Here is a 72089-nt window from a genome sequence, read left to right as displayed (position 1 = left end):
CCAGTTCTTAGTCTCATAGTCTCATAGTCCATATTGCGTCCATTGGTGTTCATGGCATTTGTACGTCTCTGTGATCAATCATCTTGTGCCCCGCGCCGCCCCGGGGAGACAGTGGAGAGAGATATAGATAAAGTAGGAGATGCGTTGTTCTGTTAGCACTGACCTATTTCAGCAAGCACCCTCAGATGTATCTCGTTCACGCCTACGGTGGCTTGTGTGATGACAGGTAGTGGTCTAGAGATCCCCACATTGTCGACTGCTTGTGCGTCTTCGGTGTGTGTTTTGCTGTTATGTTGTCCGCCCCCCTCAGGAACGTGACCCAGTTGAGCCACGCCTGTGGAGCCGCCTTTGATGTGTCCTTCCAGTTAGTTAGGACTACTTTGACTGCGGCTGTCAGCAGGAGATCTATGAGGTCCCGGTCCTCTGTCTTTGTGATTGCCTGGGACGTGAACCCTAGGGCCAGGCTTGTGAGGTCTGTTTGTATGTCTATGCCTGTGATCTCGTGGATAAGTGTTCTGATCTTCCCCCAGAAGTCCTTGATTTTTGGGCATTTTAGTAGGAGGTGTTCTAAGTCTCCCCTTTCTTTATCACAGTTCCAGCACACGTCACTGTCTCTAATGCCTACTGTGGCTAATCGGGCTGGTGTCCAGTATTCCTGGTGTATCAGCCAAAATTTTGTCTGGTTCAGCGTGGCCGTCACTTTTTTCCGACTGGTGGACCTCCATAGCTCTGCTTTAGCTTCCTCGCTGAGTGCTTGACCTGCTGCCTCCCCCCAGAAGTTTATGACCTTGTCATTGAGTTTGGTGTGTTTGGGGCCTAGGATCTTGTACAGGTGTGCTACCTGGTGTCCTAGCGTGTTCAGGCTGTTAGCCAGCTGTAGTATCGAGGGTGTCTGGGTGTTGAGGTTCGCCTTCCTTATTGCTACTTTTATCTTCAGGAAGTTGTATAGTTCTACGCTGTTTAGGTTGTGCTCTCCTTTCAGGGTGTCGAATGTTACGTCAGTGCCCTTGTTCTTAAGGTCCCTGACTGTGGATATCCCTTGGCTATACCAGTCGCGCATGTCTAGGACCTTACCCCTGTATTTTAGCGATGGGTTGTGCCAGAGTGATTCAAAGGGCCCTCCTTTGATGCTCGTGTTTAGAAGTTTGTCGATTTTCAGCAGAGCTCGTTTTGTGTTTCTGAGTACCGGGTTATCTTTTATTGCCGGGTGTTTGGTGGCCGTGAGGAGGGTGATGGGTTTCATACCTTTTAGCAACCCCTGCTCTAGTGTTAGCCATGCCGGTGTGTAGTCCTGTCTTGGGTCTAGCCAGTGCAGTCCCTGTCTAGCTAGGCACGCCTCGTGGAATCGTTTGAAGTTTGTTATGTTTAGCCCCCCCTGTTCCTTTGATAGTCTGAGTTTTTGCAAGCTTATTCTGGCCTTCTTCCCTCTCCATAGGAAATCGTTAAGTATCTTGTCTATCTTTTTGTGGAAGTCATCTGTGTTGGTTAGGGGTAGCATGGCTAGCATATAGTTCACCATTGGTGTGAGCATCATTTTTATTGTTTCTACCCTCCCCCACCATGTTGTGAACTTGGGCGACCATCCGTCTACTTTGGCCTTGATTTTCTGGATTATGACCTGTTCGTTATGTTCTAGTGTCGTGCTCAAGTTCCTCTCGAAGAGAATGCCTAGATACTTAATTGGTTTATTTTGCCACGCTAGGCCTGACGTCCCGAGTACTGTACTTGTTGTGTGGATGTTTAGGGGCTTGCATTCTGATTTGTCCTTGTTGAGTTTGTACCCTGAGACCTGGGCGTACCTCTCAATTGTGTCTGTCAGTGCCTTGATAGATCTCTCAGGGTCTTCTGTCATTATTAACACATCATCTGCATACGCCGCTAGCTTAAATTTCTCTCCCCCTATTGGCACCCCAGCTATATCTTCGTTCGTTCGTATCATTGTTAGGAGCGGTTCTATTGCCAATAGGAAGAGGCCGGGTGAGAGTGGGCAACCCTGTCGTGTGCCTCTGCCCAGGTTCAGTATGTTTGAGGTCCCGCCGTTCACTACTACTCGTGCTTTGGGGCTGTTGTAGAGCGCCATCACCATCCTCCTGTAGTTGGGTCCTAGCCCGAATTTCCCCATGCAGTGATCCAGATAGGGCCATGAGACTCTGTCAAACGCTTTTTCGGCGTCTAGGGCTATCATTACGGCCGCTTTGCTACTTTGGGCCGAGTGGTTGATTATATGGCATAGCAGTCTGGTGTTGTCATGGGACATGCGGTTTTTCAGGTACCCTACCTGGGAGTTGTGTATGAGTTTAGGTAGGTAGGCGTTAAGCCTGTTGGCTAGTATCTTCGCGTATATCTTGCAGTCTACATTTATGAGTGAGATCGGCCTGAAGTTCTTCGCCTCTGTCATGTCCTTCCCTTCCTTTGGTATGACTATTATATTTGCCTCAGCCATTGATGGGGTCATGCGGCCTTTGCGGACGCACTCCTCAAAAACCTGTTTCAAAGTGGGTTGGAGTGTGGTCAGGTATTGTTTGTAGAACCCTGCTGTGAAGCCATCAGGCCCTGGTGCCTTGTTATCTTTGAGGCCGGCCGTGGCTTTCTTTATCTCATCCTCTGTGATTGTGAGCTCTAGGACGTCTCGTTCCCGGTCAGTTAGTGTGGGTGTAGCTATGCTGTTAAGGAGTTCCTCGCCCCCGTCCTCTTTTAGCGTGTCGTCTCTTGTGTATAGACCCTCATAGAAGTCCCTGAATACCTCCAGGATGTCCTTATTGGCAGTCTGGGCCTTGTTGTGTTTGTAATCGTTATTTATTTTGAATAGTTTTTATCACTTTACTCGTTCACCCATCTCCTCCACCTTTCTATTTTTGCGTTAGTCTTTTTTTCCTTCTTGTTTTGTCCTTTCTTCCAGCTTTTCCCCTCTGGTGAATGCTGCATCTTATTCTGACAGTGTTATGTTTTTTAAAATCTTTTTTTCCTAACGGGGGACTACTCTGTTACCTTTCCCTAATTTGGGGGAAGGGGGTTTCCCCATTGGCTCCTATTTTCTCTCTCCGTTCCTTGTTTTCCTGGTCCCTTATCTCTGCTGCCTGTCCATGCCACGGGAGTACACCCCTTTCCTGTAACTGGTTATTCTTTTATTTTTGATGAATTTTAAGAGCTGTCCTGTTTCATTTCGGAAATTGACGTTTTAATGCATGGGCAAAGTGGGCTCTGACCCAGGGCCCCAACCTTTCTAGGGGCCCCATCATTAAGATTTCAGGACAGTGCCTGGGGTGGCACAATGCAAAAATGATGGGACCACCTGCACAATATGTAAAGGGTTTCTCAGTATTCCAATATCTCATAAATATTCAAAGGCTTTGCACTGAATGGGGGCCACCTGAAGGACTGAGGACCCCTTAAAAGTTTTCAGGACCAACAAAGAGGGTTGTCAATGATTAGACAATAGTTGCCGAGGGCGTGAATGAGCTAAAAATGGATAACAAATTCAAAGCTGTTCTGTATGGGGGACCCCAAATTATTTTAGGCCCAGGGCCCCGGAAATCCTTAATATGTCCCTAAGTGTTGAATTTCGAATTGACAAATTGAAATGTTGAGGTAATGCCAAGATTGCTATCTGAGTTTTATGAAATTAGATAGTAACTTGGTTGGGTTCTGATGACTGCCTTTTGAGGGTGAATACTTCTGTTCCTTTTCACAAGTCCGTCCAATACGCTCTTTGTAGACTACCCAAAATTTAGGAGGAAAAGCAACACCTCAATTTCAACAGTATCTGCAAAAAAGAGTTTTGCATGCGTGGCACCTCAGAAAAGGTACACAAGCATCCCTGTGTTTTTAAAAGAGACTTGTGCATTTAGAGGGGGCGGCTGGCCTGCACATTGTTACAAAGTGGGTACCCAAGATGGATGCCCCCCGCCACCCGCAAACATCACCTGCTCATCCGCACAACCAAAAAGACATCGTTCAAAGAACGGCTGGACAACAACACACACAACAGCAAGAAACTCTTCAGCATCGTAAAAGAGCTCTCTAATCACAACGCCAACAGCAACGATATCACACCGTCGCAAGACCTCTGCAACTCCCTTGCCACGTTCTTTCACCATAAGATCACCGATATCCACAGCTTCAGTGCCCAGACTCTGCCCCCAGCCATCGAACCAACGCCCCCTACAACCATTTATTTATGTATTTATTTAAAGATTTGTAAAGCGCCTGGTGACCCGGAGGCATCCCCGCGCTGTGAGAGCTTGAGTTGGCCAAGAGGGGGGACAGAGCTTATTTATTTAGGGAAAAGCAGAGTTTTAAGCTGCTTGCGAAAGCGCAAGTAGCAGGGTTCCAACCGCACACTGCGGGGAAGCGAGTTCCAGCGTGTGGCTGCCTTTACTGGGAAGCGACGGCCTCCAGTGCGTACCCTCCTAAACCTGGGGACATTTGCCAGTCGCTCATTGTCCGAGCGCAAAGATCTCGAGGCTTTGTATGGGGTGACCATATCTCCTAGGATCGAAGGGCCTTGTCCATTGAGGAGCTTGTGAGCGATGCACATTGCCTTAAACTCGATCCTCTCTCGCACTGGCAACCAGTGGAGAGCCTTAAGTGCTGGTCTTGCAGAGGTTCTGGAGGGAAGACCCATCAGCATCCGGGCAGCCGCATTTTGGGTTCGTTGTAGCTTGCCCAGAGTAGCTTCAGGGGCTCCTAAATAGACAGCATTACTGTAGTCCAATCGTGCAAGGACCAGTCCTTGAACCAGGAGTTTCCTAGATTGAAGGGGGAGCAGAGGAAGGATCTTGCGGACTGACCGCATCAGTCCGAAGCAGGTTCCAGCTGTTTTAGTTGCCTGGGTTTTCATTGACAAGTCCGGTTCGAGCCAGACCCCCAGACTCTTGATTTCTTTCTTGGGGGCAGGCACCTCACCCATAGTGTCGGGCCAAACAGATGATGGAATTGCTGACCACTTCTTGCCCATCAGCATAACTTCTGTTTTGGACCCGTTGAGTTTGAGTGAGGACTCGCACATCCAGAGATGGATTTTCTGGAGGCAGTGCAAGAGATTATCTGGGCATTGATCAAGATGTGAGAGAGAGACGACCAATTGCGTGTCGTCCGCATAACTCACAATCTTGATGCCGAAGGGGGCAACTACATCCTCCAGAGGGGCTATATAGGCGTTAAAAAGAGTGGGACTAAGTGAGGAACCCTGGGGAACCCCACTTGTCGGAGGAAGAGAGTCAGAACGGGAGTTGCCATCCCAGACCTGGAACGAACGGCCCGACAGGAATGACTCTATCCAGGCCAACGCAGTGCTCCCGAGTCCTGCCCTGGCCAGCCGATGGAGTAGGACACGGTGATTCACCGTGTCAAAGGCTGCACTAAGGTCCAGGAGGATCACTGCTACTGACCCCCCTGAATCCAGAATGCACCTTGCCTCCTCGATGACGGCGAGGAGGGCAGTGTCCCTACCTTGGCCAGGGCGAAACCCCGTTTGGGAACGTCGCAGCAGATTGTTAGATTCCAGAAACTGGGACAGCTGGACGTTAACCAGTTTTTCAGCAATTTTGCTGATGCCCGGGAGGAGCGAGATCGGCCTGTAGTTGGCCAGATCAGCGGGGTCCAATTGGGGTTTTTTGAGAAGGGCTTTAACTACCGCCCCCTTCCAACTAGGAGGGACGGAGCCTTGGGACAGTGAGGCATTGATCAACTCCAGAACTGGAGGAACAATCGCAGAGGCGACTGCTTTCAATAACCTCATGGGAGCAGGGTCACGGGGAGAGCCACTTTTCATCTTGGCCAGAGTCTTTTCAACTTCGTCCGATGAGACCGCCCTAAAAGCGTTAAGCTGTGGGCGGGGGTCGCCTACTGGGCAAGTGTCAGGCGCCATGTTGTCCCAGCAGGGTAGCTGGCTAGGCTGCGGAAGTGAAGCTAAGATGTGGGCGACTTTAGAGTCAAAGTATTTTGCAAGTTCATTACTCCTGTCCGGTAGGGTCCTGGTCAGTGAGGGGGGTTGTGGTACCTTTAGGAGTTCTTTGGCAATGAGATAGGATTCTCTCGCGGAGTTTGTGGCATTTTTTATCCTATCGTCATAGTAAGAGGCCTTAGAAAGTTTCAAAGCAGATTTATATGCTCTCACAGTCCTCCGGTAGGAATCTTTACTAGAGTGGAGCCAATCCTTCCTCCACAGTCGCTCTGCTTTTTTACATTCCTTGCGGAGGGCTCTGCGTTCCAGGCTAAACCAGGGGGCTGAGCCTGTCTTTCCGCTCTTGTCTTCGCGGGATTTTATAGGTATAATAGAGTCGAGTGAGTCGGAAATCCACTTCCTGAAATTGCTATCAGCTATGACAGGGTCCCCCGAGGGGGCGGGGGTCGTTGATTCCAGAGCTCTGGCCCAGTCCTCGGTTGAGATTCTGGACCATGCCCTGTCCTGGATGTATGTGACAGGCTTGTGGGGCTTCCTGAATTCTCCTGGCCAGAAGAGAGGAACCAAAAAATGGTCTGTCCAGGGGAGGGGGCAAGAAGGTTTGGCCTGGAGGGTATGGACATTTGTAAAAACTGGGTCTAGCAGGTGGCCCTTAATATGGGTGGCTCCGGTATTGGCCAGTTGGAGGCCATAGCAGCCAAGTCTAGTATCAGGTCAGCAGCCCCTGTGTCTAGGGGATCATCAAAGTGAATATTGAGGTCCCCTAGCACAGTGAAGTTAGGTGTAGAGTGGGCCAGTGCTGAAATAGATTCTAGTAGGGCGCTAGCAAAGGGACCAAAATGGCCGGGGGGGCGATACACCAGAAGACCTGCCAGAGAGGTTGTCGGGGCCAGATGGATGGTAAAATGGCAGCTCTCTGAGTCCGTGATGTGAGCATCGCTAATTCTGCATGAGAAATGATCTCTGTGCAAAATGGCCAGTCCGCCCCCTCTACCAGAGGGACGTACTTGGGACTGGATAAGAAAACCCGGGGCCAGAGCCAAGACCACATCCGAATCCGAGTGTGTTGTGAGCCAAGTTTCCGTGAGGAACAAGATGTCAAGCTCATGGTCCATGAGCAGGTGGTTAATAAGCAGGGCGTGCATGGGGAGCGACCTACAGTTCAATTCTGCTAATTTCAGGCCAGAATATAAAATTGGTGCCTGAGTCAGTTGTAAATGGACCGGGTGGCAGAGTACGCAGTTTATAAAGTGGCCATCTGATTCGTGTACGTAATTACACTGTGTGTTCTTTGTAAGTCTAAGACTTAGTAAGGCGCGACGCGAATAACTCACCCTCTCGGTATCCACGCCCGGCATGGGTTCTGGCCCTATGCCCGTTCGTGCGCGGACGGGCGCAGACGGGCGCAGACGGGCTTGCCTTCGGCGCGCCGCCGGCGCGCCCGCTGCGCCCTCCCGCTGCGCGGTCGGGCGGGTCTGTTGTTTATATTCATAGTTGGGTGGGTGGGAGGAGGGTGGGAGGGGCGCAGAACTATCCCGCCAGCCTTCCCTTCCCAAGATGGCGCCTAAAGTTGCCGAATGGGGTTCCCAGCGCCTGATAACGGCGGCGCTGTGAAATGCCGTGCAGATGGCCTCAGGCGAAGTAGTCTCGCACCAAGGTGGGGGCAGAAAATTAAAAGCACACCATTAAAATATTATACAAGTTTTAAAAAGATCGTTATTATTTAGCTCAATAACAATCTCTAGTCAGCAAGTTAATAGGGCGCAAGAGAGCACAAGATTCCTCCGGCTTCCGCCTCAGAGGGAAAACAACAGAAACCTCGGGGAGTGAGAACGCCTCGCCCTTAAGTATCCTGGGAGGGCGGGAGGGGCGCAGAACTATCCCGCCAGCCTTCCCTTCCCAAGATGGCGCCTAAAGTTGCCGAATGGGGTTCCCAGCGCCTGATAACGGCGGCGCTGTGAAATGCCGTGCAGATGGCCTCAGGCGAAATAGTCTCGCACCAAGGTGGGGGCAGAAAATTAAAAGCACACCATTAAAATATGATACAAGTTTTAAAAACCTCAGCGCTTGGACTCCCATCAGCACCGAAGACACCGCCCGCGCCATGAACACCATCCACTCCGGCTCACCTTCTGACCCATGCCCTCACCACATCTTTAACAAAGCCAACACCATCATCGCTCCCCACTTACGGAACGTCATAAACAACTCCCTCGCATCTGCCACCTTCCCAGAGAGCTGGAAGCACGCAGAGATCAACGCACTACTGAAGAAACCCACAGCGGAACCTAAAAACCTCAAAAACGTCCGCCCCCATCTCTCTTCTTCCCTTCCCGGCGAAAGTGATCAAGAAGATCGTCAATAAACAGCTGACAGCATTCCTCAAGGCCAATGGATCCCTCGACCCATCCCAGTCCGGATTTCGAGCCAACCACAGCACCGAGACCGACATCAGGACCCTACTCGATAATGGGGAAACCACCGCCCTCATCCTCCTAGACCTCTCAGCCGCCTTTGATACAGTCTGCCATCGCACCCTAATAACCCGCCTCCACAACACCAGGATCCAAGGTAAAGCCCTGGACTGGATCACCTCGTTCCTCTCCGACAGAACCCAGAGAGTCCGCCTCCCTCCCTTCCGCTCCGCGGCCACCGAGATCATCTGTGGCATATCCCAAGGCTCATTGCTCAGCCCAACCCTCTTCAATATCTACATGAACCCCCTCGCCACAATTGCACGCAAACACAACCTCAACATTATCTCATACGCCGACGATACCCAGCTGATACTCTCCCTCACCAAAGACCCAGCCGCCGCCAAGCTCAACCTCCAGGAAGGAATGAAAAACGTTGCTGAATGGATGAAACTCAGCAGTCTGAAACTGAACTCAGAGAAGACGGAGGTCCTCATCCTTGGACCATCCCCATCCGCCCGGGACGACTCCTGGTGGCCCACAGACTGGGCACCGCACCGACACCCACTGACCATGCACGCAACCTGGGATTCATCCTGGACTCCTCTTTCACGATGAGCAAGCAAGTCAACGCCATCTCATCTTCATGCTTCAACACCCTGCGTATGCTCCGTAAGATCTTCTGGTGGATCCCTACCGAAACTATAAAGACGGTCACCCAGGCCCTCGTCACCAGCCGACTAAACTACGGGAACGCCCTATACGCAAGAACCACAGTCAAACTTCAGAAAAGGCTCCTACGCATACAGAATGCATCCGCACGATTCATCCTCACCATCCCCCGCCACAGCCACATATCAGCCCACCTGAGACCTGCACTGGCTCCCCGTCAACAAAAGGATCACGTTCAGGCTCCTCACCCACGCACACAAAGCGCTCCACGACATAGGTCCCGAATACCTCAACAACCGCCTCATGTTCTACATTCCAACACGCAAACTCCGCTCCGCCAGCCTCGCCCTCGCCACCGTCCCACGAATCTGCAGAACCACAGCCGGAAGAAGATCATTCTCCTACCTGGCGGCCAAGACGTGGAACTCCCTCCTCGCCCACCTACGACTGGCCCAGGACCACCTCACATTCAGGAAACTCGTCAAGACCTGGCTCTTCGAGCAGTAGCGGCACTCCCTCCCCCCCACCCCCCCCCCCAGCACCTTGAAACCTTCACGGGTGAGTAGCGCACTCTACAAGTGTATTGATTGATTGATTAATTGATTGATGCCCCAATACCTGGTGGCTCAGAGATGCAATAGTAAAGTCAGGCACTTACTGGCTTGACTTTGTGATTTTGGCTGAAAAGAAAAAAAGATGGACCAGCTCAAATGTGCAACATTGTGAGGATCATCTAAACAGTATGCATTACTGGTAGTCACAGTGAACAAGGATTCGTCACAGGGGCCAATCAAAGTAGAAGGAGATAGGCAGTATCGTTTCTTAAACTTAGCTATTCAGAACATTATATCTTGAAAACTGATTTAATGTAATAAGTATCAAATGCAGATTCAAGCAATGCGATACCTTTTAGATGGAGGACATCTGTCTGGTGCATATCAAGTCAACCAAGAACAAATGTGAAATCAAATGCGATGGTCATCTTTGAACTCTATTATATCAAGATGCTTACTCTGAACAACCTCACTTCCCAATGGCTGCATTTCAGCTGTTCGCATCTCGCTCACTTTGAAGACTGAATTGGGTTACGATCATCTTTGGAAATTCTCTTATTGTTGGAGTGCTGCTATAAGAAAATGGATCATTATTTGGCGTGGGGTTCACCCACCTCAAGAAAAAAATAACACTATTCGCTTTTCACTGCAGTTCATGCACTTTTTCATCTCTCTATATTCAATTGTATTTTGTATGTGCCAGCTGACATTTTATTGTTTTAATGATCAATTCTGGCGTTCATTTCATATGAATTTTGACCTTCCTTGTGCGGAAACGTAATGTTTTATCTATTTTTTTATACTTTTATCTGCATTTGCACTTTTATGGCCCTGGTGGCTGAAATAATGATATTTGAACGGAATAACACTAACTTGTCAGTGTGAACCTGAAAAATCACTAAATGAACTTAACCTGTAGCCCCTAGTAGCCATGGCATAGAGCAGACGGGCTTAATGTAGGGCAATGTGTAAAGTATTCATGCAGTGCCAAAATTGTAACAAAGTCAAACAATAAAAATCGTAAAAATCCCAAACTGAATTAAAAAAGAGTATGGTTTGAAAAAAAAGAAATCATCAAAATAACAAAAATCTAATAAGTTAGATTGGAGATTTGAGTTTTTGAAAAAAAGATCAAAAAGCACTAAACGTCAATGAAAGTTTACAGACATGTTAGACCTGGACCTTGGCATACTTTAAGGCCGGCCATGATGGATTTCGAGGCCAGACACACAAAGGGGCTCATTTGGATGTTGGTGGGAAAGCCTCAAATCGCAGGTCGGAGGCATTCCGACCGACATTCAAGGTTTGACTTCCCACCGCCTAATAACAAACAATGTAGGCGGTCGGAAGTCAAACCGGCTGGTCATTCTGGCTGGCTTCCGATGGACTCAAGAACCCCAGCGGCCAGTCGATACCAGCACGTAACCCATTAAGGATGGTGTTTCTGCTTTCGTGATTATGATGTTGGTTTCCCGCAGGCTTTTTGTTGGACTTGGCCCTTTTTGCAGGGTTATCCCGAAACATTTTGCTTGTTCCTCCTATTTTTTCCTCACCTCTTGTTGTTGGCTACAGGACTCCGGGCACTTTACCACTGCTAATCAGTGCCATAATGCATATGCTCTCTGTGTAAACCGTGAACATGATTGGTTATCAATGATTGCCATATTTGATTTACTGGTAAACCCCTAGTAAAGTGCACTGAGTGTGCCAGTTCCTGTAAATCAAATGCTACTAGTGGGCCTGCAGCACTGATTGTGCCACTCACATGAGTAGCCCTGAAAAGGTATCTCAGATCTGCCACTGCAGTGTCTGTGCGCAGTTATACACTGCCATGTCAACCTGGCAAGTTCAACCACTTGCCAGGCCCTAACCTTCCCTTTTCTTACATGTAAGGCACCCCTATGATAGGCCCATTGGGACAAGATAGAAAAATAAAGTTTAGGCTCTCTGAAGTCCGAATTTAATAACACATCTTTTAGTAAAGATGGTTTTAAAATTAAGTGTTTGAAAATGCCACTTTTAGAAAGAGTCATTTGACAGACTACAGGGGCTGTCCAATAACCCTGAACCAGGGACAATAGATAATACCACCTAAATAATTCTAATTTAAACCATCAGACTTTGGAAAGAAAAAGAATTATACAAAAGAAAGGGAATGAAGGAGCCTATACAAACAATTAAGCAATTTTACAAAACACTTATAATTTATTAAGCATATAATTATTAAAAAGGTTCAGAAGAGAACCATAACGCTCAAAAAAAGACTGTTGGCAAAACAAAAACAAACAGTTCACATGCCAAACAAGTGGCTAATAAACAAAAGTTTTATATACAAAAAGGAACAACCAATACAAAATGATGTGTCCTTCACAAATTTTGGCCACAAAAAGCGTTGTCGGCGTTTCAACCGCTAGATGAATGTGCGGTCATCATCAGGACAGAAGTTCATTTGAGCGTTTAAATTTCTGTATAAGGAAAATTATAAAATTAAATTACATAGATATGGTAGGCTTCTTCAGAGGAAAAAACTAGGGGAAGAGGGAAGGGGAAAACCACCCCGTGTAGCTAATCAAAGTCAAGGCAGGGGGACAGAAAGAGCTAGCACCGCACCGCTCGTGAGTTCATTAACCACCTAAATAGTTATAAGAGTAAAAAATAACCTTGGAGTAAAACAAGCCAGTTGTTAATAGAATGGCGAGTAGGTGAAGATCCAACTCTGTAAATTAAACGAATATGCAGATTTAGAAACGTGCTGCCAATGCCGTGGGACCCAAATGTGGTGCCCAACTGAACGCGAAACTTACTTAGAGCGATCAATAATGGAGGCAATCCAATGCTTTACTTCAGGAGTATGAATGCTGCCTTCCGATGACACCAATACAATTTGGTGTGGTGAGTGGTCTCTGGGTTACACACCACCAATATGCCCAATTAATCGGCTGTGAAAACAGAATATGTACCGCATGTGAACTAATTAACATGCACCAGAACAACCAACATTCAGGCATTGTCCCGATAGTGGCCATACATAACTCTATCAGTGTAACCACAGTTAATGTGAATAACTAAAAATTGTGGATAGATTTTAAAAAAGCAAAAAAATCCATTGTAGTTGATCACTTCAGCATTCAGAGGGGACGCGTTTTGTTAGTCTGCTTTAAAGCAAACCAAAAAGTGTCAATCCTACTCTTAGTTTAATTTACGGCAAAAAACGTTATAAAGCCGCATTCGGTTAAAGCATGTCACCCAAAGTGGGGGCCCGTGCTCAATATGATTTTGCATTGGGGCTTGTAAGAAAGTGGGTTTTTGTTGAAGTACCCCCCAACTTTTTGCCTGGCTCTTGATGCAACTTTGACTGTCGAGTACTGGGCTTCTGCTAACAAGGTTCCCAGTACAGTGTTCTTTACCTAAAACTGTACCACGATTGCCACAACTTCAGACCCCCCTGTAAGTCCCTAGTAAATGGTACCCCTGCAACCTAGGACATTGGGACTGAAGAGTGCCCCCTAGGTTCCCCTAACCAAGACCATGCAAACTGCCACTGCCGCCTGCATGCTTTGGTGCAGAGGAAAACAACAATGTCAACATGGCACTCTGCCTGTGTGCCATGTCAAGCTGCATTGCCTAAGGTATAGGTAAGTCAGCCCTCTCGCAGGCCTTACAAGCCCTAATGCAGGGCACACTATATCTCAAGTGTGGACATATCTGCATGAGCAGATATGCATCTACAATATTTGTCTATTCTTAATATTGTAATTGCCAGGGAAGCCATAGAGAAGAGGTCTTCAAACTTTTTTGCTCTGAGCCCCCCCAAGCAAAATGTTTTACAGTGAGGCCCCCCTCCAAAACTTTACGGTAAGGATTGGGTGAACGGGAGGGATAAGGCTGTAGGCAGGGAGCATGGCTTATGAGGTCATTTCAGGAGTACTTTTACTATTGCTCATAAACCACACTAAGGGCCTGATTACGACTTTGGTGCTGGAGCGCCGGGTCCGTCCCGTAACAGCACTGCCAAAGCCGTGGTCGGGCTACCAGCCAGATTACAAGTGTAACTCGTGTCTGGTGGGCTTTTATTTTGATGTTCCCACGGTGGTGCCTGAGAATGGGAACCGCAATAGGAAAGCCAAAAGCAGTTCCCGCACGGCATGGACTGAAAAGTTCATGCTGTGCAGGAACCAGGGTGCATGCACACAGGGGGCATATGTTGTGACATCCTGCATGCATCCCTGGGTTACAAACGCACAAGGGGGGTCCTGTGGAATCCCTTATGTTTCCTCTCCACCAAGGTTTTCATGGAGGAGGAATCGCCATGAAAACCATGGCAGAGAGGAGACTCCTAATATATTTGGCAGGACAGTGGCGGTCCCACCAATTATATTGATTCCTCCCAACTGCTGCACCACTACCAGGAAACAGTGGTTCCCTGGTGGCTGCGGCGGGACAATGGCAGCCCAACCCCCCTAATCATAATAGGGACCTAATGCCCGAAGGATAATAAACAGCCATAATTAATGTTTAGTTGGTTCCTGGTACCTCTGGTTCCTGGTGCCACTGTACCTGCAGTACCAATGATTCTTTTTGCCCCTTTGTGTTAAAGAGAAGCAAACGTTATCTGGGCTCTAATGCTAACAAGGAAAATGGGCACCCACTCCACGGTAAGACAGCTATAACTGAGCAGCTGTGGCGCAACTTACACAGCGGACAGCATTACCTGCTGCACTAATGGGGCCATTTGTAGCCATAAAAATGAAGCCGCCACACAGTGCTTCCTCTTCTGGACCATCTCTTTGAGTATATTTATGAATCTCATTGTTTTTCTCCTTCTCCTGGACCATTACTCTGAGGCCCTAGGGGTCAAGAGGATCAGGGGTCTGCATCTGAATGGAACTCTGTTGACTTCTTCCTTGCCATCCCCTGGAATCACCTTTTACAAAAGCAACTGCCCCTGAATGTTCAATGCTGACTTTGTGGTGTATCTCCCTGAAAGCAAATGTGGGGTGGTGGTGCAGACAGTTAAAAACAGAAACAAGCATTGAAGAAAATGTTTTATACAGCGCAAACTCGACCTGAAGGTATCAGAGCACATTACATGAGTGCCAGTTGCATTACAGACGGACACGTTAATCTTTTTTCAGGCAAGGGGAGATTAAGTGATTTGCCTAGAATCACAGGATGCTTGAGCCTCCCGCCAAGACTTGAACATGGTTCCCCAGCTTCAAAGTCAGGCTCTCTGGCCATTAAGCTACATTCTCTTACCAGCCACAAAATGATTTCACTTAAAGCCAGGGCCACTGGAATTATGAGTTTCTGAGGTAGCAGCGCTTTCCGAATAGTTATGGGTTTACCACATTTGCTACATAATCCATCATCTGCTGCATAATCTGCAGATTTGAACTAAAACATTTGATTCTAATTCAAACTAAGCAAAAGTTACTTAAAAAGTGGCTGGCGGCATGTGTTCCGGAGCAGTAGAAGGCCCATTATAAAGGTTGATTGGTCATCTTGCAGTTGCTTATTGATGGATTTAGGTGCTAAACTGGTAATGATGTGGTACAGTATTTCCCCTGACAGTGTTACCATTAGTAAAAATGACAAAAAATGTAGCATCCTAACCACACAATGTGCTGGATTACGCCGCTTAATTTACCTTTTCTTCTTGCATAATTGAGTCAACCCTATATTTGGTAGGAACGTGTTTTTATCTCGAACACTGCATAATTTTGCAGCAGCCTATGTTAGACTGTGTGTAATGCAAGGATAAAATTATAACTTACATATCCACAGTGCTTTCTGTCATAGGCTGGGATCACGCAGCACTTTCAGTACAAAGGTCACTATTCCCCAAAGTGTCAACTCGGGTCCAATGATGTGTTGCTCAGATTTCAGACTCAGGCATCTGCAGTGACAGTATTTGCCAACTACAAAATACTTAATCTACTTACTTATTTTCTTTATAGCCATCTTCTTGACACTCGGTGACCTCTCTTCATCAGAATCTTTTTAGTCCCAATTTAAAGTGCTGCGTGCAAATAAAGACAGCCTGGAAATGCGGCAAACGAACAAGGCAGCAGTTCCAGGTAATTTTCATTTGCATGTAACTGCAGTGGCATTCGCGCCCCCCTTGGAAACCATTCACGGACCCCCAGGGGGGCACGCCCCACAGTTTGAAGACCTCTGCCATAGAGAGTACACAGGCTGGAAACTCGACAACTCAAATTCCCCACAGCATGATGGCTTCACTGAACCCAGGAGTGTTTTGTACCAAATAGCTCCTCTTAATAAACCCACACTGATGCCAGTGTTGGATTTCATAAAACATGTACCGAGAGGGCACCTTAGCAGTGCACCCTGAAAACATACCAACCCTGGTGTGGCCTCAGACTGGCTTTAGGCAGTGTGTCACCACCAGAAATGTTTCTGGACCCATGGGGTGGGGGCCCCTGCTCTCTAAAGCCAGAAACAAAGTCCATCCTGGGGATGAAGGTGTCACCCCTCCTACCCCAGATAGTCACAATGCTCGACATGGAAGCTTCAATGGCTTTGCTGCCTTTGTAATGTGACCCCAGCCTCTGCTGCTAGCAGCAGATGTCAGCCCCTGGTTCAATCCCCCACTTTTGGCAGGAGATCCAACAGGAAAACTAAGTGAGTATAGGAGGTGTGCCCCCCTTCGCCATCTCCACCCCTCAGGTGCTGGAGGTGAAGTGAAGCACATTTCACTGCCCACCATCTGGAAGATGGTGGGACCTATCCAATCAGGGCTAGGACTATGCTTCTCTCCCATAGAAGGGTGAAATAATAGAGGGTGTAGCTACACCAGGTGAGGGACCCATTGGTCCATACCTGTCATTCCCCTGTAATGCCCCATAATCTAGTATTTAGGAGGCACTCCCAGACCTTGAAGTCAGATTCCTGATGACCTACAAAGTCCGGATGCCGAAGAGCTGCCCCAGCAACTAAGAGGAAGGACAAGTGACTGACTTGTCGCCAGCCCTGCCGGCCTGTCTGCTGCCTTTTGCTACAAAAGACAAGTCGTCCTCAGGCCCAGCGACCTCCACAAACCCTTGGAGGACTTCCTGCCTTCTATAAAGATCAAGAAACTCCTATGGACAGCAGACCTATCCAAGAACAAACCAACTTTAAAACCGAAGAGCTCTACCCTGAGGAACCGTGAAACTGCCTCTGGACAACCTCTCCACCTGACAACCATGGCCCAAGTCCAAGTGTCCTGCAACCTCAATCCAAAGACTCCCCCTGGCAGCGACCTGCCCTTTAAGCTGTTTTCGATGCAAAAGGATACCCCTGCACCCGAAGCCCCTGGGCCTTGCTGAGCTTGACTAATGGTGTCCCTACGTCCCCTAGCAGGTGGGTGAGGGAATTCGTTCTCAGCTTTAATTTTTTACCCAGGGTGGCTTGTTTCATGCTGTTAGATTGTATTAGAGGGGAGCCGCCCCCTGCTGGCCGTTAAATCTCCTCGGGCCTTTTGTGTGTGTACTAATTTGAACCATTCGTCAAACAAGTTATTTCCCTTTGGGACACCTTAATGTAGCAAACACTTACTGGAAAACATTCACAAACCCACAGTTTATCATGACAACAATACTTATAAAGCAATGTAAACAACAAATAGATAATGAGAAAATGTTACACAGTTTATTCAAATACAGTACAGTGATTAAAAAAGGATAACAATGATTAAAAAGACAAATGGGGCAGACAAATAGGATAAGGAAACAATGGAATTCCTATTAGTAAAAAGAAGGTATCAAACAGAAAATTAATTCAGCGAGAGCGTCAGAATTATTCTCTAAGTGATATATAGCATATTCCTTCTATAATTCTTGCATCGACGCGTTTCGGCGGACCTTAGATAATAGCCACCTTCATCAGGATTATATAAAAGTCTTCCCAATTATTTCTGTAATTAAAAATACATATTTTTTTTTTCATCCATTAAAACATATTTATATTCTCTCTTTTTTCATATTATATACATATTGAACATCCTAATGAACATAATTCTCAGTTTACATTGCAATACAAGAACTTGTAAAGATTTCATACATCATAGATATAAGTATTAGACAAAAAACAGTAAACAATTAACAATACATAAAAATAACATAGCGACATAATAAAGATAAAAAGAGACACACATAATTTTGATAAAAGCAGCCCAAATAATTCGACCTTTCTGTATAATCTCTATAATTACAAATAAGGTGCCAGTTTTCACAGATTGCTACCTATTTACATTTTCCTCGATACAGACACGACAACTCTTTGTTCCTTTATTCTAACATACTAATTAGACCTTTATGTATATTCTCTATGATTCCTGGTAAGGTGCCAATTTGAATGAATAGCTACCTGTTTACATTCTTTTATGACATACATTTGGTTCTCAATAAACCCCATGGCGTATGTGGGTCACGTAAAGGTCCTAATAAAGACCCATGGATGGGGGCCCCTGGATAACCTTAAGGGCTGTCGGTACAGTAAACTCTTGTAGAGTATATATAGAGACAGAGATGTATATATCGAAGTGGGACCCCGGCATTGGAGCACTTCCATGTCAACCTGCCACAATTAATATTCGTTGAGTCCGCTGTATCAATCACCCATGTATTGTAATCTAGTAGGCAAAAAACCTACCTTGATAAACCTCATTGTCAAAAAAGATACAGGGATAAGTATCTCCCAGGTCCACTAGGTAACCGTCACAAAATAGATCAAGCTGCTTCTTCTAGTCAGCGATCTAAAATATAAATCACGGATAAAACGATGTATGAGCATCTAACAAATACATTTACCCTTACTATATCAAGATGTACATGCAGACCCACCTCACGTAATATTCCGCAATGCTGGTGTGTAAGAATCCAGGGTCACTGTCTCTGGTTCTATAATCGTGGTATGTACAATAGAATAGACAAAATGGCTAATGAGTCAATGTGTAATTGTCCTCCTCTAAAACACTAAATAGACGTTGTTCTAAAAAGTACTTACATCTATACAAGTCCAAAAACCACGCTTCAGGGTACGCGGTACAAAGACACTCTCCATTAAAATATTCTTGAAAGACACGCTACCCAGAACCAAAGGGAACTACACTTAATGTCTGAATATCACAGACAACATACACTAGAAGTGAAAGCGCAGTACCTGCAAGATAATACTCACACTAGTCAGTTATAGCGGAAACCCATGTGGAGAGGCGCTTCCCAAATAATGTATTCTTAAAATGCTGCCTCCCAAATAATGTATTCTTAAAATGCTGCCTCTATAAAAAAAGAAAGAACAAAACAGACCATTATATGAATAAAGGTCCGCGCCTCAATTTACGTAGCGACAACCTGACTATGAGAGTACTAAATACCTTAGGAGCTTGAAGTACCGTCGTCCCGCGTCTCTTCTGAATACAGCCAACAAGGTTTAACGCCAACAACAAACTCGGCTATAAATAGTCTAAGTTTAATTAGCGCGCAACGGCAACGCCTCCGGATATCCGGATTAGTCTGTTACAAGTCGGCACTTCCTGTCAAACAGGCCGCGGCGTCATAGAGATAGGACTGGTAAATATTTAATTACGTATCCAATGCATAACGTAAGTGGATACAAATACTCCATGTTATGCTGGTGTGTTAATGTCATTTCTCCTAGTAGGTGCCAAATAGTTAATGAATACTTATTAATCCACAATATCGACAGTCCCCTACCCATAAAGATACGCATCACTGGGTGTGGGCTTCGTGGTGTGTACCTATAATAAGAAGCCCATAGATATTATTAAAACCCAAAATATAAGTGTCTAAATACTTCCACGTTTATAATGTGGATAGCACGATCGCAAAACTAAAAATGCTTCAGTACATCACGAGCTAAGTACCATCATCGCGAGTAACCTCTAATATATTCTGCTAGAGACCTACCTAAACTACACAGATCATCTGCCTCGCTATGTTCAAAGATCTAACCGTGTCACACAGCATTATCAGCATAGCGACTTAAAAAATACTGAAGATTACATATCGCATATGGACAGTGAGATTAAAGTGCTCCAATGATCCTGTCCCATTCCTCTCTAGAATTCAGACCCTTTCTCATGGTGTTAAAGAACGAGATATACCATTGTTCTCTTTGTTTACGTTTCGTGACAATGTTACCCCCTCTTTTTCCAATCTTTACTTTTTCCAGGATGAACCATTTGAAATCCTGTTCTCCATGTTTTTTCTCTAAAAAATGCGTAACAATTGGGGCTGTGATCTTTTTAGTTCTTATTGCTGATCTATGTTCCTGCAATTTAATGCGGGCGTCTCTTCCTGTCTCACCTATATAACAAAGCCCACATGGACAAACCAGGAGATAGATAATATTTTTGCTCCTACAGTTGTTGTGTGTCCTGCATTTAACAGTAATTCCATTATGGGTAAATTCAGGTGCAACTATGCACTGTGGGCACATATTGCAACTACCACACCTGAAATTCCCTACCACTGTGGTGTTGTCAAGTGTTCTCTGCTGCTCTACGATATTATCTCTATATGTATGGACCAATAGGTCGCGTAAGTTCTTGTTTTTCTTAAAGGCATATAGGGGTTTTTCTAAGGCAATTTCTTCATCATGGTTTAGGATGTGCCAATTTCTGTTAACCACGTTCTTGATCTTGTTACTTAAATCCGAGAAATTGCTGACAAATACTATCTTATTCATTTGTCCTCTGTCTTTTTTGGTACCCTGGATTAGAGCATCACGATCATAAAATCTCGCTCTCTTGATTGAATGTGATAGCAACTTTCTAGGGTACCCTCGGTCTTTAAATTTGTTCTTAAGCTCCTCTGCATGCTTATAAAAGTCATTAATGTCAGAACAGTTTCTCCGGAGGCGGAGAAATTGGCTAAATGGAATACTCTCCTTCTTAGACTTCGGATGGAAACTCGAATAGTGAAGGAGAGTATTCTTTGCCATAGGTTTCGTAAACAGCTCCACGGATAATACACCATTCGAGTTGCCAATGGTCAAGTCCCAAAAGTCAACCCTATTGGTGCTGTAGGACGATGTAAACCTCAGATTGGGATCTCCTAGGTTAATCCAGCTAAGAAATTCCTCCAGGAGGTCAATTGAGCCCTCCCAGATGAACAGAATGTCGTTAATGTAGCGGTACCAGCCCGCTACATTTTCGAAAAAGGGTGCCAATTCGTTGTATATGTGTTTGGCCTCAAATTGTCCCACATAAAGGCAGGCCAGGCTAGGGGCACATGTGGCCCCCATGCTGGTCCCCTTGAGCTGCCTAAAATATTCGTTCTTGAAGAGAAAGACGTTACTGGTAAGGATAAGCCTAACACAGTCAACAATAAATTCTTTGTTAGCACCACCCAGATCAGAGTTGGTCAGGAGGGTATCGATCACATCAACTGTGTCAGCCTGAGGTATGTTTGTGTAAAGAGACTCAATGTCAAGAGTAACAAGACACTGAGTCTCCTCACAAAACGGTAACCCCTCAACTAATGAAATGATGTGTGCAGAGTCTCTTACGTAGGATTTAAGACCACAAACCAAGGGTCTAAGAAAGTGGTCCACGTATTTGCTAACTGGCTCCAACAATGAACCTATGCTACTAACAATAGGCCTCATGGGGGGGTTTTCCTTGTGCTTATGCACTTTAGGAAGGCCATAAATGGCAGGGGTCTTGGGTTCTAAGTTATTCAAAAATCTGAATTCTTCCTCACAGATAAAGCCATCCTCTCTTGCAGCAGTAAGCAGATCTAGACATTCACGTGCTATATCCGTTAGGCATGTAGCATTGACACGCACATAGTGTTCGTCAACATTGAGTAGTTTCAACATCCTATCCTCATAATCAGGAGTATCAAAAACAACTACACCACCCCCTTTATCTGCAGGCTTTATTGTAAGGGTGGTGTCATTCTTAAGTTTGTTGAGTGCTTCTCTTTCTTCCTTGCTAATATTGAAGCTATGTGGTCTACTGTTATTATCAAGAAGGTTGTGAATGCCACTTTCCACTGCTGCTTCAAATGCTTCCACATTCTTACCCACCATCCCCAAGGTAGGTGTGAAAGTTGATTTGGGCCTCAATCCTGAAACGTTCTCTCTATCTCTGCTCTGTCTATTTTCAAAAAACCTCCTCAGTCTAACTTTCCTAAAGAAGGATCTGAGGTCTTTCTCTAGTTGGAATTTATCTAGGTTTGTGGATGGAACAAAACTAAACCCTCTACTTAAAATACCGATTTCAACTGCACTAAGATCTCTGGTGGATAGATTAGTTACTGGTAGTCGGCTGGACACCAGTAACGTTTGTTCCGGGTGCTGAGATATTCCTGTTGCGGAGGTGCCCGGTTGTATTGTTGTTGGTGACCCCGATTGAATTGACCCCTCTCTTGATTCCCATAGAATCGTTGGGCTCTCCTCGGGCGGGACTCTAAAAAATGCCCCTGATCACGAACATTTCTACCCGGATTCTCACATCCCTGACCGCTCTCATCTTCACTACTTGAGCCAGAAGACTCAGAGAAAGTGACCTGCTTTCCACCTCCTCTAGAGTAAATTTGTTTATTTTGTGGTTTATCCCAATTGCCATCATTTCTCATTTGATAATAATTCTCTCTCAGATAGGGATATACTCTTTCTTCTGAGAATTGCTCAATATCTTTCTTCAGTTTATTGGTCTTCTTATTGAACAAATAGTCACTGTATCCCTCAACATCTCTGTTAATATCATCCAGTTTTCTTTTTGCCTCCTCTAGTGCAGGGCAATTTTTTAGCTCAGCCTCTAACTGGTCAATTGCATCTTTTTCTATGACAATAAGATGTTGAGCTGTCTCGATGATTAAAAGCATCCAATCTCTACTACATCGGTTAGAGATCAGTGCCCAAGTCTCGAGGAACTTTGTTTTGTCAGTAAACAGACCAGGTTCGTTTCGTACCTGTAAGCCGATAGGGATAGTCCCAGATTTGACATATTCAACCAAAAAGTCAGCATGAGCCTCAGTACGAATGAACTTTTTCTTAAGGTTGAGTAATTTCCCCCAATTTTCTCCTTTTCCTGAGACCACTGTGATCTTGTTACCACTTTTTGTATTAATTATGCGATTTAGCTAATTTGAACCATGCCTGGTGTTGACCTGAAACCTCGAAGACTGGATTAGTAAGTTGTGTACTTAGCTCAAAAACTGCATTCTTGGTTTTTTCCTATAGGTTAACGTTGCTGAACTGAAACATTGTACTCTGTCTACTCTTTAAAGTAAAAAGTATTTTTTATTGAAAAACATGCATCTTGGTCTTCAAATAAATCTAGAAAGAAACTTATTTTCATAAAATGTGTGTGGATCTGATTTTGAGTTGTGTGTCATTTATTGGTCACTGTGTGTATAACAAATGTCTTACTCTCCTCGGTGTTAGGCCTAAGGCTGCTCAACAACACTACCGCAAATAGAGCACTTGGGGTTTGCATTGAGCCCTGTACATCTTTGGGTGAATCTCTGGATTCTTTTCATGATATAACCTGTGTATCACATAAAGAGGCAACTTCCTACAGTGATGCACCAAAAAAGTAATGCAACCCCAATATAAAATGTTGGTAGATCTAAGCCCAAGTCTACCCAATGAGGAGAAAGTCTTCCAGAAGGTAAAAGCAGCAGGCTGTACTCTGTGACCTGAATGCAAAGTTTCACAGCCATTAGGTGAGGTCCCATTGAAGCATTTGGTTTGGGTCGGAAAAGCTCAACAGGGGAGAAATTAGAATTTTAGTGCTGCCGAAGTCCAGTTATTGTCCTAGATACTTTTAATGCCTTCAGCTATAGAAGACTTTCTTGTTGAAAATTAGTCCATGAAATGAAAATCTTTTTCTACCACTGGGGCAAGGCAGCAGGCTGTATATGATGAGGGTTCCACAAGATCAGATACCTTCTTGCTGAGGGCCTGCTGGAACTGACTTGCTGCTGTCTAAAAGCTTCCTGTAGGACAACCTACTTGTTTCTACAGCCTAGCGAAGTCCCTCTTTCACCTGGTAAACTCTAGCGGTTGGTCCTAGTCCTCCGACAGCTGGAAGTCAGTACCAAAACTAAGCAGGAGTAAATCACTTTTTCCTCAGCTGTTCACCTAACACGCCCAGAATTCAGGGAAGGCTCGTAGGACTTTAGGGCTTGGTATATAAAATGCCTTGAGCACTGACCAGTGCAGGTCCAGTTTGCCTAGGTGCCTACGAATCAAGGGACAAAATGGTTCTTATGTCACACAGAGAGTAAGCGTACTGATCTTTGAGCGCACTTTCTTGCTCTCTTTACAAAAGGAATCAATTCAGAGCTCCTATAAGGTTACACAAAGCAGGATACAGTTTTTGTCTGATCTTCAACCGGTCCATAAAGCAATCGGAGGGCTCCTTGAGATGCCACATTTATGCCACAGTGGGTGAGGATAACTCCTGGTTCTTCCCTAACAAATGGGGTAAACGTTTCCAGGGATAACACTACTTACTGTTCCAGTATTTCCTGTTTGCCCTTCTACAAACAATTATGAAGTGCATCTTGTGCCTAAACTTTAAGATGAGTGAACCCTGCCACCCCTGTGCAGAGCCTTTGTGTACACCCAGAGGTGTGGTCAGGAAAATAAACCTCGCTATTTGGGCTTGGGGAACAAAGGCTTGCCTTCCTCCTCGTCTCACTTTAAATCTACTTTTGAATTGGCAGATCTCCCCTTGGTCCCTTTTTAAGTTAACAAAAGCTCGTAGGCCCACACCAAATGTCCTTCTATAAAGGGAAAGAAAAACACCACACCACAGCCAGGCTATTGAAAGCCAAAAGACCAAGGCCATTGTCTCTGCTTTGGGAGCAGTGTTTATATCTAATTGTCAGGGAGGCAATGTAGATCAGCTGTCCAAGGCTAAAGCTAATTATTGTACCTGGGGCTCAGACAGGGAAAGTATGCTTTCTAAAAGATATATTTAATTAAAATTTATTTTCACCAATAAATTGGATTTTTATGGTTCAAATCTGTTTTATACATTTTTCCAGAAGAGAAAACACACATTACAAATCTGTCCTCACCTACATACACAGGCCAGTGGGGCAAAGGAGATGTGTATCTATGCAAAATGGGGATTAGGGGGCAGGAAGCAGGGGAAGAGAAGTATGGTGGAACATGGGGAATCACGTGAGGGAGGTATTAAACATCTCTTCAAACTCTGAATTACAATGCATCTCCTGCTGTGGGTAGAAGTGGTAGTAAGTCCTCCAGAAAGAGCATGATCCGCCTAAGTGAGACTTAGCACTTGCAGATATCTTGGACTTGAGAGCTCTCTAAACTCTTGGGAAAGGTTGTGTATGAAGGGTTCCCATGACTTGTCAAATCGGGGCAGTGTGTCTTCAATTATGGCAGTTAACTTTTCCATACCTAGTGATCCCCAGACATTCCAATTTTCTTGGTACGGTGTCTGTGCCCCATTTGGCCAGAATGACTTGCTTAGCCAAACATGCTTTGTATTACTTAGCACCAAGAGGGCGTTACATGGGTTGTACATGGTCTTCCCATGCAACCACCCATGCCTTTTGATGCAAAACCATTTCTACAAAGAATTGTAGACAGGGTTTAGCGCCAAAAGTTTACTCCACTTCAACGGAGTTGCTAACAGGAGAAATCTTTTTTATTTATCCTTTCTTTTCTCACTGTGCAGCACACATACAAAGTGGGAAAAGCCTCTAAACTTGCCTAGGCTTGGTATTTTGTACAGGAAGGCTACCCTTCTTGTACAAAACCTATGCAATACTCACGTACACACTATAGCGATATGGGGGTAAAGTGTGTGCGTGGCACTCGTCAGCTGTAATCAGGAGTGGTGCTAGGGAGCGGGGAGGAAAGTGCCATATCACTATAGATATGGCACTCTCCTGCTCTCCCCCTGTTATGCAATGCAGCTCAGCCTCTTTGGGTGCTGCGTTGCATTGCGTGTATTTTTTAAAAATCTGTCCCTAAGTTTATGGCGCACCATTGTGTGAAGACAGCACACTTTGTGCGAGCCTGTGCATTTATGTTCCTTCTCTATGTCTTTCAGTTGGCCTGCTAGTAGAAGTCTTTTTTCTTTCCTTTCTTTATTATACCTAGCAGAGATTGCTATAAAGGTGCCCTGGATGACCGCTTTCATGGTATCCTAGAGCAATTCCAGTCGGGTAACTGGGATTTCATTACTTTCTAGGTATGTTTGTATCACAGTGGTGATTTCAGTGGTGACCAAGTCATATTGTAATTTGGTGTTTAGACACCATGTGCCTGCTTGGAATGTAGTAAAGGGATATTGATATGGGGGAATGATAAAAAAGGGCAGCAGTCCCTCTACCGATTTCTTTGACGGCTGTGTTAAGGCATAGAGATGTGAGGAAAAGATCTAGTCTAGCCATGTTTGGTGTGCCGCTGAGTAAAATGTGTATCCCCTTTCAGTGGGATGGCTTGCAAACCTTACATCTACAATGCCCATGTCCATTAACCATTGAAGTCCAGCTAAGGTAAACGCTTCCTACTCTGTACTTATGCTTGCATTTGGAGCACACGGCCCGGAAAGCGCTTGACAAGAAGAATGGCCACCCCAGCTTACTTCTGTAGGCTTCAGGAAAAGAACTAGCGATCAAACTAGTGGGAGTATAGGCGAGGCCAGTACTTCTTAAGAAGGTGGGTCTCTTGAAGAAGACATATGTCACATTTGGATTATTTGACCAGGAAAAGGAGTGCAATCACTTCACAGGGGCATTAAAGCCTCGAAGTTGAGTCTACGATTCTTGATCATGTTACGGATCTCTAGGTACACCCGTCCTGCTGGTGAGGGTGGTCCATTTCCACGGCGTCCAGACAATCCCACAGTAGAGAATGTCAGAGGAAGGACTTCCACCACAACCCATGCAAATGTTGTCGCCAATGCAGCAGCACATTCAGGGCCAACAATTGGCAGACAAGTATTTTTGGGATTGGTGGGTGGCAGTGCTGGTTTACAACAATAGTTTAGAGATCAGTCATTTCCGGGTTCTGAGACACTTCCTTGTTGATAGAGTTGTCAGAGAAGCACCTTTTGTTCCTTGTGTCTTTCGGATTTGGAGGGCTTTGTTAAAGTCTTCGTCACTGCCTTTTGTTTCCACCCGGGTCAAGCAGGGGCCCAAATGGAGGAGTGCGACTTGCGTGGCCGATCTTCATCCTCTGGGTGGGAGGGGGAGCGTGGCACAGCCCAGGACAGAGTGTGCTTCATCAAGGGTGGCTCTTAACTTCAGACCTCACCTCGTTGACTCGGCATCCTCACTTGGTATCATACTAGGCAAGAGTTTGAACATGCAAAAACACATCAGTTCCCCCTCCAAAGGAGCGAACTTCCAACTCAGCATCCTTAGGAAGCTCAAACCTTATCTCCTTGCTCATGACCTAAAGGTTGCAGTGCAAGCATTGGTGATCGCAGAGCTGGACTAAGGCAGTGCTACGCTGTGTGGCCTGCCCAGAGTGATAACGGCTCCCCTTAGGGTGACCCTCAATGCTGCGTCCAGGCTCATTACAGGCACAAAAAAATGCAACCACATCTCTACGGACCTGCTAGCTCTGAAATGGCTCCCTTATGAAGTTCAGATACAGCTGAAAATTGCATGCATGACACACAAAGCCATCCACCACAAGACCCTGATGTACCTCGCTCAGAAAGTGGAGCTCTCATGTGGTTCAAGAGCCTCTAGAAGTGCCAGCACCCTATTACTTAAACCACAAAAATTCGAGACAAAAAAGACCTAGAATCGATCATTTTCAGGTATGGCGCCAAGGATTTGGAACTCTCTTCCCCCCGTAGTCAGGATGATCCCTTCCCCTGCCCTGTTCAAATCAGAAGTTAAAGAGCTCTTGATGAAGAAATGTCTGCCTCAGTCTTCGTTCCCTAATTGACTCCCGGGCCTTTTGATGCTGCTCTGTGCCCCAGATGCCAGGTTCTTGAAAATGTTGGACATTCTAAATATATGTACCTGTCGATATGATGATTATTTGTGTTTCCATGTACTCGTCCTACTGTATAATCTGTAAAGTGCTCTGATACCCTCTGTGGTCATGTCCGCGCTATATAAAACTTTCAAAATAAATAAATAAAGGGTACGAAATGTGTAATTCCCCTTGTCCCAAACAAAAATGTGATGAAAGGGGTGACCCTATTTATACTGGAGTCCTTGGTGCCATAGGAAGATCGTGGGGGTGGGGCGGCCCAGTGCCTGGTGGTGCTGGAGTGTAATTGGGCATAGGTCTTGGAACATCACAAGTTTCACCTCCTTAAAGGTGATAGTAGTATTATCTTGGACATCTGTCATGATTAGTTCTTTCTGTTTATAGGAGTGAAGGCAGATAAGGATGTCTTGAGGTGGCCCAGGGGTCTTGGCTAGTCTGCCCACTCTAGGGGTGTGATACAACTCAATGCCTTCATCTATCAATTCCAACGCTACATAATGAAAGAGTCTCACCACTTAGTCATCCAATTTCTCCGCGTCCACTTGCTGAGGGATTCCTTTGATGCGGTTGTTGGAACAGCGCAACTGGTTTTCATGGTCTTCCAGGAGCTAGAGCAAATTATCATTACTTTCTTCTTGGTGATCATTGAGCTCCTCTTGTCTTTGCTCTCCTGTCTCCTCTAGTGTGTCCAGTTGTTGGCCCATGTCACCTAAGTCTCCCTTCATTCATTGATGTCGCTCTTCATGTCACATTAAAGGGCTGGAATATCCTCTCTCAAGGCACCAAGAGGTGTTCCAGGACAGGCAGCTTCAGGCAGCAGGCTTTCAGTAGCAGATGCTGCCATCTCAGGGGATGCTTTTGGTGGTGTGTTTGGGCATTGCTCACATTTCTTAGCGAGAGGTATGTTTAGCTTGTCTTGCAGGGTTGTATTTTGTATTTGAGCGGTGTGTGGCCATCTTGCTATTCTGGACTGGTTGGACCAAGGTGCGAGGGTTGCTCTCCAGCTGTGCAGTGGTACAGATTGCAGTGTGTACCAACTCAGCTCAACGCAGCCATCTGCAGTGTTGAGAGTCTCCCACTTGGTAGAGGTAAGTCTTACCAGGCACCAGGGCAAGACCTCCATGCCAATTAAAGAGGCCTTGTCACTACTATGTATGGCTGGACAGCGGCTGGCGCAAAGTTTCAGGGCACAGACAGCACAGGCATTTCTATTGTTGGATACAAATGTAGCACAACTGAATCTAAATCCAAGGATCATGGCCTGGGCAATACTGCTCTATTTAGCTATGAAGGGCAGTTCACACAGTCTCTGCAAGCCATCTGTCATTACAGGAGTGATTGAGAGTGCCAGTGATTATTATACTGCATCAATATTGCATGGGTTGTTGCAGTCTGCTTCCAAATAGGGGCGAGTTGCAGAAGACTCAGCAAACATCCTGCACTGACCCCGCTAACTGTGAGCTGCAGCCACCACTCACGTTGCATGGAGTTGAGGCAGCAGACTTTCAGCAGTGATCTCGCAATACAGTTCTGGCCTCGTTATACTGCAGTAGGCCTGTGCACCGCGCCATGCCTCTCATTGTCCCTCCTGTAGTTATCTCCAGTGCTTTGTGGCTCAGGGTATGCCCAGGGTCGCCAATGAAGTCCCAGCTGGGTGTCACTTTCTGCACAGAGCTGTGTGCGCAGCCTAGATTATGTCTAAATGAACTACAGGGCGGTCGCCATTTTGAATCATTGGCGGCCAGCCTCGCAGCTTGTCTGACTTCAGGAACCTAGCGGTGTTTGGAGCCCCATGGCTTGCACGTTGTCTCCTAATTCCCCCAAGCGTCTCAGGGGTAAATCGATGTAATTGGTGCCTCGGCAGTACCGCTAATCTCTTTGATTGATATAGCTGCAGCGGAGCTCTGTGGAGTGGCTGCTTTACATTTTGGCCATGACCCCTTAATGGGAATTTTAATAAATATGAAAAATAGATTTTGAATGGCAATTCTAGCTGCTTCTGGACCAATATTACAGATTAAAGTTTGACATCTCTACTTTGATGTTTTATAGGATTTAGCTACAGCAATGCCTGGGAAAAATGCTTTTGGTACCTAAATACTGAAAGATCAACAAGCCAACAAGCCTCACTTGCACAGCCCATGGCAGGGGCACAGGGGCGCATTGCAATCGACATCAGCGCCGTGAGGGGAACGGCCGCGCTGACCAGGAAAGCCGTGAGGGGAACGGCGGTAGTTCCCATCGGGGAACTACACTACCCAGCAGCCCCGGGACCGGCGCACAACCGAGGAGTCACCAGCGCGCCCGGAGGCGCTTCATAGCTCGCGCCCTCCACTCGCCTCGGGACAAGGGCGGGGCAGTCTTTGGAAGTCCGAGGCAGAAGGAGGCGGGGCGGGGCCACCCCCCTAACATCATCACCACAGCTACAAACAATGGGTAAGCGCAAGATAACACCAGCTTGTGAGGACGAGGGGAAACATGCAAAAATTCCAAGACATTCAAAGTCCATTTTGTCATATCTATCATCAGCAGTGGGGGCCCTTACCAAAGAAATAGCTAGCGCCGAACAAGAACTGGGCCTAACACCACCTGCGGTAGTGGAGTCTCCCACCCTCGAGCCCCTCTCCACCAGCATAGTGGCTATCACGTCAGAGGCTCCCCCCATACCCCTGGAACCCGTGGTAATCATCAATAATAAACCCGCTCCCAAAGTTACACCAAAAACCAAGCCCAGCACTCCCACAACCCATTTGCAGTCATGTCAGCAGGTAGTCAAACAACCAAGGGGGGCTAGAGGGAAAAAAAACAGAACAGTGGCTCCAGACACTTTACTACCCGAGCCCCTCGGAGACCAACTGGAGGAGCTCTTTGTTGCCAGAATAGAGCCTCTGTTAACGAGGATCGCTAAAGACATTGTTGACACACTTAATTCTTGTCTGTCCGATCTCCTCAAGAAATGTGCACAGCTGGACAAAATTATCACCTCCTACACGACAGCTGTGGAGCAGCCTAAGAGGGCCACCTCGTACCTAGACCCTGGCAGGGTTGGAGGACTAAGTCCCAGTGCTACAGTTCCGTCCCAGATGGTAGCGGGCACTTCTCTTAGAGAACAGCCTACCAAGTTACCGCACTCACAAGTCAGGCGCACCGAAATACATCCACTGTCCACCCACGTGCGCCACCATCTATGCCCTTACACAGGGACCCAAAACCAAGCAAATATATCTTGAACCTACCCCCAGCCGCTGCCCCTTTAGTGGCAGTGTTCATTGGTGTGCCACCGCTCGAAGAGGGCGAATTTGAATCCACCAGGAAACTTTTACACAAAACAAAAACCTGGTGCATTGACTCCTCTAGTGGGGAGAACCCTGCAGACTCGCTTATCTTCGCAAGGAGAGTGGGGTGGGTTGGGATAAGACCTAAAATTACTAAGGGGGACTGTGTGGTATTAAACTTTAACCGGCCCAATTTGGCAGAGAAACTTTTTTGGGACGGCTCTGACATAACTTCTAAAGACCATGTGAGACCCGTACCATTGGGGTTTTTCTATCCCCCTTGAAGAGAACATATACCAGTCACCGCTACTGTACCACGAGCTCTACCTTGACCCCATGTCCAAGGACAGGCCCCGCCGTAACAATCACCAGGGCCCCCCCCCCAACGTCTTGCCCAAAATCCGGATCCTATACTATTGCCATCTACAGCTCAAGGGGCGGGTGATGCTCTAATAGTTAGCGGGATACCCATTACTAACCGGTTTGCCCCGCTATCAGGCATGAAGGGCCTGGAGAGTATGGAGGGACTGGAGGACGTTGATTGACCACTAACATCTGTGCGACCCCCCCAGTTTGCCTAGCGGAGCGGGGGAAGGAGTTGGTATGTAAACTAGCTAGTTGGAACGTGGCAGGCATTAAAAGTTAGGCAATAAATGAGGACTGGGTGAGTGTGGTCAGAGGATACGACATTATCGCCATGCAGGAGACCTGGGAGACATCAGATAGCTTCTTCCTGGACGGCTTTACTAGCTTTGTTAGGGCCGCACTCCCAAGCAGCTCAGGCAGAGCTAGGGGTGGTCTTATAACCCTTTTTTCTCTGAAACTCAAAGGTTCTCTAAAATTGGTTAATAATCCTTGCCCAAACCTGCTAATAGTTGAAAGACAAGGTTCCCCTTCCATGAGCACCTTTTATATTAATTTTTATAATTCAAAGAACAAGGATACTAGCATCAATAGTATAGCTAGCCTAAATTCTTTTTTAGCCTCAGTCAGTCAAAACACTCATTTTAGTCATGAGATTATTCTCCTAGGAGATTTTAATATCCATCCATGCAATGGTCCGTGCGGCTCAATGATGGGGGCAGATTCCGAAGGGCTAGCAGTGCCTCATTTTGAGCATTCTTCCGAGGGAGCAGAACTAGAAGATCTAGTGGCTCATCATAATCTTTACGAACCAAATCTACCCGTAGGCATCACTAGACCCCATACCTATAATGGCACTACCACAGGGTCCACTATTGCCTATATATTTGTGACCCCAAGGATCCTGAGCAGGGTAAGGTCATATAATACGCAGGAGTCGGTACACAGTGACCATAACCCGGTTGTAGCAGAGGTAGCTTGGGGTCAGTATATGGGACCTATGCCTCAAACATCAGAGGCTCATATCTTAGTACGCCCAACTGACCAGGGGAGAAGGCTCAAGTGGGCTAACATAGTACCCAATAGTTTCCATGCAGAGCTCCTACCCAAAATTAACTGCTACCTTGAGGTCTGCCAAAACAATTTGTCCCCGCCTGAGGAAATTAGGGGGGCCTTTGAAGCAATCTGTAACCAAATCGTGTTGGACCTCACGGCCAACACGAGGCGGGGAACCAGCAAACCCCATCGATGGTTCGATTCAAATTGCTCCAAGGCCCATAGGCTGTTGATGCTCGCCTTAAAGCAACCCATAAGGGACACGAGGAATATAGCCTACCTGAGGAAACGATATAAGTTGGCCATTAAATCAAGGAAAGAAACAATCAAGTCAACTGCTTGGGATAATCTATTGAATGTAAATATCCTTAGGGACAGCAAAGAATTTTGGAAGGTAATTAACCATCCCTTTTTCACAGACGCACCAAATTCAGTCATGGATTGCGGGATTCTGGACGAAAAATGGATTAGTCATTTTAGTGCAGTTTATGGCGGTGTGAGCATAGATATTACCCCCCAACCACCCACTGCCCCGGAGTCCTACGCCCTAAGTTTTAATATAGGTGAAGTGGAAAAAGCCATCCACGAAACCTCTAATAATAAAGCACCAGGCCCGGATGGGGTGCCGGCCGATTTATATTAATCTTCCCCTGGTACATGGGCAGCTGTTCTGACAAATGTATTTAATGCGGCAACTAGTTGCTGCTACCCATCTTCCTGGGCCACTTCCATCATCATCCCAATCTTTAAGAAAGGTAACCGGGACGATCCAGGTTGTTATAGGCCTATATCTCTCCTGGACTCTGCCGTTAAAATCCTTGGCAGAGTCCTGTTAACAAAGCTCAGGGAGAGTATAGAGACCCATGGAGGGCTAGCCAAAATACAATATGGCTTCAGGGAAAAGAGGGGTACAGTAGAACAGTGCTCAAATCTATACCTTCTGCTCGCCAAGTATACGGTCGCCAAGGAGGGGTCCATATTTCTAGCATTCATGGACCTCTCCTCGGCTTTCGACTTGGTGAATAGAACCAAACTTTGGGCCATGTTACGGAAGATCAGGATAGATGAGGCCCTGGTTGGTTTCATGTCCTCACTACATCAGGATTTGTCCGCTAAGATTAGGGTCACTAGGGAGGGAAGATGCAGCGCCAGATTTGACTCCAGGCAGGGGGTAAGGCAGGGATGCATATTAGCTCCCCTCCTGTTCACTATTTATATCAACGGGCTAGGGAAGTGCCTAGAGCAGACAGGGGGTGACGTTCCGCGTGTAGGCGCAGCTAAGATCCCTGCACTCCTATACGCGGACGACGCAGTCCTTATTGCGCGTACCGGTAATGCCCTACAGAGGCTCCTTGACGCATTTGGCGCCTTCATGGATGACCTAGATATGAAGGTTAATGTGGGTAAATCTCACACAATGATAGTAGGAGCACACAGGCATAAACAAATGATTAACGGGCATATGCATCAACATTCGGTAATACCTGTCGGTAATACCGGAAAATAACGACTCGCTATTATGAACATGCAAACCGCGATGCATCAAACTAATCGTTAAAAATTACCGAGTCGTTAATAATCGCTATTAAATAACGATTATACGCCAGCGAGAGTAGCAAAAACCGAAATCGGTAATACCGATTCGGTATTAGTGATTCCGGTATTAGCGGATTCGATATTAACGAAAACGGGAAATTTACGCGACGCTTCGGAAGCAGGCCGATGACATCACAACCAGGAAGTAGGACAGCCACGCTGCATTCAGTGTTCGGAGTAGCATAGAGGAGGAGGCAGAGCACAGGAGCTGAGGACCCTGACAGAACCAGTAGCAACCAGGAAAAGGCAAGCAGGACAAGATGGAGAAGGAGGCCCCCCAGCATGGAAAGGACACACCCCGAAAGCGAAAACGGAAGTTTTCAGATAAGGAGCTGGAAATCTTAATAGAGAGTGTGACCAGCAACCATGACCGACTCTTTGGAAAGTTGTCGCTGAAGGTGCCAGAGGCTGAAAAAAGAAAGATGTGGCTGCGCATCACGGACAAGGTGAATGCCTGCGGAGTCACCCACCGCAGCATCGACGACCTAAAAAAACGCTGGTACGACCTGCGTAAGAGGGCCAAGGAGAGGATAGCGCTGAGGGTCAAGGATGCTGCTGGCACAGGAGGGGGCACATCCAATGTAACGCCTAACACAGCCCTGGAGGATCTAGTGGAGGCCACCATAGAACCAGAAGCTGTTGTGGGGGTCACAAGTCTGGACACCTCAGGTGCTGCGGAAGGAGGACAAGGTAAGAAGCATGGCAGCGTAACGATGCAGCGTGTAGTAAGTCCCTGCCCAATCCCCCATGCCGGACCCAGTGCACATGTAGCGTTGCCCTAGACACACACCCTCACCACTGTGTTGCACCATGGGAGATGTAGTCAATACATGAATGGGTGCATGCCTGAGCCCAGAGATGAATACAGCAGCCAAGGGTCAAATGTCAGTCACAAAAAGTAATTTATTGTGAGATGCCACAGCTATTGTCACATACTATACCATGATAATAACTATGCACTGTTTCACACACAGATGCATCCCCCATCGATTCTGACGACAGTGGCCGCCTTGTCATCTGGGAGACGCCAGAGTCGTCAGATGCGGAGTGCTCACAGGGAGCTGAAGTCATGTCCTGCCCTTCACCACCACGGCGGACAACACCTCCACCGTCCTCGCGGTCCAAGCCAGCACCACCACCACCACCATCCTCGCGGTCCAAGCCAGCACCACCACCACCACCATCCTCGCGGTCCAAGACACCACCACCACCACCACCACCACCACCTTCCTCGCGGTCCAAGACACCACCACCACCACCACCACCACCACCAGTGCGGGCCACTCCGCAGAGCCGCAGAGCAGATGTTGCCGCCCTGTCCGTGATGGAGTCAGATCAATGTTCATCACACCCAAATGTTCCACGCCAGGCTGTCGTCACTCCAACCAGCCAAACTGCAGGCCGACAGCGCATCAGGCAGAGGGGTGTGCCCCCGGGTCGGGCTGCTGCAAGACCGGTCGATCTGTCCGAAGGGTACGGAGTTGTGGAGACCCGGATGCTGCGTGTCCAGCGCCTGCAGGGGAGACACATGGGTGCCATGAAACTGTCATGCCTGTCATGTACACATTGCAGGTCGCCAAGATTCCGTCCGACTTGAGGGAAGTGAGCGGTGGTTGGCAAAAGCCGTGAAGAGCAGAATGCGCATGCGCGGGAGAGTAGCGTTGAAGACAAAAACCCGCCCTAAGCGCACAGGAAATTGCTTCGCGTTTAGCTAGCCTGAGTTTGTCGTTCCGGGTTCTTTTGGCGTCCGAGGAGAGAGGAGTTAGGAGTTTGGCGTTCAGGTACCGTGCAGCGTCTTGCTTGCAGTGACGAAGCAACTAGCTTCAATATCCTTCGTTCTGTTGTTTTATTATCCGTTTGGAATTTCATTTACCCGCGGTTAGCGGTTGTCTTCTTGGTTGGTTATTGAGTTTTCCTTTCGGTTATATGTTGACCGGGTTCTTTCTGTTCCTTCATTGATTCCGGTCTTGAGTTTGGATTTATTATGGTGCACCTATTCGGTGCTCAGGGTGAGTGAGCATTTCGAGGCATAAGTAAGAACATTACATTGTAGTAATAGCATCTAATGAGAGTTGTGTTTGTATTCAAGGGTTCAGACACTAAACCTACAGTCAGCGCAGTACAGAGTTCCTGTCATTTCTTTTCCTATGATACACTGTTCGTGTTTTCCCTGCCATAAGGTATTACAGAGAATCAGTATCTAACACATAGAACAGACACGGGGAGGGGTTGGTTTTCATTATTGTTTATTTTATATTTCTGCAGTGCCATAGCAGTGAAGTCTACTGATCCAGCGCTAACGAAGACTGTGGTGTGTCTGTCTTATCTTCCCCCCTCCTACCCTTGTTTTGTTCCCCTGTGTTCCCTGGGTTACGCTTTGGGCGTTAGTGTTTTGTCCTGACGCCCGGAGGGTGATCAGGGGAAGCAGGGTGTTTAGTGTCGTGGATCCAGGACTCTTCTGAGACATAAGGTGCGTGCATGACAGAACGCGAAGCCTTTTATATATATATTGTCTCCCGAGAGTCATGGATCTCACACTGCAGGATGTCGCTAATATGGTGGGTAATCTCCAAAGAGAGACCCAAAATATTGCAGACAGGTTGGCGGTCTTAAGTGCGCAGGATGGAGAGAGAGCAGGGACCAGTAATGCCACACCAGTAGTTCAAGTGGTTACACCCCATTCCATTCCATTGGCCCCACCTGAACGATTTTACGGGGAACCCTCAAAATGTGCCGCTTTTCTGACCCAGTGTCAGTTGCATTTTCTATGTAAAGCTGCTTGCTTTCCTAATGATCAAGCCAAGGTGGCTTTTGTGCTATCGTATTTAGGGGGGTCAGCCGCTAATTGGACCATTCCCTTGATAGAAAAAGATGACCCTATGTTATTGGATTACGAGGCATTCCGCAGAGAACTGCGTAAGATGTTTGACAAACATACTTTTACTCACGCGGCAGATACGGAGCTACTACATCTGAAACAGGGTTCGAAAGATTTGGTTACATACATCACTACCTTTAACAGATTGGTGGTAGAGGCGGATTGGCCTGTTAACAAAAGAAGCGCACTGTTCTATAAAGGGTTAAGAGAAGAGCTTAAAGATGAGCTGGCTCATGTAGTGGACCCTCCTGCAACTTGCCCAGAGTTGATAGATTTAGTTGTGAAGCTGGATCATCGATTGGGTGAAAGGAGAAAAGATAGGGGTAGAACTGAATACCCTAGATACGGTCACAAAGAAAAGAAACCAGAAGCAGAAGCTAAAACAGAAGAACCTGAACCCATGCAAATAGGGAGTATCAAAGGTCCCTTGAGTGAGGCAGAAAAACAAAGACGTAGAGCAAATAGATTATGTCTGTATTGTGGTAAAGGGGGTCATTTTCTTAGAGAATGTCCTGTCAAACCTAAGCCATTTCGCAAAGCGGAAAACTAGTAGACCCTAAGGTAACAGAGACCGTACCGCCGGGTCCTATAGTTCAAATGGTCTCCTCTGTAATGGATAATAAAGGACATTTCTATGTGGACTCCATATTGTCATGGGTGAATACATCGGTTAACCTAGCCATTATGATAGATTCCGGAGCCTCGGGTAATTTCATGGACTATCAGTGGGCCAAGTCCAATAGTATACCTGTCGAACCGAAATCCACCCCCGAGGAAGTGTTTACCATAGATGGGAGTCCTTTAACCTCCGGACCCATCACCCATTCCAGTATTCCGTTGAAGATGTGTATAGGTTCCACACACATAGAAACATTGTCTTTCGATTTGATCGAATCCCCCCAGTTCCCCGTGGTCTTGGGACTTCCTTGGTTGCGCCTCCATAATCCCCACATAAATTGGAAGCTGGCTAGCATTGCTTTTCCGGAGCATGAAGACCCGATGCCTCCTATTGAGACCGGTGCCACTTCTCTGCCATCTTACAACCTTATCTCCACTAACAGACAGAGTCCCATACCAGAGGTAACCGAGTCTTTTACGGCAACAGAGCAGGAAGAACAACCCGATGTAATTTTGCCCTCAGTTTATAGTGAGTATCAAACCGTGTTTGACCAAAAGCAAGCCGCCTGTTTACCACCGCACAGAGTCTATGACTGCAGGATAGACCTCCAGCATGGTGCTCGCATCCCTACCAGTAGGGTATACTCCCTGACGGAGAAAGAGAATGTATATCTGAGGGAGTATCTCGACTCCATGTTGGACCTGGGGTTTATTCGGCCGTCTAGATCACCGGCCTCTTCGGCTTTATTTTTTATCCCGAAACGAGAAGGGGGCTTGCGCTGCTGCATTGACTATCGTTCCTTGAACGACATCACTATTAAAAACAAATATCCTCTGCCGCTCATCTCCTCTCTGCTCGACCAGGTGAAGGATGCCCAATGGTTCACGAAGTTAGATCTGCGTGGAGCCTATCACCTGGTTCGAGTCAGGGAGGGTGATGAGTGGAAAACAGCCTTTTGCACCAAATACGGGCTATACGAGTATTTAGTGATGCCCTTCGGGCTATGCAATGCTCCTTCAGCATTTCAATACTTTATAAACGAGGTGCTGAAGGAGTATCTCGATAAACACGTCATAGCCTATATCGATGATTTGTTGATATACTCTAAAACAATGGAGGACCATGTGAGCCATGTAAAATCAGTTCTTCAGTTGTTACTAGACAATGATTTATTTTGCAAGTTGGATAAGTGTTTCTTTCACCGTCATCAAGTTGCCTTTTTGGGTTACATAGTATCAGCAACAGGTCTAAGCATGGATCCCAGGAAAGTCAGTGCAGTGTTGGATTGGCCTCCTCCTAAAAACGTAAAAGAAATCCAACAATTCATTGGGTTCTCAAACTTTTATAGGCGCTTCATCCACCACTTTTCAGATCTAGTAGCTCCTATCACCAAATTGTTGAGGAAAGGGGTTCCGTTCCAATGGACTGAGACCACGAACAATGCCTTCACCTTACTCAAAACCGCTTTTACTCAGGCTCCCATTCTCAAACACCCTGATCCTTCCAGTCCCTATATAGTGGAGGTTGACGCTTCACAAGTGGCGGTGGGAGGCATACTTTCCCAAGCAGAAGCTTCCACCGGTGAATTACATCCTGTGGCCTATTATTCCCACAAATTGACCCCAGCGGAGGTGAATTATACCGTGGGGGAGAGAGAGCTTTTGGCTATTAAAAAGGTATTGGAGGAATGGAGACAGTATCTCCTAGGGACGAACCATACTGTTACCATCCTAACAGACCATCGCAACCTCCAATACCTCAAATCGGCCAGAGCACTGTCCATGCGGCAGCTTAGATGGACGCAGTTTTTTAACGAGTACGATTTCAAAATCCATTTTAGGGCTGGGAGGCAAAACGGGAAGGCCGACGCTTTGTCTCGTTTGGGTTTTGATCCTGACCCATCAGTTGAGGACCCTCCTTGTATTGTTGCCCCTCACCGGTTGATCGGCGCCATAAGTACCGAAGAGGACTTTCTCCTTCAGGTTAAGAGCGCTCAGTCTGACCCTGTGGCTAGGGACCTTGCACAGAAACACCAGGTCAGAGTCGCTGCAGACTTGATGTACATTCAGGGGGGGTTGTTTATTCCCACTGTTCCTCTACAACGACAAGTCATGGAGTGGTGTCATTCTCATGGGGTGGCGGGTCATCCAGGCTATAAAAGGACTTTAGAGTTAATCCGGAGACATTGTTGGTGGTCCCATATGGCTCATGACATTCAACTGTTTGTACAAACCTGTCATGTCTGTGCTCAAGGAAAGCCCACACATGAAGGGTTTGTGGGTCTGTTGTTGCCCCTTCCTACACCTGTGGCACCCTGGCAATCTGTCTCTATGGATTTCATAGTAGAATTGCCAAGGACACATAGGGGCAATACCGTGCTATTAGTAGTAGTGGACATGTTCACTAAGGCAGCTCACTTCATTCCGCTGCAAGGCCTCCCTACTTCGGCAGGGTTGGCGAGTGTGTTCCTGCAACACGTTGTACGCCTCCATGGTTTACCATCTGTTGTGGTTACGGACAGAGGCTCTCAGTTTATCTCCAAGTTTTGGAGACAGTTATGCAAATCCCTGCAGATGGAAGTGCGTCTGTCCTCTAGTCACCATCCGCAGACGGATGGACAGACAGAACGTGTCAACCAGAGCCTGGAACAATTCCTGAGGTGTCAGCTGTTGCAGGAACAAAAGGAATGGGATGACCTGATCTGGTTGGCAGAACTGTCTTATAACAACAGCCACCACTTCTCCACCTTGTACACACCCTTCTATGCATCATATGGTTTTCATCCCAGAGTCCTCCCGTTCCCTCCGTTGAAGCCATGCGCCATACCGGCTGCTCAGGAATTAGTTGCACACTTACAAGTGGTACATTCCAACATACATACCAACCTTGACAGGGCCAAAACGGAGTATAAAAACAAGGCAGATACACGTAGAAAAGCAGGAACGGTGTATCAAAGAAACGACAAGGTATGGTTGTCCACCAGGCACATAGCATTGAAGGGAGCATGTAAATTCAAGCCTAGATATATAGGCCCCTTTTCTGTGGTGAAAATAATCAATCAAGTGGCTGTCAAACTGGCTCTGCCCCCTTCGATGAAAATCCATCCAGTTTTTCACGTCTCTTTACTGAAACCAGTGGTGCCCGGTACTCGTCTCCCTGTTGTTCCTCTTTCCGTCCCTGTCGACTCAGACGAAGAATATGAGGTGGGAGCGATTGTTGACTCCAGGAGAGTGAGAAACCGTCTCCAATACTTGATCCATTGGAAAGGGTTCGGAATTGAGGAAAGGTCTTGGGAGCCTGCCACTCAAGTGCATGCGCCTCGGTTGTTGCGAGCCTTTCACAGGAGGTACCCCTACAAGCCCAAACCGGTGGGGGGCGTTGTGGGAGGGGTGTTCTGTCATGCCTGTCATGTACACATCGCAGGTCGCCAAGATTCCGTCCGACTTGAGGGAAGTGAGCGGTGGTTGGCGGTGGTTGGCAAAAGCCGTGAAGAGCAGAATGCGCATGCGCGGGAGAGTAGCGTTGAAGACAAAAACCCGCCCTAAGCGCACAGGAAATTGCTTCGCGTTTAGCTAGCCTGAGTTTGTCGTTCCGGGTTCTTTTGGCGTCCGAGGAGAGAGGAGTTAGGAGTTTGGCGTTCAGGTACCGTGCAGCGTCTTGCTTGCAGTGACGAAGCAACTAGCTTCAATATCCTTCGTTCTGTTGTTTTATTATCCGTTTGGAATTTCATTTACCCGCGGTTAGCGGTTGTCTTCTTGGTTGGTTATTGAGTTTTCCTTTCGGTTATATGTCGACCGGGTTCTTTCTGTTCCTTCATTGATTCCGGTCTTGAGTTTGGATTTATTATGGTGCACCTATTCGGTGCTCAGGGTGAGTGAGCATTTCGAGGCATAAGTAAGAACATTACATTGTAGTAATAGCATCTAATGAGAGTTGTGTTTGTATTCAAGGGTTCAGACACTAAACCTACAGTCAGCGCAGTACAGAGTTCCTGTCATTTCTTTTCCTATGATACACTGTTCGTGTTTTTCCTGCCATAAGGTATTACAGAGAATCAGTATCTAACACATAGAACAGACACGGGGAGGGGTTGGTTTTCATTATTGTTTATTTTATATTTCTGCAGTGCCATAGCAGTGAAGTCTACTGATCCAGCGCTAACGAAGACTGTGGTGTGTCTGTCTTATCTCCCCCCCTCCTACCCTTGTTTTGTTCCCCTGTGTTCCCTGGGTTACGCTTTGGGCGTTAGTGTTTTGTCCTGACGCCCGGAGGGTGATCAGGGGAAGCAGGGTGTTTAGCGTCGTGGATCCAGGACTCTTCTGAGACATAAGGTGCGTGCATGACAGAAACTCACCATGACAAAACTTTGCAACAAACTTGGCAACATGACTGACGCTGTGCGTGAGCACACCACTGCCGTATCTGCCGGCAACAAAGATATCAAGCTTTGCCTGCAAGAACTGACACGTGCCATAGTCGCAGGCCAACAGAGTGAGCGCCGGCGTCACAGGCAGATCATGCTGGCAGTGAATACTACTAACAAAGCCATCAATAAGCTGTGCAACAGCACGGCTGTGCTGTCCCGCAGGTCCGTGTCCCTGCAAGTGGAGCTAGGTCATTATTGTGGGGATGTGGCAAAGGCCCTTGAGAGGGTGACCACTGCAGTGGAGCAACTGCAGCCAGGGTCAGCCAGTGTCAGCAGTCTGGGAGCGGAAGAGGGGAGTGAGGCAGCCTCCAGTGTCAGCAGCGTCTCCCTGCCGGACACCAGCGTGAGGAGGCGCAGTGGCCGCAATGCAACTGCCACTGACTCCCATCATGTAGAACCCGAGGAGTCACAGGACAAGAGACTGGGGGTACGCGGCAAACGGAAGTGAACATGTGGCAAAGTCACACTGTCCTTGGTGAGGTAACCATGGCTAGACCAAAGTGCCGCACGCGTCACCTGTTCTGAGAAGGGACATTTATAGTTTTAATTTAACTGCAGCAGCAGCATGTTTGTGTTACGTATTTCTGCACCAGTCAGGTGTCCATGCCCATTAAACCCTTGCAAATCTGTTCCTGTTGTCAAGTCACTCTCTTACCTGTCTCAGAAATGATTCCGTGTGATGTATGTCCGCCTCCTTTGCCCTTCAGCTGTGTTGGGCACATGTGCCTGTCGGTGTTGTGGGGGGGTTGCTGGGCACGTAGTTCATCCTCTCCCTCCACCTCTATGTGTATCCCCCTGCGCGTGGCGATGTTGTGCAGGATGGCACACACAGCAATGATCTGGCAGCAGGTCACTGGGTCACACTGCAAGGCACCTCCAGTCTTGTGCAGTATTCGGAAGCGGCTCTTGAGGATGCCGAATGTTCGCTCAACCACATTCCTTGTGCTGATGTGTGCTCTGTTGTAGCGCTGCTCTTGCGGGGTAGCTGGGTTGAGATAGGGAGTGAGGAGATATTCACGCAATGCGTATGCGCTGTCACCTGCAGGATGGGGAGAGAATGGTAATCAGCATGAATGAAATTATACATGTGGGGATGGAGTGGATGGGGAGTACGATGATGCAGCTATATGTACCTAGTAGGTGTCCCTCTCCGAATTCACCGTTGATCAGGCGCCTGTGGAGGCCACAGTGACGGAAAATGTAGGCGTCGTGTGTGCTCCCGGGGAATTGGGCTACAAGGTCCGTAATGATGAACTTGGCATTGCACACCACCTGCACATTAATAGAATGATATGATTTCCGGTTGCGGAAAATGTATTCGGTGGCTGTTGGAGGACAGATGGGGACATGCGTGCAGTCCACACACCCTATGACATGGGGGAATTGTGCCACCTGGTAGAATTCCCTTTTGGTGCGGGTAAGCTGCTGGGGGGTTCTGGGGAAGGTGATGTGGCGATTAATAAATGTCAGCATGGCCTCTAGGAACCGGTGGAAGAAGCGTGATAAAGCACTTTGAGACACGCCTCCTGTCTCAGCTATTACCCCCTGGAAGCTTCCAGATGCAAGCAGGTGCAGGCAGCATAGGACCTGCACATGTGCTGGTATGGCGTTGGTCCGACGGGTCTCGTGCTGCAGTAATGGTGCCAGGTCTGCTATTAGGTCCATTATCATGGCACGGTTGAGTCTATACTTGGCGTACACCTGTTCCTCGGTCTGCCCCAGCAAAGTGATGCGCACCCTGAAGATCCTGTCCTGTATCATCCTCCTGCGCTGGGCCTGGGCGTTGATCCTCCTCCTCCTAGCAAGCACGTAGAGGGCAGCCATTTTGGTGTACATGTGGGGTTTCCCAGGGCATTTATGAAGGGTTACTGATTGTCAGCACCTGCTGATGGGGTTAGTTTTTTTTTTTCTGTCCTTCTGTTAACTTTACCTCCTGATTGTGATTCCCCTTATTTTGCTCATGCTAAATAGCGATTTTAGGGATTTCCGTTATTAGCGACTGTTCATGCATTCCATTTCGATTCGTTATTGCCTATTCGGTATTTCCGAAGTATGCTTTGGGGTTCGGTATTTCCGAATGTCTGTTTAACGAATCGGTAATTTACCGCGTAGGATTTTAGCGGATCTTTATTTTTTTCCGATTTTTTGTTTGATGCATTGCGTTTTATGGTTTTGCGTTCGGTATCGGCCTGTTTTACCGATTCGGTGTTTTACCGGGAGGTATTTTCGTTGATGCATATGCCAGTAAATCTTTTAGTTGTAAGGGCCAGGAGGTCTCAAGAACAGCAGTCTTTCCCTACCTGGGGTTGCTCTTTGACGAGAGGGGAACTTGGGGTCCACAGGTTAGGGCAAAGACCTTACTAGTGACCAGGTCATCGGCTGCTCTTATGGCCTTCTCCAAAAAGCTGCGCGCTAGACCTATGGAGGCCCTACTAAAGGTTTACACCTTGAAATGTCTGTCAATTGCCATGTATGGCGCCCCAATCTGGGGATATGCACAAACTGAACCAATCCAGAGAGCGGAGAACAGGTTTTTACGCTCACTACTGTCAGTCCCATCATCAACCCCAACTTACTCCATCCATTCGGAGGTGGGCATAGACTATATAACTGACAGGCTGCAGCTGGCCCCTTTGATTTATTGGCTAAGGACGTGGCTCAATAACGAGGTAATCCTGAATCATTCCATCATGGAGGACGTTATGTCACTGGAGCACTATAAAAGGATACCATGGTTGGATTATCTAAGGAGGTCATTTCACCAGCTAGGAAGATCGGAACTTTTTGAATCTCCCAGAAGTATCACAAACAAGGATGTACTTTTGATCAAGAGGCAGTTTTTGTCCCTGGCAAGATCAAACCGAGAGGAAAAAGAACTGCAGAAACCCTTGGTTAGGTCTCATTATTTAACATAAAGCGCCATTGCCATGGAATCTTATCTCATCATATGTACAAGACCTTTCCACAGATTCCTCTTGACAAAATTTAGACTAAACCTGATCCCTTACTTATTGGGAGATTATTCATCCTGGGCTAAACCAGAGTCAGCCTCGTTGTGTTCCTGTGACGATTATTCAATTCAGGATACCACTCACTTTGTTTTGTTTTGTCCATTGTTCGCCGAGCCCCGAAAGAAATACCTGCTCCCAATTCTCAGAGAAGCGGGTTTCCGACAAGTTAAACCTGCACTTTTATACTTACAATCGATGAGTTCCATCCGTACAATTTTTTGTATGGGAAGCTTCTTGGCTGCAGCAGCGCGTATTAAAGCTGAACACGCATTCATTAACAGAATACAAGGACCTTAGTTTGCTGTTGATCAAACCGCCTATTTCTGCAGTGTTTATTGTGGCTACCTTTATACATCTAAAAGCTTTTAAAGGTTCTATCTTAAAGTCTGGTCATGTGTTTTAATTCCTTTTTCAACATGATGCACTGGAAATAACTGTAAAATGTATAAATGCAATTTGTATGTAATGTCTTTTTATGATTTTTTTAAAATCAAACAAAAGTATTTTGACTGACTGAAAGACCATGCCAGCTTTAATTTCATTAAAGTTGGCCGATTATGCCCAGACGTGGGTTCCTTGCTCACTTTGCCACTGGATTCAAGCTAGCCTGGCTGATGAGGGGTGTTACCCCAAAACCGCTCCTAGGATGCTTGTTTCCAGTCCAGGAAAGACCTGGCTTGGCAGTTCAAGCTGGACTGTTCCCATGAGGCACAGGTTCAAGACTGATTTTCATATAGCAGGATCTGAACAGGGGTGACAAAGTGAGCTAAAGAATGATGATGGATTCAACCCAGATCTTTGAATCGAGGTGAGTGCCTGAAAAGTTTGAGCACTCGTCCATCATCTCCTTGTGTTTGCTTAGTTCGCTCTAAGTTGGCAGGTTATGCCCAGATGTGGGTCTCTTGCTCACTTTGCCACTGGATTCAAGCGAGCCTGGATGATGAGGGGTGTTACCCTGAAACCGGTCCCAGGATGCTTGTTTCCAGGCCAGGAAAGACCTGGCTTGGCAGTTCAGGTTGAACTGTTCCCATGAGGCAGAGGGTCAAGACTGATTTGTATATAGCTGGGTCTGAACTGGGGTGGCAAAGTGAGCTAAAGAACAATGATGGATTCCACCCAGATCTGTGACTGGGGATGAGTTTCTGAAAATTTTAAGTGTTCGGTCCATCATCTCTTTTTGTTTGCTTTGCTTACCTATCTGACAGCCTGTAAATTTAGTTTTTGTCAAGAATACTGTTAAAGGAGTCCTTATCAGTTGGTGAGCTCAGGGGTTAATAATAACAGTGAGGTGAACTGCTCCAGAAGCTAGCAGTAGTCCCTTTGGTGCTTTTCTGTCAGAGTGGAAGAGTACTAAATGCTCCACTGAGCCATCTAGATCCTTGTGTGACAGGAGATCTGGGAGGGGCTCACTTTCTTCCCCTTCTCTACCATCAGTCACCATGAGCATGGTTATCTTGGACTTGTCGAATTGCGGCTTCATGCAGTTAATTTGTAGTACCCTCAAAGATTTTCTGGAAGTCTGCAAGTCCACCTGATAGGTGACCTCACCCTTTTCCCCTTTCCCTTGTAGGGGCCAGTCCACCGGTCCCAAAGGGATCAGGGCTCCATACGTTTCATGACCCACACTTTCTTGCAAGGTTGATACAATACAAGAGTTGCCTTCTGGTTGTCCTATTGCTTGCTCACCTCCTGACTGCTCTCTAAGTTTAGGCTGGCCTTTTTCAGGTCTTCCCCCATTTTGGATCTGCGGGCTAAAATACAGTCAATTACATCTTGCCAGGGCTTTGGTGAGTTTTCCAATAGAGAAAGAAAGAACCCTGCCGTGGATATAAGGGTCCAGTATTAGGATCCCGTGTATATTAATACCTATTTAGGACCAGAAAGCAGCGCCAATTTAGACAATTACAACATAGAGTCCATTTTTCTTTTTATTTATTCATTTTTATAGTTTGGCTCTCATATGGTGCAGTTCATATGAACTTAGTTGTATAAATTAAACAATTTTAATCAAGCAGGATAACAATTCGTAGATATTTCATACTTCACTGTGTAGTCCCACACACTGCCACACATACCAAGACAATCCTCATTCAGAACGCAGTCATACTATATCATTCATACTAAAAACTCAAGTTAAAAAAAACACATAATGGTACATAATGCCTGAATAGAAGGTCAGATGGAATTGCACTTTGGTTATTAAGACTTTAAATTCAATGTTAAGCCAGATAGAGAAAGGGGCAGATCCAGCAGATGGTTAAGGATCACAGTCTTCAAAACATTAGACGCCTACGCGCGTTTCGGTGCAGCGGCCAAGTCAGGCCACACCTTCATCGGGGCCAGAGGGTACGGTGGGGGGGGAAGCAACACAATGAGATAGTGAGTATTAAGTAGTGTAGATACGGAATCTCAATACTGTCCTGCAGCCTTAGGTCATTTATTAGTACATTCTGGAGAACCTGGGCGTTCTTCCACAGTTCAGACGTTTTTCTGATATATTCACTGGGGACTGTCTCAGGCGACTGGGCTACAGCGGATCGTAGGTTAATCAATAGGAGTATGTTCGTCTCACGGGGGTCGTTTCTGTTTGGGTGGATGCATGCTGGGTGTCCACAAAAGTTCATGAAAGCTGTGTCTTTGGCCCGATAAGGAACAGGACGATGATCTTCCGTTTCTAGCTATGTAGGTGTTTTTGGACGTAGTTCTTCTCCGTGACGGTTTCCTAACTGAGGTGCGATATCACGTCGGGGTCGCGGGTCAACTTCTTCATTTGTTCGTCAGGGTCAGAGCTCCGATATCAGGGTGTCGACATTCCGAGCCGCCGCCTCTTTCAGAAAATTTCTTTGGTGAGTTTTCTCCCACCCTTTTTCACTCTCACATGGTGGCCAAACAGAAGTTAAAATGGGTTTAATCCCACTTCCTTTTGTGGGACCTCCCTGTTGGCAAGCAATAGGCTGGATAGTAAGACAACCCACTTACGTCTTAAGGGCCTCAAGATGCCCATAAACATGGCCTTGAGGGTCTTTTTGAGCCTTTCAACAAGCCCAAGGTTCTGGGGAGGATAGGGGGTGGAGAACATTTAGGTAACTGTGGACTCACCCCTAATGGACGTCCTATATTCCACCATGAAGTTAATCCCCCTGTCAGACTCTACCACATTGGGAAATCCACTTGAGTAAAGATTCCCATCAGTGCCCTGTCCACATCTTGAGCAATCATTCTGTGCGATTTGGTCCTTAGGGTGTTATGTGCCATAGTCAGCCAACACCAGAATAATCCTTTTCCCTAGGACTGTCTTAATGTCCAGGGCCTGAAAATGTACACTCCTACTGTTTGAAGGGGGTCCCTCCTACAAGGAAACTCTGTAGGGAGCCTAACTCTTACCTCCTGACTAGCCACTGCCTGGCAAGTCAGGCCGGACCAGTGGAATGCCTTTGTTGGTATCTGTGGCCAGTAAAAGCTTGTTGACCATGTGGGGAACTATTTTGGCCTTCCCCAGACGTCTAGCCAAGGTATATTAAGGGCCAGCCCCACCCTGTGGCACCAACATCTGGTTAATCCAGGCTCATGAACCTTAGGCTCTCCTCCCAATAAATGTGTTGATATCCAGAGTTTTCTCCATCTTTCTAGGCCTCCATCTGGCAGTAAAGACACTCAACAGTGGGCACTCTCTCTGCACCTCACAGAACTCTACCTGGGATGGTTCTCCAGCAGCTTGCTACCTCGCCAGCTCAGACCGGTCACTCCGGCCATATCCTCCCTCCCAGTGTTGGACTCCTTCTGGCAGTGAGAGCTTTAGGGCCTTATTTCCCATGCCTCTTCCCCTTTTCTTTAATGCAGATTCTTAGGCCACTGTTTTTGGCTCCAGGCCCTGTTGACTCCCTTTCCGAGGTGTCAGAGACAGTGTGGTCAACAGTACCAATTCAGGCAGTCCCAACATCTTGGCATAGGCCTTGGGCTCTACCTCTTTCCAGATGTTGTTGTTGTTGTTCGGGGATTTGTAAAACGCATGGCTGCCCAAGCAACAGGGTGTCCCAGCGCTAGCGGACCAGTGGTGAAGGAGGTGAAGCTAGATGGAAGCAAGCAGCCAGGTTTTAATCAGTTTCCTGAAGGCTAGGTGATCCGAGGTGCAGCGGGCGGTCAGAGGGATGGAGTTCCATAGTGCAGGGGCCTGATATTTAAAGGAGCGGCCCCCGGCCCTGTCTAGGCAAACCCATGGGATGCACAACAGATTTTGATCGGTGGAGCTTAGAGTGCGCAGAGGCGTATAAGGAGTGCAGACGCCCTGTAGGATCTGGGGGCCCAGGCCATGTTTGATCTTGTGCGTGGCGCAGAGAGTATTGAACTGGACTCTTTGTTTAATTGGCAACCAGTACAGACGCCGAAGGTGGTTAGAGGTGTGGCATTTCCCAGGGAGGGCAAACAAGCTACGAGTAGCTGCGTTCTGTACCCGATGGAGTCTTGCAGTGACTGTTTTGTTAATGTCAAGCAAAAGACCGTTGCAATAGTTCAGGCGTGACTGGACAGCTGATTGGACTATCAGTTGGAGGGTGGCAGAGTCAAAAAATCCCAGAATGTGCTTTAAGCCCCGTAGAAGACCAAAGCAGGTGCCAGCCACTGTTTTGCGTGGGGCTCGAACGAGAGGGTGGAATAGATTAGGATCCCTAGGTCTTTAACTGCGTTCCTCGGCGTGGGGGGGATGCCCAGGGTCGCAGGCCACCATTGGTAGTCCCATTTGAAGGTGTCTTGACCGACCAAGAGTAGCTCAGTTTTTGCAGAGTTAAGCTGTAGGTAGTTGTTTGCCATCCAGTCTGCGATGGCAAGAACATCAGCACGGAATTTCGCTTGGTCCAGAGCAGGGTTGCTCGAGAAGGTAAATACCAGCTGGGTATCGTCCGCATAGGATACCATTTTAATAGCACTGAGCTCCTGAGGCGGAAGCCGGGAGCAAGATCTGTTTTTAATCTTGATTGTCACTTGTTAAAAATACATGTTTTTAATAACTCACCCTCTTTGCTCCTGATTTGTTTCATGCAGCGGATTTAGCGCTGACGCGGCACCTCAATTCACTCCTTGCCGCCATTGCGGCAAGCCCGGAGGCCACGCCCCTTCTCGGAGGCCACACCCCCCCCCAGTCATCGCCCTACCTACCCATAAATTATGTGCGTCTTCCGGACGCGCAGCGGACGAGCGCAGCGGGCGCGATGTTTGGGCGCCGACGGCGCGCCTAAGGTAAGCCCGTCTGCGGCCGACCGGTCCTAGGGGCTCTCCACCATGCCCAGTTGATACAATACTCTTCCGCGCAGCTCTACAAACACCAAGGCCCGTGGCCTCTGGATGATACGGTGTCCGTGCACATTGGTAGGCTGGGACTGACAGCTACGCGCCTTTCTCCCCCTCCACTGTCTCCACCCCCCTCCCCTCTCCTTGGCCTTTCTTCCGACCTCCCTGCGTCTCCTGCACCCACCACCCTATCCGTCTATTACCTTAACACCAGATCAGCAGTTAAGCACTGCCATGAACTCTTTATCTTATTGGACTTGCACAAACCGGATCTCCTATTTCTTACAGAGACTTGGTTTTGTGACAACTCTCTCCCTTCTCTGTTAGCTGCACTTCCTGCCCCATATTATGCCCTGCGTGCCGATCGACCCCCTGGCAAATCAGGCGGCGGCGTCGCTCTAATCGCCCACAGAGAAATCTCCTTTCAATCTTTAGCCTTCCCCTCCATTGGCTCATCGGACTTCTTGGTTGTCCACTCATCCTCTTTTAGGATCCCACCTACCTGTCTACTTGTGTACCGCCCCCCAAACCCTCTCAACTTTTTCTATCTGGCTTCCAAGATTTGGTGGCCACCTTAGCGGTTAACAACTTCTCCATCCTGGTTTTAGGAGACTTTAATTTTTGGCCCTCAGATCCCGCTGAATGCCCGACCTCCAAAGAATTTTCAGATACCCTTCGTTCCCTCAACTTCGACTTTCACGTTCACTCCCCCACTCACATCCAGGGACACATCCTTGACCAGATTTGGTCCCTCAATTGCCCAATAGCCTCCCTGTCCATCTCCCCTGTACATGGTCCGATCACTTTTTGATGTCCTTTTCCCTACACCTTTGCTCAGTCCCCAAGCCCTCTCTTCCCAAAAATACTTGGGCGCGATCCTGGAACAAGGTGGATGTGGCCTCTCTGTCCGCCACACTCTCCGCATCCAGTCCAGACCTCCATGGTCTGTCTTCCTCCGCACAAGCCCACTCCATTAACTCCTGGCTCCAATCAGGCTGCGACGATGTCGCCCCCCTCAGGCGGGTATCCTCCAGGCGTGCGAAGGACGCGAACCGTTGGTTCAATGAGGAACTGAAGGCCTTAAAACTCACTGTGCGTCGTGCTGAGCCGACCTGGAGGCGAGATAATTGTCCCAATCTTAAAAATCAGTATATCACCCTCATGTCTCAGTACAAAAAAGCTATTTTGGCGACCAAAAATGCTTATTTCTCTGCAAAAATTCTGGCAGCCGAAAATCAGCCTAGAGAAATTTTCTCTATTGTGCACGACCTCGCCTACTCTGATAGAGCTACTCTCAAACCCTCCCCTTCCCAGGATTTATGTAATTCCCTAAACACTTTCTTTTTGGACAAAATTTCTAACATCAAGGCAAACATTCCTCCTCCCCCTCCCTCTTTTGTCGACCCCAAGCGTCCGTCAGTTGGGGCACGCCTTGACTCCTTCCCCCTTCTGACAGAAGAGTCTTTTCTTACCCTCCTGCCTACGGTCAAATCAGGCTCCCCTCTGGACCCCTGTCCTGCCCACATTCTTAAGCACATCTATTCGGTGTGTGCGCAGCCCCCCCTTAATTTTCTCAACAGTTCACTGTCCCAGGGCATTGTTATTCCACTTCGCAAATCGGCCATCATCGTTCCTATCCTAAAAAAACCTGGCGCTGACCCCTCCGCTCCTGCCAACTTCCGCCCCATCTCTTTATTGCCTTTTTTGGGGAAGGTATTGGAGCGCCACGTGACCAGAGCACTCAGTACCTTTGTAGAGGAGAACAGGGTGTTAGCCGCCCGTCAAGCTGTTTTCCGCCCCGCACACTCCACGGAGTCCGTGGTGCTATCGGTCCTCGACAACCTCAGAGAGGGTATGGACACTAACCACCCCCAGGCCCTGATCCTCCTCGACCTCTCCGCCGCCTTTGACACGGTTGACCACTCCACCTTACTTTCCCGTGTCAGGGCGGCGGGGATTGGAAGCTTGGCCTTGGTTTGGCTGTCCTCCTTCTTGAGGGACCGCACCCAGGCGGTGCGCCTGGGTGACTTTTTGGCGGACTTCCGCAAAGTATGATGCGGGGTCCCCCAGGGCTCCTCCCTTTCTCCTCTTTTATTTAACTTGTACATTGCCCCTCTTATTTTTGCCCTCCAACAAATGGAGGTCTCCGTCTATAATTATGCGGATGACCTTCAGCTTATTTTTACCCTATCCCCTTCCCCTGAGTCCATGATCAACTGCCAGTCTGTCATGACCTTCATCCGAGACTGGATGAACTACAACCACCTGAAGTTAAACCCAGACAAAACTGAGCTGGTTTTGACAGGTGGTTGCTCCAGTCCCTGGTCCTCCCTCTTCTGGCCCCCCTCCCTAGGTCCTCCCCCTTCTCCATCTTCCTCTGTAAAAACTCTTGGTATTAAGCTGAATGACCAACTCACTTTGCACTCCCAAGTCAGTCTAGTGGTGTCCTCTTCTTTCCTCTCACTCCGTACCATCCGTAAAGTCTCTCGTTGTTTCTCGTTCTCTGCCCTCAAGCTCATAGTCCTGGCGATGGTAATCTCCCGCCTAGACAATGGCAACACTCTATATTGTGGCTTGCTCGCGTATAGCATGCGACGATTACAGCTGGTCCAAAACCAGGCTGCCCGCCTGGTCTACAACTTGGCCAAATTCCACCACGTCACTCCTCTCCTCAAGTCCTTGCTCTGGCTCCCTATCCAAGAACGAGCTCAGTTCAAGATGGGCTGTATTACTTTTCAGGCCCGGGTCGGTGCAGCTCCTGCCTTTATCTCCTCGGGAATTAAAGCCTATGCCCCTGTCAGGGAACTGCGTTCATCCTCCCAACAACTGTTGACAGTTCCCCGCTTCAAGCGCAAAAAGTGGGGAGGCATGAAATTCTCCACACTTGCCCCAGTCTTTTGGAACTCTCTCCCCGTCCACCTTAGATCTTCCACCCAATACTCACACTTTCGAAAAGCGCTAAAAACGTTTCTATTCTCCCAAGCCTTCTTATCATAACGTTCTTTTCTTTGTTTCTTCTCGATCTTCTTGCCCTTTTGGGCTCAGTACTCTATAGCGCCATGGAACCGCTTGGTGAACGCGCGCTCTATAAATATTTTAAACTCAAACTCAATGTCTCGCTCTCCAGCCAGGAGGGCCAGGGGGCAGACATACATGTTAAACAACGTGGGGCTCAGGGCAGAGCCTTGCGGGATTCCACAGTTGAGAGGGTAATTCCTAGACTGGTAGGGAGGGGCGTGAGCCTGGAAGAAACAATCTGATAGAAAGGAGGCCTGGAAGGAACGATCCGATAGAAAGGAGGCGAACCAGGCCAGAGCCCTGACCCCGATCTCCTTGAGACGTTGGAGAAGAATTTTGTGGGAGACCGTGTCAAAGGCCCCATTGAGATCAAGTAAGAATAATGCTGAGGTGTTGCCCTCGTCAAGCGCCGCCCTCAACTGCTCCCTGACTGCCAGAAGGGCAGACTCTGTGCTGTGCCTGGGACGGAATCTGTTCTGGGATTTATCTAAGTTCTTGTTGGCCTCCAGGTATTTAGTCAGTGTGATATTGACATGTGACTCCATTATTTTAGCCAGGTAGGGAAGCAGAGAGATCGGCCGGAGGTTCTCTGGCAGAGCAGCGTCCAGTGTGGTTTTTTTTTAACAGAGGGACAACTTTGGCATGTTTCCATGACTTCGAAGTTACTGCAGAAAGAAGTAAGCCATTGATGAGTTCATTGCCCTCCGTCATAAGACAGTCATAACATTTCCTGAAAGTGGCAGGTTTTACAGGATCGTCAAGGGACCCTGATTTGACTTTAGCCGAGAAGGTGTCTAGATCATTGGGCGACAAGGGTGGCAATGCTTTCAGGATGCATGGGGGTGGGCTGGGGTGGGGATGCTCTAGGTCTTTCAAAAGCAGGCCATCTACAAGAAAGGTGGGAGTAACAGCTACCTTCAAAGGACCAGAAATCCACACCCCACTCCAGGAAAACCGTCACCACAGGATGGTGACAGACCTGATTATCAGCATTCACCACATGATGGAGCACATTGGGAATGATCTGCTCTGCAGACACCAACTGATACTTGACCATAGTCATGCTGGGTTCTGTGTCTCACTGAGACTCCACCCTCTTCCCATTGATGGAAGACCACTGCCTGGACTTCTTAGCGTTATCAGGCATATGGACAGTGGGTTCTATCTCCTTCTCACCAATGAACACTGGGCAACTGTCGCACAGTTCATACTTTCTCAGTAAAACTGTGCATTTTTTGGACAACATAAACGTCAAAACTATTGCAAGACTGATTCCGTTCACAAGTCTTGCTAGGTCACAGTGCACCATCTGTACCTCTACCCTGGTAAGCTAACAGGTGGAATGTACAACCTCAGAACTTTCACTGATAGAATATCAATGTTAAAAATATTGAGAAAATAAATATAGACTACAAAAATATCGACTCCGATACCTACCCAGTTAGGTACAAAAATATTGAAATGAAAATATTGATGTTAAAAAAAATCGATTTAAATATATACATGAATTAAATATATTAAATATTGATATTAATGTTAACAAAATAAAGTACATGTATTATAATTTTTTACAAAATATCACAAACATAATTAAAAAATAAACACACAAACATAATAATTTATACATATATAGTTACTTTAAAATAATTAGTAAACTATTATCTTTCATTTATTTTAAAACTTTACAATTATATAAAAATAGTATATACATAAAAATAATTTTGAATATAAAAAAGTACATACTAGAATAAATTAAAACAGTAAACTATGAAAAATATTTAAACTTGAATTGCCCAAAACAATCAGTGCAACTGTAGGAAAAGTGTTGGATAGCAAAATAATTAAATTCACCATTCCATCTCCAGCGAGTGCAACAGTAGGGAAAGTGTTGGGTAGCTGAGGGGTACAAATTACTACTCCCACTCCAAACAGTGCAACAGTAGGGAAAGTGTTGGGTAGCGGAGGGGAAAAAATCACTATTCCCACTCCAGTGAGTGCAACAGTAGGATAGGTGCTGTTAGTGGAGAGGTACAAATTACTTTTCTCACTCCAGTGAGTGCAACCGTAGGGAAAGAGCTAGATAGCAGGTGGGCAAAAATTATTATTCCCACTCCAAAGAGTTCAACAGTAGGGAAAGTGTTGGCTAGCGGAGGGGTAAAAACTAGCATTCCCACTCCACTGAATGCAACAGTAGGATAAGTGTTGGATAACAGAGGGGTATAAAAATGTATTCCCACTCCAGTGAGTGCAAAAGTAGGGAAAGTGTTGGATAGCAGAGGGGTAAAAATTATTATTCCCACTCCAGAGAGTGCAACAATAGGGAAAGTGTTAAATAGCAGAGGGGTAAAATTTACTATTCCCACTCCAGTGAGAGCAACAGTAGGGGAAATGCTGGCTAGCAGAGGGGTAAAAAATATTGTTAACACTCCAAAGAGTGCAACAGTAGGGGAAATGTTGGATAGCGGAGGGGTAAAAATTAGTATTCCCCCACTGAGTGCAAGAGTAGGGAAAGTGTTGGATATGGAGGGATAAAAAATACTATTCCCACTCCAGAGAGTGCAACAGTAGGGAAAGTGTTGGATAGTAGAGAGGAAAAATGTACGATTCCAACTCCAGTAAGTGCAACAGTAGGGTAAGGGCAGGATAGCGGAGGGATACACATTTACCATTCCCACTCCTATGAGTGCAACAGTAGGAAAAGTGTTGGATAGCAAAATAATAAAATGTACTATTCCAACTCCAATAAGTGCAACAGTAGGGAAAGAGTTGGATCGTGGAGGGGTAAAAAGTACTACTCCCACTCCAAACAGTTCAACAGTAGGGAAATGTCAAAACTATTGCAAGACTGATTCCGTTCACAAGTCTTGCTAGCTCACAGTGAACCATCTGTACCTCTAACCTGGTAAGCTAACAGGTGCAATGTGCAACCTCAGAAGGTACAAAATATTGAAACAAAAATATTGATGTTAAGAAAAATCCACTTAAATATATATATATATAAAATAAAAGAATATAAATTAAATATATTCAATATTGATATTAATGTTAACAAAGCAAAGTACATTTATTATAAATTTTTACAAAATATGACCAATAAACATAATTAAAAAATAAACACACTAACCTAATAATTTATACATATATATATATATATATTTACTTTTAAATAATTATTAAACTATTATCTTTCATTTATTTTAAAACTTTAAAATCATGTAAAAATAATATATACATAAAAATAATTTGAAATATAAAAAAATATATTCTAGAATAAATTAAAACATTAAACTTTGAAAAAAAATGTAAACTTGAATTGCCCAATACAATCAGTGCGACTGTAGGAAAAGTGTTGGATAGCAAAATAATTAAATTCACTATTCCATCTCCAGTGAGTGCAACAGTAGCACTGGAGGGGTAAAAATCGCTACTCCCACTCCAAACAGTGCAACAGTAAGGAAAGTGTTTGATAGCAGAGGGGAAAAAATTACTATTCCCACTCCAGTGAGTTCAACAGTAGGGAAAGAGTTGGATAGCGGAGGGGTAAAAATGACTATTCCAACTCCACTGAGTGCAACAGTAGGGAAAGTGTTGGATAGCAAAATAATTAGATTTACTATTCCAACTTCCGTGAGTGCAACAGTAGGGAAAGTATTGGATAGCGGAGGGGTACAAATTACTACTCCCACTCCAAACAGTGCAACAGTAGGGAAAGTGTTGGGTAGCGGAGGGGAAAAATGACTATTCCCTCTCCAGTGAGTGCAACAGTAGGAAAGGTGTTCGTTAGTGTAGAGGTACAAATTACTTTTCCCACTCCAGAGAGTGCAACAGTAGGGAAAGAGCTAGATAGCAGATGGGCAAAACGTATTATTCCCACTCCAAAGAGTGCAACAGTAGGGAAAATGTTGGCTAGCGGAGAGGTACAAACTAGTATTCCCACTCCACTGAATGCAACAGTAGGATAAGTGTTGGATAACAGAGGGGTACAAAAATGTATTCCCACTCCAGTGAGTGCAACAGTAGGGAAAGTGTTGGATAGCAGAGGGGTAAAAACTACTATTCCCACTCTAGTGAGTGCAACAATAGGGAAAGTGTTGAATAGCGGAGGGGTACAAATTACTATCCCCACTCCAGTGAGTACAACAGTAGGGAAAGTGTTGGATAGCGGAGGGGTAACATTTACTATTCCCTCTCCAGTGAGAACAACAGTAGGGGAAGTGTTGGATAGCAGAGGGGTAAAAAATACTGTTACCACTCCAAAGAGTGCAACAGTAGGGGAAATGTTGGATAGCGGAGGGGTAAAAATTAGTATTCCCAGTCCACTGAGTGCAACAGTAGGGAAAGTGTTGGATAGTGGAGGGATAGAAAATACTATTCCCACTCCAGAGAGTGCAACAGTAGCGGAGAGGAAAAAATTACTATTCCAACTCCAGTGAGTGCAACAGTAGGGTAAGTGCAGGATAGCAGAGAGATAAAAATGTACGATTCCCACTCCAGTGAGTGCAACAGTAGGAAAAGTGTTGGATAGCAATATAATAAAATGTACTATTCCAACACCAATAAGTGCAACAGTAGGGAAAGAGTTGGATAGCGGAGGGGTAAAAAGTACTACTCCCACTCCAAACAGTTCAACAGCAGGGAAAGTGTTGGGTAGTGGGGGGATACAAAATACTATTCCCACTCCAGGGAGTGCAACGGTAGGGAAAGTGTTGGATAGCAGAGAGGTAAAAATTACTATTCCAACTCCAGTGAGTGCAACAGTAGGAAAAGTGCAGGATAGCGGAGAGATAAAAATTACCATTCCCACTCCAGTGAGTGCAACAATAGGAAAAGTGTTAGATAGCAAAATAATAAAATGTACTATTCCAACTCCAGTAAGCGCAACAGTAGGGAAAGTGTTGGATAGCGGAAGGGAAAGAATTACTACTTCCACTCCAGTGAGTCCAACAGTAGAGAAAGTGTTGGATAGCGGAGGGGTAAAAATAACTATTCCCACTCCAGTGAGAACGACATTAGGTAAAGTTATGAATAGCGGAGGGGTAAAAATTACTACTCCAACTCCACTGAGTGCAACAGTAGGATAAGTGTTGGATAGTGGAGAGGTAAACATTACTATTCCCACTCCAGTGACTGCAACAGTAGGGAAAGTGCATGATAGAGGATATATAAAAATTACTATTCCCACTACAGTGAGAGCAACAGTAGGGAAAGTGCTGCATAGCGGAGGGGCAACAATCACTATTCCCACTCCAATGAGTGCAACAGTAGGGAAAATGTTGGATAGCGGAGGGGTATAAATTAGTATTCCCACTCCACTGAATGCACTAGTAGAATACGTGTTGGATAACATAGGGGTAAAACGTACTATTCCTACTCCAGTAAGAGCAACAGTAGGGAAAGTGTTGGATAGCGGAGAGGTAAAAATTCTATTCCCACTTCAGTGAGTGTAATAGTAGGATAAGTGTTAGATAGCGGAGAGGTAAAAATTACTATTCCCACTCCAGTGAGTGCAACAGTAGGGAAAGTGTTGGCTAGCAGTGGGGTAAAATGTACTATTCCCACTCCAGTGAGAGCAACACTAGGGAAAGTGTTCGATAGCGGAGGGGCAAAAAGTAAAATTTCCAATCCAAAGAGTGCAACAGTAGGGAATATGTTGCGTAGCGGCGGGGTAAAAATTAGTATTCCCACTCCCCTGAATGCAACAGCAGTATAAGTGTTGGATTGCAGAGGGGTAAAAAAATGTATTCCCACTCCAGTGAGTGCAACATTAGGGAAAGTGTTGGATGGCGGAGGGGTAAAAATTACTATTGCCACTCCAGAGAGTGCAACAGTAGTAAAAGTGTTGGTTAGCCGAGAGGTAAAAATTACTATTCCAATTTCAGTGAGTGCAACAGTAGGGAAAGTGCTGGATAGCAGAGGGATAAAAATTGCTATTCCAACTCCAGTGAGTGAAACAGTAGGGAAAGTGCTGTATAGCGAAGGGGTAAAAATTACTAGTCCAACTCCAGTGAGTATAACAGTAGGGAAAGTGCTAGATAGCGGAGGGGTAAATCTAACTATTCCCACTCCAGTGAATGCAACAGTAGGGAAAGTGTTGGATAGCGGAGAAAAGAAATTTACTGTTTACACTCAAGCTCTTAGAAAATATATATAAATGTATTAAAAATGAAAAATTAATAAACAACATTAAAAAAAATATATTAAACATATAAAAAGAACACATATTTATTACTAATTACATATAACAAAAATCTACAAATATTACATAGAATAAAATAATACATAAATGTACAAAAATAATTATTTTACACTAGAAAATATTTACTAACAAAAAATGTATTAAAACATACATTTATTTATTTTATTTCCTACCCTATAACACCACACCGATAACTAAACACTTCCACATAATTTACATAAGTAATAATGAATTAAATATATATTAATAAAAAAACATTAATTGGCTACACACACTTTAACCCTCTAATGTCCACAACGCACACCTAAATTAAACTATAAAATAATAAAAACACTTAAAACTTATTTCTAAAATTAAAAACTCTTACTATTAACAACTAATAATGAAATAATTAAAATGTATTTAATAACCACCATTGTTGCCTTTAAAAGTAAAAACAACACACAAAAAATAAAAATTTCCCAAAATAAATATCAAATAATTCACATTAATTAACAACTATATATAATTAATTAAACACAAATTACTTCCCACCCTTTACTCATATAAGGACCACAACACATACCTAAAATTAATTAAACAATTACCATCATTAATTACCAGTTAATGTATTAAACTTAATTAACAATCAATTATTAATTCATCAATTAAAAATACATTACTTCCCACCTATACACCTACAAACATCACAACACACACCTAAAATTAATTTAAAAAATCCAAAATAAACAACCAATTAATTAAAATTAATTAACATTATTAATTCATACATTAAAAAAAAAACTTTCCACCCTTTACACGTATAAAAACAACACACACCTAAAAGTAATTACACAATTTCCATAGTAAATTACCAATTAATTATTTACAATTAATTAATAGCCAATTATTAATTAATTAATAATACATTACTTTACACATTTAACACCATAGCATCTCAATTAAACAAATATTAATACATTAAATGTAATCAATAAATGTCATATAATTAAATTACTACCCACCCTATTACCCTATAAACTCATAACCCGCTACATACTAAAAACGTAAAATTCAATTAAAAAAATGTAAAACATTTAATATGATTAAATTACTTCCCACCCTATTCCCCTATAAACCCAAACCTGCTACGGAACTAAAAGCACAAAATTCAAATAAAACAAATGAATAACTACTAAAAATGAAACACATATATTACAAATCAAAACAATTCTTATACAAAAAAATACATCACATACATATAAAATATATACTAAAATACATAACAATAATAAAAAATGATATTTTTAACAACGACATTGTTGCAAACTATATTAAACCCTTCGATGTTTTTAAAAACAATATTATTTTACATACGTCGATATTCTTGACCACGATATTCTTGTGGTTGATATTTCTGACCCACAATATTTATTTACAGGTTTGTATAGTGCCTGAATGACCCCAGAAGAGGTATCTCTGCGCTGCAGAAATGCAATAGGAGCCTGATAGAGTAAGAGTCTAAAACAGAGCAGTTTTTAAAAACCGTCTAAATTGAAGATGTTCTGGACATTGTCTCAGAGGCGTGGGGAGCTCATTCCAGTACAAAGGACAACCCTGACCGCCCAAGGAAATCGTGGAAATAGATCTAGAACCCTTTCATTTAGTAACTCATGCATACCCAAAGCGATCCACAAGCAATACACAACAATGTGTTTCAATATTTATTGAAGCAATATGATTCTTGTGTAAAAAAAATGTGCTGCAATTATTAATAGAAGGGAGCAAAGCAAAGTACGCAACATCTAAAACATGGTAAAGAAAATTAGCAACTCAACCATCACTTATGCAACAATAGGGAAAGTGTTGGATAGCGGAGGGTTAAAAAATACTATTCCCATTCCACTGAGTGCAACAGTAGGAGAAGTGTTGGATAACAAAAAAATTACATTTACTATTCCAACTCCAGTGAGTGCAACAGTAGGGAAAGTGTTGGATAGCGGAGGGGTAAAAATTACTACTCCCTCTCTAAACAGTGCAACAGTAGGGAAAGAGTTGGATAACGCAGGGGGAAAAATTACTATTCCCGCTCCAGCGAGTACAACAGTAGGGAAAGTGCTGGATAGCAGAGAGGTAAACATTACAGAGTTGTCCAAATTACTATTCACACTCCACTGAGTGCAACAGTAGGATAAGTGTTGGATAGCACAGGGATAAAAATTACTATTCTAACTCCAGTGAGTGCAACAGTAGGGAAAGTGTTGGATAGCAGAGGGGTAACATTTACTATTCCCACATAGGTGAGAGCAACAGTAGGGGAAGTGTTAGATAGCAGCAGAGGGGCAACAATTAATATTTCCACTCCAAAGAGTGCAACAGTAGGAGAAATGTTGGATAGCGGAGGGATAAAATTTAGTATTCCCCCTCCACTGAGTGCAACAGTAGGGAAAGTGTTGGATAGTGGAGGGATCAAAATTACTATTCCCACTCCAGAGAGTGCAACAGTAGGGAAAGTGTTGGATAGGAGAGAGGTAAAAATTACTATTCCAACTCCAGTGAGTGCAACAGTAGGGAAAGTGTTGGAAATCAAAATAATAAAATGTACTATTCCAACTCCAGTGAGTGCAACAGTAGGGAAATTGTTAGATAGTGGAGGGGTAAAAAGTACTACTCCCACTCCAAACAGCTCAACAGTAGGGAAAGTGTTGGGTAGCGGAGGGGAAAAATGTCTATTCCCACTCCAGTGAGAGCAACAGTAGAGAAAGTGTTGGATAGTGGAGGGGTAAAATTTACTATTCCCACTCCAATAAGAACGACAGAAGGGAAAGTGTTGGATAGTGGAGAGGTAAACATTACTATTCCCACTGCAGTGAGTGCAACAGTAGGGAAAGTGCATGATAAAGGAGGGATAAAAATTACTATTCCAACTCCAGTGAATGTAACAGTAGGGAAAGTGTTGAAAAGCGGAGGGCTATAATTTAATATTCCCACTCCAGTGAGAGCAACAGTAGGGAAAGTGTTGGATAGCGGAGGGGCAAAAATCACCATTCCCTCTCCAAAGAGTGCAATAGTAGGGAAAATGTTGGATAGCAGAGGGGTAACAATTAGTATTCCCACTCCACTGAATGCAACAGTAGGATAAGTGTTGGATAACATAGGGGTAAAAATTACTATTCCCACTCCAGTAAGAGCAACAGTAGGGAAAGTGTTGGATAGCGGAGATGTAAAAATTACAATTCCCACTCCACTGAATGCAATAGTAGGATAAGTGTTGGATAGCCGAGAGGTAAAAACTTTCTATTCCCACACCAGTGAGTGCGACAGTAGGGAAAGTGTTGGATAACGAAGCAATAAAAGTTACTATTCCAACTCCAGTGAGTGCAACAGTAGGAAAACTATTGGATAGCAGAGGGGTAAAATGTACTATTCCCACTCCCGTGAGTGCAACAGTAGGGAAAATGTTGGATAGCGGCGGCGTAAAATTAGTATTCCCACTCCCCTGAAAGCAACAGTAGGATAAGTGTTGGATAACAGAGGGGCAAAAATATGTATTGCCACTCCAGTGAGTGCAGCAGTAGGGAAAGTGTTGGATAGCGGAGGGGTAAAAACGACTATTCCCACTCCAGAGAGTGCAACATTAGGAAAAGTGTTGGATAGCAGAGAGGCAAAAAATACTATTCCAACTCCAGTGAGTGCAACAGTAGAGAAAGTGCTGGATAGCGGAGAAATAAAAATTACGATTCCAACTCCAGTGAGTGAAACAGTAGGGAAAGTGCTGTATAGCGAAGGGGTCAAAATTACTATTCCAACTCCAGTGAGTGCAACAGTAGGGAATGTGCTAGATAGCAGAGGGGTAAAAAATTATATTCCCACTCCAGTGAATGCAACAGTAGGGAAAGTGTTGGATAGCGGAGAAAAGAAATTTACTATTCACACTCAAGCACTTAAAAAATATATATATATTTATTAAAAATCAAAATTGTATAAACAACATTAAAAACAAATATATATTAAACATATAAAAAGAACATATGTATTACTAATTACATATATCAAAAATCTACAAATATTATATAAAACAAAATAATAAATACATTTAGAAAAAATAATTATTTTAAACTAGAAAATATTTACTAACAAAAAATTAATTAAAACATAAATGTATTTATTTTATTTCCTACCCTACAACACCACACCAATAACTAAACACTTCAACATTTTTATTACATTTATTTACATAATTAACATGATTAATAATGAATTAAAATATAATAATTCAGAAAGCATTAATTGATTACACACACTTTAACACTCTAATATCCACAAAGCACACCTAAATTAAACTATAAAATTATTAAAACACAATTAAAACTATTAACAACTAATAATTAAATAATTACAATGTATTTTATACCCACCCTTTGCCCCTTTAGGAGTAAAAACAACACACAAAAAAGAAACAATTTCCCAAAATAAATATCAAATAATTAACATTAATTAACAACTATATGGAATTAATTAAACACAAATAACTTCCCACCTTTTACTCCTATAAAGACCACAACACACACCTACAATTAATTACATAATTACCATCATTAATTACCAATTAATGCATTAAAATTAATTAACAATCAATTATTAAGTCATCAATCAAAAATAAATTACTTCCCACACTTTACACCTACAAACATCACAACACACACCTAAAATTAATTACAAATTTACCAAAATCAATAACCAATTAATTAAAATTAATTAACAACCAATTATGAATTAATAAATTAAAAATAAATGACTTCCCACCCTTTACACGTATAAACACCACAACACACACCTAAAATTAATTACACAATTTCCATAGTTAATTACCAATTAATTAATTACAATTAATTAATAACCAATTATTAATTAGTTAATAGTACATTACTTTACACAATAGCATATCAATTAAACAAATATTAATAAATAAAATTTAATCAATAAATGTAATATAATTAAAATACTTCCCACTCTATTACCCTATATACCCATAATCCGCTACAAAACTAAAAACACAAAATACAAATAAAAAATTTAATATAATTAAATTACTTCCCACCCTATTCCCCTATAAACCCACAACCCGCTACGGAACTAAAAGCGCAAAGTTCAAATAGAAAAATGAATAACTACTAAAAATGTAACACATATATTAAAAATAAAAACAATTCTTATGCAAAAAAAGTACATCACATGCATATAAAATATATACTAAAATACATAACAATAATAAAAATGATATTTCTAACAACTATATTTTTGCAAACTATATTAAACACTTTGATGTTTTTAAAAACAATATTACTTACCTTACGTCGATATTCTTGTCCACGACATTCTTGTTGTTGATATTTCTGGCCCACTATATTTATTTACAGGTTTGTATAGCGCCTGAATGACCCCTGAAGGGGTATCTCTGCGCTGGAGAAATGCAATAGGAGGCTGACGGAATAAGAGTCTAAAACAGAGCAGTTTTTAGAAACCGTCTAAATTTAAGATGGTCTGGACATTGCCTCAGAGAGGCGGGGAGCTGATTCCAGTACAAAGGAGCAAGGTATGAGAAGGCTTTCCCACCCATCCTAGACTTCTTGACCCGGGGAACCAGGAGAAGGGAGTTGGTTCCTGAACATAGGTCCCTAATAGGGGTGTAATGATTGAGATTGAGAATGACTCGATATTTGTGCAACTCGATATTTTTTACTCGATATTCTGTCTCTGCACCCCTCAGAACATGACAACCCTTTCGTTTAGTAACTCATTCATACCCAAAGCGATCCACAAGCAATACATAACATAGCATTTCAATATTTATTGAAGCAATATGATTCTTGTGTAAAATACATGTGCTGCAATTATTAATAGAAGGGAGCAAAGCACAGTAAGCAACATCGCGACCATGGTAAAGAAAATGAACAACTCAACCATCACACTGTTACATAGATTATATGCTTGCTGTTATATTTTGTGCTCCTACTTAGAAGTGCATATCCTAGTGTGTCTAGGGTGGATGAAACTATCAGAACCCCGGTAGGGTGATATAACTCCCCCATTACCTATGGGAAAGAGTCATCAGGGACCCTGTCTTGGTGGATAGCTGGGAATCATCCCTCGCAAGAGGTAAACTGGAATCAGCTGGGCTGGAATACCGACATGTGCTTCCTCAGCAGTGTCAGCAGTGTCCGCGAAATGCTCCTCTGTCTAACAGAGGAGTGATGTTTTTAATATATTAAACTTCACTCATGTAATTATGCCGAGCCACAGTATTGTTGACTCTTTCATGATAGCTCTGTGGCCGACCTGAAAGCAACAGTATTTTGCGCAGTGGACTTAGCCATTGTATAGAATGTTCAAGGCACTTGATAATATGCATGCAAAGAAGTGTAAATGTAAACAAAGCCATTTCTGAGAATATTATCCAGCACCGGAATGCAAGGAAATGTGTGTCAAATGTCAGCGTTTAAGAAAAGATGGCAACTTTAAACGGTGAGCATGTAAAATGGTGGTATACCTCCTCGGACCTAATGTGACCACATGACACAACCTTTGGCCAGTCCACATCTCCCATCAGGCCAACTTCTTCCATAAACCTTACAGTGGCAATCACTGGGGACTGCCTACCAGTGGAGGGCTTCCTAGAATACACAGTCTCCATTCTTATGTCCTGCCTGTAGGCAGTGATAAAACTGGGACTGGTGTTATGACACCAAAGGCTTCTTCACATCAAACCCCCAATTCTCTGGCTCAGAAGTGGCATGGTAATCTTTCTCCTTAAAGCTCTTTTGGGGCCCTTTAGAGAACTCATGAGCACCCTAGGAATGGTGAGTTTAGAGTCTATCAGGTGCTAGAGCAACTCTGTAAGCAATTTCTCAAGCTGTACTCCTGCATAATCAAATTATACAACCCATCATACGCCTCAACCCAACAATTCAGTGCCTTACTGGATTAGTCCACAAAATACACCTTAGACTAATGTGACGGTTTCTGGCCATCCCTGAACCTGAGGAGATACTTTTCTGTGGTCAAACTAAATACGTAACCTGTTCAGCTAACTCTAGGGCCAACAATAGGCATGTGTTTCCACAGCCTAACCCCACGAGACCTCCTCTGTGCTTACACAAGGCCACTTCATAAGTTACAAACCTTTTATCAATGTCATATACCACCACATTACTAGACACCAGGGGGCACATTAGGATGGCGGGCGGACTTTGTCCGTCCACCATCCCGTCGTACAGAGGGGACCGCCCGTAAGGGCGGCGGTCCCATGCCTGCTATTCGGATGCGCCCGCCACAGTGGAGGGGTGCATCAAGCATTCCTGACATTGTGGCGGGCGGTGCACTCAGCACCGCCCGCCACAATGCCAGGAAGGCATGTTGTGCACTTCCATGCACAACATGGCAGGCACCGCGCGGTGCCTGCCATGTTGTGCATGGAAGTGCTGGGGTACCCCCCATGTGCACCCCCCAACCCCCCCGGAGTCCCTGGGGGCCCGCAGCAATCCCCCCAAGCAGACTCCGCATGCCTTTCCGTGGCGGCAAAGCCGCCATGGAAAGGCATTCCCAATAGCACATTGTAATATGGCTGGCGGTGTCAAACAGACACCGCCACCATATTGCAGCCTTTCCACCCGGTCGCAAGTCGACCGGAGCGGAAATGCGGCAGACGGTTTTCCGTCCGCTGCGGACCCCCCAACCATTATAATATGGCGGGGGTCATTTCTGCCGGGATAGCGGGCGGATCGCCCCCACCGGGCCGGCGCCGGAGTTCAACCTAATGACCCTTGGAGTTCCACTTCTTTACCATGGATACAAGAGGGAGCCGATACAGTCTTACAGAACTTCTCTCAGGTTACAGCAAGAAGGGTCCTGCTCTTCAGGGTTTCTTAAGGTGCCATATTTATATGTTGCACTGGATAGTGGGTCGGGTCACACCTTGCTTCTGCCTAACCAACGGGGTAAATGTTCCCGGGGGTAACCCTAACCACTTTCCCAGTAGTTTTGATATGCCAACAACAAACAACCCTACAGTGCACCTTACTCCTATAATTCAAGATGGGAGAGCACTTCCTCCCCTTTGTGTTCTCCCAGATGAGTGGTCAGGGAAATGAGCAGTGCCCTTCCCTGTGTCCATTCTAAACTTGTATTTGCGGCAGCTTTCCTCCAACTGGATTCAAAACCAGCCTGGCTAGTGAGGGCCTGGTTAAACAAGCCTTGCCTTCCTCTAGGTCTCACTTTATATCTACCTGTGAAAAGGCAGGCCTTACTTTGGTGCCTTTCAAGTTAATGAAGCCCTCCTGGGCCTACCCCAACTGCAAGGCGAAAATACACTACCCTCACCTAGCCTATTGATAGCAAAAAGCATACTTTCTAAAAGTTACTTTGTCAATATATTTAATAAAAATCAGACTTCACTAATGAATTGGGTTTTAATACATATGGAAAATAGACTTTGGATGACCAGTCTACCTGCTTCCCGTCAAAACATACAAATTAAAATTTATAATCAGTACTTTGACATTTTCTAGAATTCAGCTACAGCCTGCCAGTGAAAACTGCTTTTGGAGGGATAGTCGTTAAAGGAGCATGCCAAGTTTAATTTCACACATGTCTACAATTTCTTCTTTTAAATATCAGGCACCCTAACTTGTGACCAATGAGTTGTGCTTAGAGGTGACTTATTAATATTCAAAAGCAGAATTCCCGGCCCATCAAAAAGTGTTATTTTGACAGGTTTGACAGCAGGTTTCACAGTGAGGAGCAGCGAAAGCATCATGGATGATTGCCAATGCAACGTGAAGAGCAGGTCCGGCATTGGGAATTGTCGTTCATAAAAAATCCTGTCCGGCGTTGTGGACAGTTGTTGCTGGAGACTGGCATTTGTGGTCACAACGGGCTGTCAAAGCTACGCGAAGTGGAGATCTTACGTTGTCGGGGATCGCTACCGGTTGTTGTGAAGTGAAGAGTTGGGTACACCAGAGCTTCACCTTGGTGGAAATGCGGGTGGCAAGATCCTGGCATGAACCGGTCCGGTCGTGGTCATGAAGAACTCAAAACCAGAGTTTCTCCTTTACTTGAAGGGGGAGCTCATTAATGCCACACCAAGAGCCCACGACATGATGAGCACATTTTGGGGCTCATGAACTCGCTCCAGCAGAGACCAGAAGGTCTCAGTTCCAATTGTAGGTCAAGTTCCAGGTTCAGGCAGCTGGGCAGAGGCAGGGAGGCCTCTGGAGCTTGGTATGTTCTTGCAGCTCAGAACAGGAGTCAGTCAGCTGACACTTGGAGTCACTTCAGCCTAGAATGAAAGCTACAGGTACAGTCTTCATTCTCAACAAGCAGGGCAGCAAAGTATCAGGGCAGCAGGGTAGCAACAATTCTGACAGCAAAGCAGCATAACAATCCTTCCTCTGCACTATCCACAGGTCCAGAGGAGTACTGAAGAGTTGGGTTTGAATGCCAATATTTATACTTGGTGTCAGTTTTGAAGTAGGAGAAGGTTCTGGAAGTTTCTAGCCCGAAAGCTGTTTGGAACTTTCTGACTCTCTATCCTGGCCCCAGCTTGTCTGCGCACACAAAAGAGTAGTGTCAAACCCTTGTGAGTTTGCTCAGGCAAAGACTTTGTGAAGTGCAAAAGTGATAAGTGACAACTCCGTCTCCCCATCAAGTCAGAGATGGACCATCGTGTTGACAGTTATTCCCCCTTTGTCTCACTGTTTGGGATCAATACACAAAGACAAACTGTCAGCTACACATAGGGCCTGATTATGTGGGTGGCAGTCCATCGACCACCAAACTCATGGTAGCATGATGGTGGCGGTCTGCCCAATGCTGCACAGGTGTTTTGACCTCCGTATTACAACGTTGGCGATTGGACTGCAGAAACCAGCGACCAGGGGACTCAGGGGCTCACAATATGCCTGATAGCGCCCTTCTAAATTTTAAAAAGTTATAAAATTCCATATTGTCTAATTTGTATTTTGATTGAAGTTCCTTAAATGTAATTGGATATGATGAGTCTTCCAGTTGGTAGGGGACGATTATACCCACGTTGATCCACTTTAACACTTTTTAACCCATGATAAGCAGGGATAGAATGCTCAGAGTTCTGAGTCCACAAAAAGAGATACAGCCGAAATTCAGGAAAATTCATGTCAAAGATGACCATTTACCACAATCACCTTAAGAACTTGTATGAACTTGTTAGAACCTGGAAACTTTTTTCAAAGTCTGTATTGTTTCATTATTGACTTTATTGGACTAAAGTTGTATTTCTCTCTTGGGATGACAATCTCTCATTCCTTCTAATGGCTTTGTACCACATATTTGGTTTGCCTTTCTAAACATGTTTAAACTAAATTTAATATCATTCAAGGGAGTTTACGGATTACTTTCTGCAAGCATATATCTTTACACTCAAGGGAGATAGATTTTAGAATAATATTGAACATTATATGTCCCAGATAAGCCATTTATGTTTACAAGCACACTTAGATGCAAAGCATTACAAAAATCTAAAAGGTATGTCATACACAGTATGTTGAATAGTTCAAGAAACTAAATAGTAATGTTATTTGTTTCCTCTCTTCAGGACTTGAATGGGTGAGATAAATCCATACCAGGTCCAATGCAGGATGATATGCAGTGATGTATGTTTTTCCCCCCAATTCCACATTCCCCCTGTGTTCAAGTGTAGTACAAGGTGGATGTGATGTAGCAGCTTTCAAATCCAGACATCCCTGCAATGAAGTTTGACAAACATGTGAGTTGTAAACTTGCCAACATTCACCCAAAAAGAGGTCGAACTTTAAAGATTTTAAAAACAGTGAACAGCATAATACTGACATAAGAGCACATGAGCTCCTAGAGTTTTTGGATCACAGAAAATGATCACGTGGCTTCTGACCTAGATAGCATGAAAAGAAATAAACACCACAACCGTTGTTCATGCTTTTACTCCTTTTAGTCATGTCTTTATGAACAAAGTTACCAGTGCAGGCTGGTGATGTAATGCAACATGGCAGGCATGCATTGCAGAACACTGGACTGCTTTTCGGAGGCGTGATAATTTTCTTTCTGCTCGGGAGATTGTTAATCCCCTCTTAAACTGTTCAAACTGTAGTCGTTCCAAAAGCAGAGTCATGACTCTAATTGTTTTGCTGAAAAGCTGTAGCCCTCTCTACTCTATAAGTGGTGGACAGAATACTGGCCAGAAATGAATGGTCTTGGCTTTACGTTTTTTGGTCGTATGACAAAATATAGCGACACAGTATAATAATATAAACAATATCACTATCAAAAATATCCAGGTTACATACTTTGTGTGGACCAAATAATAGTAAAAGAAAAAGGTAAGTATATTGAAATATGCATAATTGTAGCATTATAGCATTATTTGTCATTTATTTCAAATATCAAAGCTAAAATAATAATATACATAAAAATAAATTGTTTTATTTATTAATGTAAAAATCATTAATTCCAAGCACTAAATTTCCTATTTTATTTGATTTTATTACCTCTCTATAGGCTACTGTCAGTGACAATGGACAATTGGCTGGTATCCACCTAGGAGGTGATTTTAATGCACAGCTTATCCCACAGGTGCATTTCCTTTGTAGTATCAACTCAGTAAGCTATTGTAATTATGTTCAGAATAGTGCTGACACTAGGGGCACAGAGCTAATAGTTTACCTGGCTGCCCAGGATATAGGTAATATTATGGATATCACTGCCCAAACTTTAGTACCATTACCAACTTATAGGGGCAGGGGATGTGCCTCCACAATTGACCATTTCTTTATATTGTCTATCTTGGAGATGTAATTACTGTATGGTAAAGTTGTTTTAAGTTGCACTCGTACTGTCCCCCAAGCCTAAATACAGAAAAAAAGAAAGGAATGTGGGCAAGAAACCTTGAACCATCTACTGACCCTTTAAGGTTAACATGGAAAGCAATTGACCCTGCCCACTTATTTCACAAAGTGATCAAGGAGAAACTAGACCTGATCATGACCTATTTAACTGAAAATAACGTTGAACACACACCAGTTGTTGCATTTGCTCACCTTTACTCCAGCACCAAGTAAGATGTATTGAGACCTTCTTGTCCAACTGCCAATAGACCTAGATGGTTTAACCATGAATTTTCTGTTGCCAACCGTCAATTACATGTGGCTCTTATGGCTAACCCTAAGAATCCCATCGAGGTGGCATCCCTAAGAAAGAAATATAAAGAGGTCACCACCACAAGGAGGAATGAAGTACTGGACCAAAAATGGGGATCTCTGGTGGCAAATAAAAAGAATAGCAAACTCTTTTGGGTGGCGGTTAAAGATATGAGACAAATGAACCAGGTATTAACCCCAATCAGTTGTAACATGGATTGGATGGATGGATGGATGCATAGCTTGGAAGGCGCACTTTACTAATATTTATGCTGCTTTACAAATAGATAGTGAACCCCCTCTGGCTCTTGTCCATGAGGGAATTCTGCTGTCTGTGGGTGAGGTTGAAGATGCCATAGGCCACAGCACTGGTAATGAGGCCATCGGCCCAGATGCAGTATCAATAGACCTTTTTAAACATAACCCTGAATCTTGGGCATCGCTTCTACTCAACGTTTTTAACAGTTTGGCCTATTACCCTTTACCAAGCACATGGTCAACCTCTGTTATAATCCCATTTTTAAAAAGGGTGACCGTTCACAACCAGGCTGTTATAGGCCTATCTCTCTAAAAGACACCACATTAAAGATCATGGGAAGGGTCCTATATAATTGGATCAAGGTGTGGGCAGAGGAGAAGTGTATTTTGCACCCTTATCAATACAGTTTTAG

The sequence above is a fragment of the Lissotriton helveticus genome, chromosome 9 (assembly GCF_964261635.1).
Source record: "Lissotriton helveticus chromosome 9, aLisHel1.1, whole genome shotgun sequence".
NCBI lineage: Eukaryota > Metazoa > Chordata > Amphibia > Caudata > Salamandridae > Lissotriton > Lissotriton helveticus.
The sequence above is the reverse complement of the archived record's forward strand: the minus strand, read 5'-3'. Positions refer to the sequence as shown.